Below are 72,089 nucleotides of genomic sequence, written 5' to 3'. Positions count from 1 at the left end.
TGCTTTGCCATAGCTACCTTCTATCAGCCTAAGCTGCTAGAAACACCTCTTCTACACTAATAAGGGATAACTGGACCTGGCACAAGGTGTAAGTACCTCTGGTACCCACTACAAGCCAGGCCAGCCTCCTACATTGGTTGTGCAGCGGTGGGATAAGTACTTGTAACTACTTACCACTTTGTAATTGTGTACTCTTCATAAGAGAATAATATACAAAACAAGTTCAGTGTATGTACACCTAACCAAAAAGTTTTGCTTTTCTCCTCTTAAACTTTTTACTAAGTTCTGAAAAGTACTCTAAAACTTCTAAAAGTTTCTAAAAAGTTAGAAAAAGTTTTTTTTCTCTGTTCTTTAAAAAGTTCTGAAACTTTTTCTTCCTTCTCACTGTCTCTAAACCTTTTGCTATCATGTCTGATGTAGAGTCGGCTCTTAAAATGGTCAATACTACTTATAACAGTTTGAATTACAAGAGCCTAAGGAGTCGCTGCTTAATAGAGGTTTAGTGATAGGAAAGAACCCTACAAAAGAGTTTCTATATAACATGCATATTGTGAATGATGAGTCCTTAGGAGGCACTTCAAATGAGAGGTTAATAGAAGGCTCCCATTCTGACTCAGGGGATCTCCTTGAGGGAGGTGGGGAGGGTTCTGTTCCAAATCTGCCCCCTAGCAGGCCACCTAGTAATGCTGGTAGTAATGGAGGTTCCCATCATAGTAGGGGTGTCTTTATTCCTGGAGGCCAGGTTATTAGGGTTCAGTCAGTTAGGGACAGATCTCCCTCTGTTGTTTCCAATTTATCTTCTGTGTCCAAGCATTCCCAACCCACCCACCCTGAAGACAACATGTTAGAAAGGGAACACAAAAAGTTGAGGGTTGAAGAGACCAGACTGAAGCTTAAACAGCAACAGCTGGTCTTAGATAGGGAATCCCTAGACCTGGAGAAGGAGAGACAGAGATTGGGGTTTGGACCCCATGGTGGCAGCAGCAGTATTCCTGATAGTAATCCTGTTAGAGAGCATGATTCCAGGAATCTCCACAAGATAGTCCCACCTTACAAGGAGGGGGATGACATCAACAAGTGGTTTGCTGCACTTGAGAGGGCCTGTATGGTACAGGGGGTCCCTCAAAGGCAGTGGGCTGCTATATTGTGGCTATCTTTCAATGGAAAGGGTAGGGATAGGCTCCTTACTGTTACAGAAAGTGATGCTAACAATTTTGCAGTTTTGAAGGATGCACTCTTAGATGGATTTGGCTTAACCACTGAACAATACAGGATTAAGTTCAGAGACACCAGAAAAGAGTCCTCACAAGACTGGATAGACTTTGTTGACTGTTCAGTGAAGGCCTTGGAAGGGTGGTTACATGGCAGTAAAGTTTCTGACTATGAAAGCCTGTACAATCTTATTCTGAGAGAGCATATTCTGAATAACTGTGTGTCTGACTTGTTACACCAATATCTAGTGGACTCAGATCTGACCTCTACGCAAGAATTGGGAAAGAAGGCAGACAAATGGGTCAGAACAAGAGTGAACAGAAAAATTCATACAGGGGGTGACAAGGATGGAAAGAAGAAGGATGGTAAGTCTTCTGACAAGGGTGGGGACAAAAGTAAAACTGAGTCTTCATCAGGCCCACAAAAATCCTCTGGTGGGGTGGTGGGTCCAAATCCTCTTCCAATAATCAAGTTAAAAAGCCTTGGTGTTATTTGTGTAAAGTCAAAGGCCATTGGACAACTGATGCCAGTTGTCCAAAGAAAAACACCAAACCTCCCACTACCACAACCCCTACTGCAAATTCTAGTGCCCCTAGTAATAGCAGAGGTGGTGGGAGCAAACCTACTAATAGCCAATCCAAGGGAGTAGCTGGGCTCACTTTTGGTAACTTAGTTGGGGTTGGTCTTGTTAGGGAGACCACAGAGGTAGTCTCTGAAGGTGCCATTGATTTGGCCACGTTGGTTGCTTGTCCCCTTAATATGGCTAAGTGCAAGCAACTTCCCGTAATAAATGGTGTTGAGGTTCAGGCCTACAGGGACACAGGTGCCAGTGTTAACATGGTAATAGAGAAACTTGTGCACCCTGAACAACACCTACTTGGTCAGCAGTACCAAGTGACAGACGCTCATAACAACACTCTTAGCCACCCCATGGCTGTTGTGAATCTCAACTGGGGGGGGTTACTGGTCCAAAGAAAGTTGTGGTTGCCTCAGATTTACCTGTAGACTGTCTACTAGGGAACGATTTAGAGACATCAGCTTGGGCAGAAGTGGAGTTGGAGGCTCATGCAGCAATGCTGGGCATTCCTGGGAATATTTTTGCTCTGACAAGGGCTCAGGCTAAAAAGCAAAAAGGACAGGGTAACTTGGATCCTGGAACAATGGACCAAGTGCTCCCTAAAGCTAGGGGTAGCAAGGGTAAATCCCTACCCACTATCCCTTCCTCTACAGATGATTCTCCTTCTGAGGAAGAATTTCCTCCCTGTGCATAACCTTCACCAGATGAGCTGGCAGCAGACACTGCTGAGCTTTTGGGTGGAGGGGGCCTGCCAGGGAAGAGCTGAGTGTGGCACAGCAAACCTGTCCCACATTAGAGGGTCTCAGACAGCAAGCTGTCAAACAGCAAAATCGGGATGTCAGTGACTCACACGTTAAAGTTTAAATATGGGGCAACGTTTGCGCGGATTGTGCGTCAAAATTTTTGACGCACACTCGGCGCAAACAGAGTATAAATATGCCCCTGTGTGTTTTGTGCTGCAACAGAGGAAAAACCACTGGGACGCCGTCAGCTACATCGCTGACTGCAACGTGACCTGACGATGCCACATGGAGCCGTGCTGCACGTCTCACCGCAACCCTGGTCTCACCAATTGTAGGAAAGTACCATCTTGCCTGACATGTTACCCCCATATTTCACTGTATATATGTTGTTTTAGTCTATGTGTCACTGGGACCCTGCCAGGCAGGGCCCCAGTGCTCATAAGTATGTGCCCTGTATGTGTTCCCTGTGTGATGCCTAACTGTCTCACTGAGGCTCTGCTAACCAGAACCTCAGTGGTTATGCTCTCTCTGCTTTCCAAATGTGTCACTAACAGGCTAGTGACTAAATTTACCAATTCACATTGGCATACTGGTACACCCATATAATTCCCTAGTATATGGTACTGAGGTACCCAGGGTATTGGGGTTCCAGGAGATCCCTATGGGCTGCAGCATTTCTTTTGCCACCCATAGGGAGCTCTGACAATTCTTCCACAGGCCTGCCAGTGCAGCCTGAGTGAAATAACGTCCACGTTATTTCACAGCCATTTACCACTACACTTAAGTAACTTATAAGTCACCTATATGTCTAACCTTCACCTAGTGAAGGTTGGGTGCAAAGTTACTTAGTATATGGGCACCCTGACACTAGCCAAGGTGCCCCCACATCGTTCAGGGCAAATTCCACGGGCTTTGTGAGTGCGGGGACACCTATGTACAGCGTCACAATGGTAACTCCGAACATGGCCATGTAACATGTCTAAGACAATTCCATGATCCCCCGGGTCTCTAGCACAGAACCCAGGTACTGACAAACTGCCTTTCCGGGATCTCCACTGCAGCTGCTGCTGCTGCCAACCCCTCAGACAGGTTTCTGCCCTCCTGGGGTCCAGGCAGCCCTGGCCCAGGAAGGCAGAACAAAGGACTTCCTCTGAGAGAGGGTGTAACACCCTCTCCCTTTGGAAATAGGTGTGAGGGCTGGGGAGGAGTAGCCTCTCCCAGCCTCTGGAAATGCTTTGATGGGCACAGATGGTGCCCATCTCTGCATAAGCCAGTCTACACCGGTTCAGGGATCCCCCAGCCCTGCTCTGGCGCAAAACTGGACAAAGGAAAGGGGAGTGACCACTCCCCTGACCTGCACCTCCCAGGGGAGGTGCCCAGAGCTCCTCCAGTGTGTCCCAGACCTCTGCCATCTTGGAAACAGAGGTGTCTGTGGCACACTGGACTGCTCTGAGTGGCCAGTGCCAGCAGGTGACGTCAGAGGCTCCTTCTGATAGGCTCTTACCTCTCTTGGTAGCCAGTCCTCCGTCCTAGGTAGCCAAACCTCCTTTTCTAGCTATTTAGGGTCTCTGCTTTGGGGATCTCACCAGATAACGAATGCAAGAGCTCACCAGAGTTCCTCTGCATCTCCCTTTTCACCTTCTGCCAAAGGATCGACCGCTGACTGCTCAGGACGCCTGCAAAACCGCAACAAAGTAGCAGGACGACTACTAGCAACCTTGTATCGCTTCATCCTGCAGGCTTTCTCAACTGTTTCCAGGTGGTGCATGCTCTGGGGGTAGCCTGCCTCCTCTCTGCACCAGGAGAAATCTCCTGTGGGTCGACAGAATCTTCCCCCTGCAGCTGCAGGAACCAAAAGACTGCATCACTGGTCCTCTGGGTCCCCTCTCAGCACGACGAGCGTGGTACCTGGAACTCAGCAACTCTGTCCAAGTGACTCCCACAGTCCATGACTCTTCAGTCCAAGTTTGGTGGAGGTAAGTTCTTGCCTCCCCACGCTAGACTGCATTGCTGGGTAACGCGTGATTTGCAGCTGCTCCGGCTCCTGTGCACTCTTCCAGGATTTCCTTTGTGCACAGCCAAGCCTGGGTCCCCAACACTCTAACCTGCAGTGCACAACCTTCTGAGTTGTCCTCCGGCGTCGTGGGACTCCCTTTTGTGACTTTGTGTGGACTCCGGTTCACTCTTCTTCCAAGTGCCTGTTCAGGTACTTCTGAGGATGCTGCCTGCTTCTGTGAGGGCTCCCTGAGTTGCTGGACACCCCCTCTGTCTCCTCCTCGAAGTGGCAACATCCTGGTTCCTCCTGGGCCACAGCAGCACCCAAAAACCTCTACTGTGATCCTTGCAGCTAGCAAGGATTGTTTGCAGTCTTTCTACGTGGGAACACCTCTGCAAGCTTCATCGCGACGTGGGACATCCATCCTCCAAAGGAGAAGTTCCTAGTCCTCTTCTTTCTTGCAGAACTCCAAGCTTCTTCCAACAGGTGGCAGCTTCCTTGCACCCTCAGCTGGCATTTCCTGGGCTACTGCCCACTCTCGACACTGTTGCGACTATTGGACTTGGTCCCCTTGCCTTACAGGTACTTAGGTCCGGAAATCCACTGTTGTTGCATTGCTGGTGTTTGTTCTTCCTGCAGAATCCCCTATCACGACTTATGTGCTCTCTGGGGGTAGTAGGTGCACTTTACACCTACCTTTCAGGGTCTTGGGGTGGGATATTTTTCTAACCCTCACTGTTTTCTTACAGTCCCAGCGATCCTCTACAAGCTCACATAGCTTTTGGGTCCATTCGTGGTTCGCATTCCACTTTTGGAGTATATGGTCTGTGTTGCCCCTATACCTATGTGCTCCTATTGCAATCTACTGTAACTTTACATTGCTTGCATTGCTTTTCTTGCTATTACCTGCATAATTTTGGTTTGTGTACATATATATTGTGCATATATCATATCCTCATACTGAGGGTACTCACTGAGATACTTTTGGCATATTGTCATAAAAATAAACTATTTAAATATTTTTAGTACTTCTGTGTATTGTGTTTTCTTATGATATTGTGCATATGACACCAATGGTATAGTAGATGCTTTACATGTCTCCTAGTTCAGCCTAAGCTGCTTTGCCATAGCTACCTTCTATCAGCCTAAGCTGCTAGAAACACCTCTTCTACACTAATAAGGGATAACTGGACCTGGCACAAGGTGTAAGTACCTCTGGTACCCACTACAAGCCAGGCCAGCCTCCTACATTGGTTGTGCAGCGGTGGGATAAGTACTTGTAACTACTTACCACTTTGTAATTGTGTACTCTTCATAAGAGAATAATATACAAAACAAGTTCAGTGTATGTACACCTAACCAAAAAGTTTTGCTTTTCTCCTCTTAAACTTTTTACTAAGTTCTGAAAAGTACTCTAAAACTTCTAAAAGTTTCTAAAAAGTTAGAAAAAGTTTTTTTTCTCTGTTCTTTAAAAAGTTCTGAAACTTTTTCTTCCTTCTCACTGTCTCTAAACCTTTTGCTATCATGTCTGATGTAGAGTCGGCTCTTAAAATGGTCAATACTACTTATAACAGTTTGAATTACAAGAGCCTAAGGAGTCGCTGCTTAATAGAGGTTTAGTGATAGGAAAGAACCCTACAAAAGAGTTTCTATATAACATGCATATTGTGAATGATGAGTCCTTAGGAGGCACTTCAAATGAGAGGTTAATAGAAGGCTCCCATTCTGACTCAGGGGATCTCCTTGAGGGAGGTGGGGAGGGTTCTGTTCCAAATCTGCCCCCTAGCAGGCCACCTAGTAATGCTGGTAGTAATGGAGGTTCCCATCATAGTAGGGGTGTCTTTATTCCTGGAGGCCAGGTTATTAGGGTTCAGTCAGTTAGGGACAGATCTCCCTCTGTTGTTTCCAATTTATCTTCTGTGTCCAAGCATTCCCAACCCACCCACCCTGAAGACAACATGTTAGAAAGGGAACACAAAAAGTTGAGGGTTGAAGAGACCAGACTGAAGCTTAAACAGCAACAGCTGGTCTTAGATAGGGAATCCCTAGACCTGGAGAAGGAGAGACAGAGATTGGGGTTTGGACCCCATGGTGGCAGCAGCAGTATTCCTGATAGTAATCCTGTTAGAGAGCATGATTCCAGGAATCTCCACAAGATAGTCCCACCTTACAAGGAGGGGGATGACATCAACAAGTGGTTTGCTGCACTTGAGAGGGCCTGTATGGTACAGGGGGTCCCTCAAAGGCAGTGGGCTGCTATATTGTGGCTATCTTTCAATGGAAAGGGTAGGGATAGGCTCCTTACTGTTACAGAAAGTGATGCTAACAATTTTGCAGTTTTGAAGGATGCACTCTTAGATGGATTTGGCTTAACCACTGAACAATACAGGATTAAGTTCAGAGACACCAGAAAAGAGTCCTCACAAGACTGGATAGACTTTGTTGACTGTTCAGTGAAGGCCTTGGAAGGGTGGTTACATGGCAGTAAAGTTTCTGACTATGAAAGCCTGTACAATCTTATTCTGAGAGAGCATATTCTGAATAACTGTGTGTCTGACTTGTTACACCAATATCTAGTGGACTCAGATCTGACCTCTACGCAAGAATTGGGAAAGAAGGCAGACAAATGGGTCAGAACAAGAGTGAACAGAAAAATTCATACAGGGGGTGACAAGGATGGAAAGAAGAAGGATGGTAAGTCTTCTGACAAGGGTGGGGACAAAAGTAAAACTGAGTCTTCATCAGGCCCACAAAAATCCTCTGGTGGGGTGGTGGGTCCAAATCCTCTTCCAATAATCAAGTTAAAAAGCCTTGGTGTTATTTGTGTAAAGTCAAAGGCCATTGGACAACTGATGCCAGTTGTCCAAAGAAAAACACCAAACCTCCCACTACCACAACCCCTACTGCAAATTCTAGTGCCCCTAGTAATAGCAGAGGTGGTGGGAGCAAACCTACTAATAGCCAATCCAAGGGAGTAGCTGGGCTCACTTTTGGTAACTTAGTTGGGGTTGGTCTTGTTAGGGAGACCACAGAGGTAGTCTCTGAAGGTGCCATTGATTTGGCCACGTTGGTTGCTTGTCCCCTTAATATGGCTAAGTGCAAGCAACTTCCCGTAATAAATGGTGTTGAGGTTCAGGCCTACAGGGACACAGGTGCCAGTGTTACCATGGTAATAGAGAAACTTGTGCACCCTGAACAACACCTACTTGGTCAGCAGTACCAAGTGACAGACGCTCATAACAACACTCTTAGCCACCCCATGGCTGTTGTGAATCTCAACTGGGGGGGGTTACTGGTCCAAAGAAAGTTGTGGTTGCCTCAGATTTACCTGTAGACTGTCTACTAGGGAACGATTTAGAGACATCAGCTTGGGCAGAAGTGGAGTTGGAGGCTCATGCAGCAATGCTGGGCATTCCTGGGCATATTTTTGCTCTGACAAGGGCTCAGGCTAAAAAGCAAAAAGGACAGGGTAACTTGGATCCTGGAACAATGGACCAAGTGCTCCCTAAAGCTAGGGGTAGCAAGGGTAAATCCCTACCCACTATCCCTTCCTCTACAGATGATTCTCCTTCTGAGGAAGAATTTCCTCCCTGTGCAGAACCTTCACCAGATGAGCTGGCAGCAGACACTGCTGAGCTTTTGGGTGGAGGGGGCCTGCCAGGGAAGAGCTGAGTGTGGCACAGCAAACCTGTCCCACATTAGAGGGTCTCAGACAGCAAGCTGTCAAACAGCAAAATCGGGATGTCAGTGACTCACACGTTAAAGTTTAAATATGGGGCAACGTTTGCGCGGATTGTGCGTCAAAATTTTTGACGCACACTCGGCGCAAACAGAGTATAAATATGCCCCTGTGTGTTTTGTGCTGCAACAGAGGAAAAACCACTGGGACGCCGTCAGCTACATCGCTGACTGCAACGTGACCTGACGATGCCACATGGAGCCGTGCTGCACGTCTCACCGCAACCCTGGTCTCACCAATTGTAGGAAAGTACCATCTTGCCTGACATGTTACCCCCATATTTCACTGTATATATGTTGTTTTAGTCTATGTGTCACTGGGACCCTGCCAGGCAGGGCCCCAGTGCTCATAAGTATGTGCCCTGTATGTGTTCCCTGTGTGATGCCTAACTGTCTCACTGAGGCTCTGCTAACCAGAACCTCAGTGGTTATGCTCTCTCTGCTTTCCAAATGTGTCACTAACAGGCTAGTGACTAAATTTACCAATTCACATTGGCATACTGGTACACCCATATAATTCCCTAGTATATGGTACTGAGGTACCCAGGGTATTGGGGTTCCAGGAGATCCCTATGGGCTGCAGCATTTCTTTTGCCACCCATAGGGAGCTCTGACAATTCTTCCACAGGCCTGCCAGTGCAGCCTGAGTGAAATAACGTCCACGTTATTTCACAGCCATTTACCACTACACTTAAGTAACTTATAAGTCACCTATATGTCTAACCTTCACCTAGTGAAGGTTGGGTGCAAAGTTACTTAGTATATGGGCACCCTGACACTAGCCAAGGTGCCCCCACATCGTTCAGGGCAAATTCCACGGACTTTGTGAGTGCGGGGACACCTATGTACAGCGTCACAATGGTAACTCCGAACATGGCCATGTAACATGTCTAAGACAATTCCATGATCCCCCGGGTCTCTAGCACAGAACCCAGGTACTGACAAACTGCCTTTCCGGGATCTCCACTGCAGCTGCTGCTGCTGCCAACCCCTCAGACAGGTTTCTGCCCTCCTGGGGTCCAGGCAGCCCTGGCCCAGGAAGGCAGAACAAAGGACTTCCTCTGAGAGAGGGTGTAACACCCTCTCCCTTTGGAAATAGGTGTGAGGGCTGGGGAGGAGTAGCCTCTCCCAGCCTCTGGAAATGCTTTGATGGGCACAGATGGTGCCCATCTCTGCATAAGCCAGTCTACACCGGTTCAGGGATCCCCCAGCCCTGCTCTGGCGCAAAACTGGACAAAGGAAAGGGGAGTGACCACTCCCCTGACCTGCACCTCCCAGGGGAGGTGCCCAGAGCTCCTCCAGTGTGTCCCAGACCTCTGCCATCTTGGAAACAGAGGTGTCTGTGGCACACTGGACTGCTCTGAGTGGCCAGTGCCAGCAGGTGACGTCAGAGGCTCCTTCTGATAGGCTCTTACCTCTCTTGGTAGCCAGTCCTCCGTCCTAGGTAGCCAAACCTCCTTTTCTAGCTATTTAGGGTCTCTGCTTTGGGGATCTCACCAGATAACGAATGCAAGAGCTCACCAGAGTTCCTCTGCATCTCCCTCTTCACCTTCTGCCGAAGGATCGACCGCTGACTGCTCAGGACGCCTGCAAAACCGCAACAAAGTAGCAAGACGACTACTAGCAACCTTGTATCGCTTCATCCTGCAGGCTTTCTCAACTGTTTCCAGGTGGTGCATGCTCTGGGGGTAGCCTGCCTCCTCTCTGCACCAGGAGAAATCTCCTGTGGGTCGACAGAATCTTCCCCCTGCAGCTGCAGGAACCAAAAGACTGCATCACTGGTCCTCTGGGTCCCCTCTCAGCACGACGAGCGTGGTACCTGGAACTCAGCAACTCTGTCCAAGTGACTCCCACAGTCCATGACTCTTCAGTCCAAGTTTGGTGGAGGTAAGTTCTTGCCTTCCCACGCTAGACTGCATTGCTGGGTAACACGTGATTTGCAGCTGCTCCGGCTCCTGTGCACTCTTCCAGGATTTCCTTTGTGCACAGCCAAGCCTGGGTCCCCAACACTCTAACCTGCAGTGCACAACCTTCTGAGTTGTCCTCCGGCGTCGTGGGACTCCCTTTTGTGACTTTGTGTGGACTCCGGTTCACTCTTCTTCCAAGTGCCTGTTCAGGTACTTCTGAGGGTGCTGCCTGCTTCTGTGAGGGCTCCCGGAGTTGCTGGACACCCCCTCTGTCTCCTCCTCCAAGTGGCAACATCCTGGTTCCTCCTGGGCCACAGCAGCACCCAAAAACCTCTACTGTGATCCTTGCAGCTAGTAAGGCTTGTTTGCAGTCTTTCTACGTGGGAACACCTCTGCAAGCTTCATTGCGACGTGGGACATCCATCCTCCAAAGGAGAAGTTCCTAGTCCTCTTCTTTCTTGCAGAACTCCAAGCTTCTTCCAACAGGTGGCAGCTTCCTTGCACCCTCAGCTGGCATTTCCTGGGCTACTGCCCACTCTCGACACTGTTGCGACTATTGGACTTGGTCCCCTTGCCTTACAGGTACTTAGGTCCGGAAATCCACTGTTGTTGCATTGCTGGTGTTTGTTCTTCCTGCAGAATCCCCTATCACGACTTATGTGCTCTCTGGGGGTAGTAGGTGCACTTTACACCTACCTTTCAGGGTCTTGGGGTGGGATATTTTTCTAACCCTCACTGTTTTCTTACAGTCCCAGCGATCCTCTACAAGCTCACATAGCTTTGGGGTCCATTTGTGGTTCGCATTCCACTTTTGGAGTATATGGTCTGTGTTGCCCCTATACCTATGTGCTCCTATTGCAATCTACTGTAACTTTACATTGCTTGCATTGCTTTTCTTGCTATTACCTGCATAATTTTGGTTTGTGTACATATATATTGTGTATATATCATATCCTCATATTGAGGGTACTCACTGAGATACTTTTGGCATATTGTCATAAAAATAAACTATTTAAATATTTTTAGTACTTCTGTGTATTGTGTTTTCTTATGATATTGTGCATATGACACCAATGGTATAGTAGATGCTTTACATGTCTCCTAGTTCAGCCTAAGCTGCTTTGCCATAGCTACCTTCTATCAGCCTAAGCTGCTAGAAACACCTCTTCTACACTAATAATGGATAACTGGACCTGGCACAAGGTGTAAGTACCTCTGGTACCCACTACAAGCCAGGCCAGCCTCCTACATTGGTTGTGCAGCGGTGGGATAAGTACTTGTAACTACTTACCACTTTGTAATTGTGTACTCTTCATAAGAGAATAATATACAAAACAAGTTCAGTGTATGTACACCTAACCAAAAAGTTTTGCTTTTCTCCTCTTAAACGTTTTACTAAGTTCTGAAAAGTACTCTAAAACTTCTAAAAGTTTCTAAAAAGTTAGAAAAAGTTTTTTTTCTCTGTTCTTTAAAAAGTTCTGAAACTTTTTCTTCCTTCTCACTGTCTCTAAACCTTTTGCTATCATGTCTGATGTAGAGTCTGCTCTTAAAATGGTCAATACTACTTATGACAGTTTGAATTACAAGAGCCTAAGGAGTTGCTGCTTAATAGAGGTTTAGTGATAGGAAAGAACCCTACAAAAGAGTTTCTATATAACATGCATATTGTGAATGATGAGTCCTTAGGAGGCACTTCAAATGAGAGGTTAATAGAAGGCTCCCATTCTGACTCAGGGGATCTCCTTGAGGGAGGTGGGGAGGGTTCTGTTCCAAATATGCCCCCTAGCAGGCCACCTAGTAATGCTGGTAGTAATGGAGGTTCCCATCATAGTAGGGGTGTCTTTATTCCTGGAGGCCAGGTTATTAGGGTTCAGTCAGTTAGGGACAGATCTCCCTCTGTTGTTTCCAATTTATCTTCTGTGTCCAAGCATTCCCAACCCACCCACCCTGAAGACAACATGTTAGAAAGGGAACACAAAAAGTTGAGGGTTGAAGAGACCAGACTGAAGCTTAAACAGCAACAGCTGGTCTTAGATAGGGAATCCCTAGACCTGGAGAAGGAGAGACAGAGATTGGGGTTTGGACCCCATGGTGGCAGCAGCAGTATTCCTGATAGTAATCCTGTTAGAGAGCATGATTCCAGGAATCTCCACAAGATAGTCCCACCTTACAAGGAGGGGGATGACATCAACAAGTGGTTTGCTGCACTTGAGAGGGCCTGTATGGTACAGGGGTCCCTCAAAGGCAGTGGGCTGCTATATTGTGGCTATCTTTCAATGGAAAGGGTAGGGATAGGCTCCTTACTGTTACAGAAAGTGATGCTAACAATTTTGCAGTTTTGAAGGATGCACTCTTAGATGGATTTGGCTTAACCACTGAACAATACAGAATTAAGTTCAGAGACACCAGAAAAGAGTCCTCACAAGACTGGATAGACTTTGTTGACTGTTCAGTGAAGGCCTTGGAAGGGTGGTTACATGGCAGTAAAGTTTCTGACTATGAAAGCCTGTACAATCTTATTCTGAGAGAGCATCTTCTGAATAACTGTGTGTCTGACTTGTTACACCAATATCTAGTGGACTCAGATCTGACCTCTACGCAAGAATTGGGAAAGAAGGCAGACAAATGGGTCAGAACAAGAGTGAACAGAAAAATTCATACAGGGGGTGACAAGGATGGAAAGAAGAAGGATGGTAAGTCTTCTGACAAGGGTGGGGACAAAAGTAAAACTGAGTCTTCATCAGGCCCACAAAAATCCTCTGGTGGGGTGGTGGGTCCAAATTCTCTTCCAATAATCAAGTTAAAAAGCCTTGGTGTTATTTGTGTAAAGTCAAAGGCCATTGGACAACTGATGCCAGTTGTCCAAAGAAAAACACCAAACCTCCCACTACCACAACCCCTACTGCAAATTCTAGTGCCCCTAGTAATAGCAGAGGTGGTGGGAGCAAACCTACTAATAGCCAATCCAAGGGAGTAGCTGGGCTCACTTTTGGTAACTTAGTTGGGGTTGGTCTTGTTAGGGAGACCACAGAGGTTGTGCTAGTCTCTGAAGGTGCCATTGATTTGGCCACGTTGGTTGCTTGTCCCCTTAATATGGCTAAGTGCAAGCAACTTCCCGTAATAAATGGTGTTGAGGTTCAGGCCTACAGGGACACAGGTGCCAGTGTTACCATGGTAATAGAGAAACTTGTGCACCCTGAACAACACCTACTTGGTCAGCAGTACCAAGTGACAGACGCTCATAACAACACTCTTAGCCACCCCATGGCTGTTGTGAATCTCAACTGGGGGGGGTTACTGGTCCAAAGAAAGTTGTGGTTGCCTCAGATTTACCTGTAGACTGTCTACTAGGGAACGATTTAGAGACATCAGCTTGGGCAGAAGTGGAGTTGGAGGCTCATGCAGCAATGCTGGGCATTCCTGGGCATATTTTTGCTCTGACAAGGGCTCAGGCTAAAAAGCAAAAAGGACAGGGTAACTTGGATCCTGGAACAATGGACCAAGTGCTCCCTAAAGCTAGGGGTAGCAAGGGTAAATCCCTACCCACTATCCCTTCCTCTACAGATGATTCTCCTTCTGAGGAAGAATTTCCTCCCTGTGCAGAACCTTCACCAGATGAGCTGGCAGCAGACACTGCTGAGCTTTTGGGTGGAGGGGGCCTGCCAGGGAAGAGCTGAGTGTGGCACAGCAAACCTGTCCCACATTAGAGGGTCTCAGACAGCAAGCTGTCAAACAGCAAAATCGGGATGTCAGTGACTCACACGTTAAAGTTTAAATATGGGGCAACGTTTGCGCGGATTGTGCGTCAAAATTTTTGACGCACACTCGGCGCAAACAGAGTATAAATATGCCCCTGTGTGTTTTGTGCTGCAACAGAGGAAAAACCACTGGGACGCCGTCAGCTACATCGCTGACTGCAACGTGACCTGACGATGCCACATGGAGCCGTGCTGCACGTCTCACCGCAACCCTGGTCTCACCAATTGTAGGAAAGTACCATCTTGCCTGACATGTTACCCCCATATTTCACTGTATATATGTTGTTTTAGTCTATGTGTCACTGGGACCCTGCCAGGCAGGGCCCCAGTGCTCATAAGTATGTGCCCTGTATGTGTTCCCTGTGTGATGCCTAACTGTCTCACTGAGGCTCTGCTAACCAGAACCTCAGTGGTTATGCTCTCTCTGCTTTCCAAATGTGTCACTAACAGGCTAGTGACTAAATTTACCAATTCACATTGGCATACTGGTACACCCATATAATTCCCTAGTATATGGTACTGAGGTACCCAGGGTATTGGGGTTCCAGGAGATCCCTATGGGCTGCAGCATTTCTTTTGCCACCCATAGGGAGCTCTGACAATTCTTCCACAGGCCTGCCAGTGCAGCCTGAGTGAAATAACGTCCACGTTATTTCACAGCCATTTACCACTACACTTAAGTAACTTATAAGTCACCTATATGTCTAACCTTCACCTAGTGAAGGTTGGGTGCAAAGTTACTTAGTATATGGGCACCCTGACACTAGCCAAGGTGCCCCCACATCGTTCAGGGCAAATTCCACGGACTTTGTGAGTGCGGGGACACCTATGTACAGCGTCACAATGGTAACTCCGAACATGGCCATGTAACATGTCTAAGACAATTCCATGATCCCCCGGGTCTCTAGCACAGAACCCAGGTACTGACAAACTGCCTTTCCGGGATCTCCACTGCAGCTGCTGCTGCTGCCAACCCCTCAGACAGGTTTCTGCCCTCCTGGGGTCCAGGCAGCCCTGGCCCAGGAAGGCAGAACAAAGGACTTCCTCTGAGAGAGGGTGTAACACCCTCTCCCTTTGGAAATAGGTGTGAGGGCTGGGGAGGAGTAGCCTCTCCCAGCCTCTGGAAATGCTTTGATGGGCACAGATGGTGCCCATCTCTGCATAAGCCAGTCTACACCGGTTCAGGGATCCCCCAGCCCTGCTCTGGCGCAAAACTGGACAAAGGAAAGGGGAGTGACCACTCCCCTGACCTGCACCTCCCAGGGGAGGTGCCCAGAGCTCCTCCAGTGTGTCCCAGACCTCTGCCATCTTGGAAACAGAGGTGTCTGTGGCACACTGGACTGCTCTGAGTGGCCAGTGCCAGCAGGTGACGTCAGAGGCTCCTTCTGATAGGCTCTTACCTCTCTTGGTAGCCAGTCCTCCGTCCTAGGTAGCCAAACCTCCTTTTCTAGCTATTTAGGGTCTCTGCTTTGGGGATCTCACCAGATAACGAATGCAAGAGCTCACCAGAGTTCCTCTGCATCTCCCTTTTCACCTTCTGCCAAAGGATCGACCGCTGACTGCTCAGGACGCCTGCAAAACCGCAACAAAGTAGCAAGACGACTACTAGCAACCTTGTATCGCTTCATCCTGCAGGCTTTCTCAACTGTTTCCAGGTGGTGCATGCTCTGGGGGTAGCCTGCCTCCTCTCTGCACCAGGAGAAATCTCCTGTGGGTCGACAGAATCTTCCCCCTGCAGCTGCAGGAACCAAAAGACTGCATCACTGGTCCTCTGGGTCCCCTCTCAGCACGACGAGCGTGGTACCTGGAACTCAGCAACTCTGTCCAAGTGACTCCCAAGTTTGGTGGAGGTAAGTTCTTGCCTCCCCACGCTAGACTGCATTGCTGGGTAACGCGTGATTTGCAGCTGCTCCGGCTCCTGTGCACTCTTCCAGGATTTCCTTTGTGCACAGCCAAGCCTGGGTCCCCAACACTCTAACCTGCAGTGCACAACCTTCTGAGTTGTCCTCCGGCGTCGTGGGACTCCCTTTTGTGACTTTGTGTGGACTCCGGTTCACTCTTCTTCCAAGTGCCTGTTCAGGTACTTCTGAAGGTGCTGCCTGCTTCTGTGAGGGCTCCCTGAGTTGCTGGACACCCCCTCTGTCTCCTCCTCCAAGTGGCAACATCCTGGTTCCTCCTGGGCCACAGCAGCACCCAAAAACCTCTACTGTGATCCTTGCAGCTAGCAAGGCTTGTTTGCAGTCTTTCTACGTGGGAACACCTCTGCAAGCTTCATCGCGACGTGGGACATCCATCCTCCAAAGGAGAAGTTCCTAGTCCTCTTCTTTCTTGCAGAACTCCAAGCTTCTTCCAACAGGTGGCAGCTTCCTTGCACCCTCAGCTGGCATTTCCTGGGCTACTGCCCACTCTTGACACTGTTGCGACTATTGGACTTGGTCCCCTTGCCTTACAGGTACTTAGGTCCGGAAATCCACTGTTGTTGCATTGCTGGTGTTTGTTCTTCCTGCAGAATCCCCTATCACGACTTCTGTGCTCTCTGGGGGTAGTAGGTGCACTTTACACCTACCTTTCAGGGTCTTGGGGTGGGATATTTTTCTAACCCTCACTCTTTTCTTACAGTCCCAGCGATCCTCTACAAGCTCACATAGGTTTGGGGTCCATTCGTGGTTCGCATTCCACTTTTGGAGTATATGGTCTGTGTTGCCCCTATACCTATGTGCTCCTATTGCAATCTACTGTAACTTTACATTGCTTGCATTGCTTTTCTTGCTATTAACTGCATAATTTTGGTTTGTGTACATATATATTGTGAATATATCTTATCCTCATACTGAGGGTACTCACTGAGATACTTTTGGCATATTGTCATAAAAATAAAGTACCTTTATTTTTAGTACTTCTGTGTATTGTGTTTTCTTATGATATTGTGCATATGACACCAGTGGTATAGTAGTAGCTTTACATGTCTCTTAGTTCAGCCTAAGCTGCTTTGCCATAGCTACCTTCTATCAGCCTAAGCGGCTAGAAACAAATCTTCTACACTAATAAGGGATAACTGGACCTGGCACAAGATGTAAGTCCCTCTGGTACCCACTACAAGCCAGGCCAGCCTCCTACACCAAGGCCGTCACCGAGCCGCTGCTTGCACCTTGACCTGTGGGCTCCGCACTCCGCATCGCCTTGCTCACAGCGCAGCCTTGGCATCCCCGCCGACGCCGCTTCATGCTGACACCCACGCCGCTGCCTGCACCATGGCCTGAGGACACCACCCATGAGGTACCCGACGCATAGTCCCATCCCACACCGCAGCCCTAGTCCACCGATGCCACCGCTATCAACTCCACTGTTGTCAACAGACGCCCCTGTCTGCACCACGAACCATGGGCGCCACACGGAGCCTGCCTGTGCTGCACCGCTGCTTGGGCCTACCAACAACAGCACTTCAGTAACGACGCCACCACTGGCTGCACTGAGACCTGGAGACAGCGCACGTCGCACCACCCCACTTCACACCGCAGCCCTGATCTCACCGATGCCACAGGAGGCCATCACTGAGCGGCTGTCTGCACCGTGACCTGTGTGGGCATCACACGTCGCATCGTCCTGCTTCGTATCGTAGCCCCGACGTCATCAACGCCAGTGCTCCTGACTTTGTCAGGAGTCCGGAGTTAGGTCTGCAATGCATGTGACTTCAAGGGCCCGACAACTGACGCCTGCAACGTCACAGTCGGGACCTCATTGCGAGGATCACAACGTCCTACATTTCCGAGGTACTGTTTGCGGGTCTCCCTGACAGTGTTGCTGGCCCGCAATCCAACGGATGGCTTGAACTTTTGGATTTGTTGTTCACAACGCCGTGATTGACCCAGACGGAGCTATCGACCTCAAGGAACTGTATTCTTTAGGTAATTTCTGCAAAATTCATATGTTTATTACAGTATTTGGGATTTTTCTCATTTTGGTCTTGTTTTACACAGATAGATATTGGCTTTTTTTCTAAAACTGGTGTGGTTTCCTTTTTAGAATTGTTTTCACTGGATTACTGTGTGTTATGTGCAAATGCTTTACACATTGCTTCTGAGATAAGCCTGATTGTGTGGGTCAACCAACCAAGAGGGTGAGCAGGCGTTATCTGGGCTGGGTATCTCTCTTATCCTGACTAGAGTGAGGGTCCCTACTTGGACAGGGTGTAAACCGACTGCCAACTAGAGACCCCATTTCTAACAGTGCCACCTCCAATACTACCAGCATTTAGCACTACTTACCTAGTGCAAAATGCACTCCTGTGTTTAAAATGGACACAAGGATGTATTTTTTTCACGAAATGCAGCAGAACATGAACAGCAAGCATGAGCAGCTTCTAGCACACACTAAACGCTCTCTCACGGTAGGATTTGCCCCCCCCCAAATTACTCTTAATTGTGCGAGGAGATGTTATACCATAATTATTGTTAATTCTGCGTCAAAGAGTAACGTGGATTTACCGAAATGACTCCAATTTCTCCAGCGTAACCGAAATTCTGCTGAGGCCTTGAAAGGACCCTGAGTACATACGTAGTTTGACCCTGCTCTGGTAAGAGGATAAAGTAAATCTTGATATAAACACCACATGATATGTGCTCAGCTAATCTGACACTTATGCTATTTGTATTAAACAGCGTTCTACAATTATAAAAGTCTGCACTTTCACTTTCTTTACTGCCTGGAAAAATAATTTAGATTATTTTGAGGAGTGAAAATTGCAAACAAGAACATATTGCACCTAAGTGACTGAGCATATTTTGAAATTGTTGTCTTTACTTAAATGTTAAAACACACAGGGGGTGATTCTAATTCCGCCGCCCGCCAGAATTCCGCCCCCATAATACCGCTCCGCGGTCAGAAGACCGCGGAGGGTATTATGAGTTTTTCCCTAGGCTGGCGGGCGGTCTCCAAAAGACCGCCCGCCAGCCCAGGGAAAAACTCCCTTCCCACGAGGATGCCGGCTCGTAATCGAGCCGGCGGAGTGGGAAGGTGCGACGGGTGCAGTAGCACCCGTCGCGTATTTCAGTGTCTGCAAGGCAGACACTGAAATACCTTGCGGGCCCTCTTACGGGGGCCCCTGCCGTGCCCATGCCATTGGCATGGGCACGGCAGGGGCCCCCAGGGGCCCCGCGACCCCCCCTACCGCCATCCTGTTCATGGCGGCTTTCCCGCCATGAACAGGATGGCGGTAGGGGGGGGTCAGAATCCCCCATGGCGGCGCAGCAAGCTGCGCCGCCATGGGGGATTCTGAGGGCAGCGGTAAACCGGCGGGAGACCGCCGGTTTACCCTTTCTGACCGCGGCCAAAGCGCCGCGGTCAGAATGCTCTGCGGGGCACCGCCGGCCTGTCGGCGGTGCTCCCGCCGACCCTTCGACCGCCGGGGTTAGAATCAGCCCCACAGTGTAGGAGTAATTGGAAGGGCACATCTTCCACATTGATGCAGAAATATCAATAGATATGCATATATACCTATAAAATATCAAGCCCTTCAAATAAATACATTTGCCCTTGGTTGCTTGAAACAAGCTGTCCTGGAACTGAATGTTCCTATAGAAACTGTCTAATTTTCTTTTTACCTTTGCAGAGCACATGTACATGGAAGCTCAGTATTTTCTTACAGAAACTGAATTGTGTTTCTTAGCAATACTTCAGAATGATCTGTTAATTATTCCTCTGTTTTAGTTTGCTGCCTGTCTGCATACACGTTTTAAAAATATCGTCAGTCAGTCACAAGTTAAACATTCCCTGGCTGCTTGAATTCATTAACTTCTATGAATCACTCTGGATTACGTCTGAGGTACTTATGAATCAGTTGTCAGTGCCTTCGGTTAAACTGGTAGATGTCCCTTGCAGTGTATTACAGATGCATCAAAGAATATGACAGTTGCACAGGGCCAAACTGGTCTTTTATTCCAGTAGGCATTTCCTCCTGGGCTGGAGTCCTTAGAGGCCAATTTTAAAAGCCCAGGTCTGCTCATGTTGCCTCTGTCACTTTCCCCAGCTTCCCCAGATTAACTGCAGCAGGCACAGGAAGGCTTCAGGAGATGGGAAAAAAGAGGGAGACGGGGGGAGGTAGAGAGAAGGTCATCAGAGAAGGAGGGGAGAGAGAAAGAAAAGGAGAGAGAGAATGGATGGATGGAAAGAGAGAGATTGCATGAAGAGACAAGGGAAGCAGGGCTGATTTCAGCATTTTTGCCTGGACTGCTTTTGATTCCCCAGTTCGACCCTGCATTAGGGATAAGGAGGACGGGATATCTGACACTTTCTGACAGACTACCCCATCCACAAACCTCTCAATAAGGCTCGCTTTATTAGCTTTCCCCCGTATGAGCGCATTTGCTTTTAATGGTGTTCCGCTCAGATGTCTCGTAGCTGGTTTAGGCTTCCGATTTGTTTAGAGTTCTAACCATTAATTACATCACCTGGAATGGAACAATGTAAAATTCCACAAAAAATAAGGGGCATATTTATACTCCGTTTGCGCCGAATTTGCGTCGTTTTTTTTGACGCAAATTCGACGCAAAACTAACTCCATATTTATACTTTGGCGTTAGACGCGTCTAGCGCCAAAGTTCATGGAGTTAGCGTCATTTTTTTGCCTGAACACCTTCCTTGCGTTAATGATATGCAAGGTAGGCGTTCCCGTCTAAAAAAATGACTCCCAGGCATGTGCGTGGTATTTATACTCCCGGGCAAAAATGACGCCCGGGAGTGGGCGGGGCAAATAACCCCGCATTTGCGCCTGAATTTAACGCCTGGGTCAGGACAGGCGTTAAGGGACCTGTGGGCTCAGAATGAGCCCAGAGGTGCCCTCCCCTTCCCCCAGGGACACCCCCTGCCACCCTTGCCCACCCCAGGAGGACACCCAAGGATGGAGGGACCCACCCCAGGGACATTAAGGTAAGTTCAGGTAAGTATTTTTTTTATTATTTTTTTGTGGCATAGGGGGGCCTGATTTGTGCCCCCCGACATGCCACTATGCCCAATGACCATGCCCAGGGGACATAAGTCCCCTGGGCATGGCCAATGGGCAAGGGGGCATGACTCCTGTCTTTGCTAAGACAGGAGTCATGTTAATGGGGGATGGGCGTCGTAAAAAAATGGCGCAAATCGGGTTGAGGCAATTTTTTTGACTCAACCTGACTTGCCCCATTTTGAGACGCCCATACGCCATTTTCCCCTACGCCGGCGCTGCCTGGTGTACGTGGTTTTTTTTCACGCACACCAGGCAGCGCCGGTCGGCTAACGCCGGCTAACGCCATTCTATAAATACGGCGCCCGCATGGCGCTTCAGAATGGCGTTAGACGGCGCTAATTTTTTTGACGCTAAACTGCGTTAGCGCAGTTTAGCGTCAAAAAGTATAAATACGGGCCTAAATGTTTGTGTATATCACTCCACCATGCATAGAAATGTAAATGTATGAATAAAATGCATTTGAAATGTATATAAAATTACCAAAAAGTCATGATTGCTACATATTTTCGGAGGGCATAACGTCTTTTAGTAGAATATTTTCCTGCTGAGGAGTTGCATACCTTTCCTTAATTATTCCCATAGTTCATTACATAACATTTATCCATAGAGGATGTCAGGTCACGCATTGGTGCTACCATCACTTACAGAAAACAACCACTTAACAAAAGACATAGGGGGTCATTCCTACCCTGGCGGTCCGAGACTGCCAGGGTAGGGGACGGAGGAAGCACCGCCAACAGGCTGGTGGTGCTTCTGGGGCTATTCTGACCGCGGCGGTAAAGCCGCGGTCAGAAAAGGGAAGCCGGCGGTTTCCCGCCTGCTTCCCGCTGCCCCTGTGAATCCTCCACGGCGGCGCTGCAAGCAGCGCCGCCATGGGGATTCCGACCCCCTTCCTGCCAGCCTGGTTCTGGCGGTTTTCACCGCCAGAACCTGGCTGGTGGGAACGGGTGTCGTGGGGCCCCTGGGGGCCCCTGCAGTGCCCATGCCACTGGCATGGGCACTGCAGGGGCACCCTAACAGGGCCCCACATTGATTTTCAGTGTCTGCTTGGCAGACACTGAAAATCGCGACGGGTGCAACTGCACCCGTCGCACACCAGCAACTCCGCCGGCTACATTCGGAGCCGGCTTCCTCGTTGCTGGTGCTTTCCCGCTGGGCGGGCGGGCGGCCTTTTGGCGGTCGCCCGCCAGCCCAGCGGGAAAGACAGAATGACCGCCGCGGTCTTTTGACCGCGGTACGGTCTTCTGGCAGTTCCCGCCAGGCGGGCGGCAACCGCCGCCCGCCAAGGTAGGAATGACCGCCATAGGCCCTCATTACAACCCTGGCGGTCGGTGATAAAGCAGCGGTAATACCGCCAACAGGCCGGCGGAAATAAAAATGGAATCACGACCAGGGCGGAAACCGCCAACCCAGACAGCCACTTTAACACTCCGACCGCCACGGCGGTAGAAACAAACACTGCGGCGGTAACTGCCAACAGATAGGCGGAAGTCAATGTACCGCCCACACTATTACAAGGCACCAATCCGCCAGATTTTTTGGGGCGGTACTAATGCCATCAAAAGCACGACAGAAACAGTCTTTGGAACGGAAACCCCTCACCTCACGACACCCAATGAGGAACCAGGACGCCATGGAGCCCGAGTAACAGGTACTGCCGGTGCTGGACTACCTCCTCATTTACCAGGAACATCAAAGACGCCGGCGACGACCACAGTGAGTACTGCACTTAGCACGCAGGGGAGTGGGGAGGAAAAAGAGAGTGACACACACACGCAACACCCCCCACCCACAACAACATAAACACACACACATCCAATTACATCACGATACACCCCGTCACCCCCTGGAAGAACGCAAGGACCAAATAAAATGAGTTTAACGAGTGTAATGATCGAAAATTCAGATAGGCCAAGATAACTTTAAAACATCAGTATATACAAATATTCACAGCAAGTACACAAGTCTGTATACTGTCCCATTAAATGTCCCTGGACCAGTGGTTCCAAAAAGCATGGGCGAAGCCCACACATGACACCTGCCTCAAAACAGAGAGAACACTGCAGGGGCATCAGGTCGGAAAAAAACAGCCACCTCAGGGGGAAGGGGAGGGGGGGGCACCTCAGCTGGATGATGGGACGACGTCACCGCTCCTCGAGGGGGCTCCATGCCCACTGCCTGGTCCTGGGGAGTGCAAAGCCACAGTCTCTCAAGTCACTCAAGTGGGTTCACTGCCCACTGCTTGGTCCTGGGGAGTACAAAGCCACAGTCTCTCAAGTGGGTGGTTTGCACACTGCTTGGTCCTGGGGAGTGCAAAGCCACAGTCTCTCAAGTCACTCAACTGGGTTCACTGCCCACTGCCTGGTCCTGGGGAGTACAAAGTCACAGTCTCTCAAGTGGGTGGTTTGCCCACTGCTTGGTCCTGGGGAGCGCAAAGCCACAGTCTCTCAAGTCACTCAACTGGGTTCACTGCCCACTGCTTGGTCCTGGGGAGTACAAAGCCACAGTCTCTCAAGTGGGAGGTTTGCCCACTGCTTGGTCCTGGGGAGTGCAAAGCCACAGTCTCTCAAGTGGGTGGTTTGCCTACTGCTTGGTCCTGGGGAGTGCAAGGCCACAGTCTCTCAAGTGGGTGGTTTGCCCACTGGTTGGTCCTGGGGAGTGCAAGGCCACAGTCTCTCAAGTGGGTGACATGTTCCACTGGTTCTGGAGGGGGCATGGTGTCCGGAGTGCTTCATCCTGCCAAGGACTGTGTTAGTGGATGCTTTTCTCCACTAGTTCTGGAGGGGACTTTGTGCCCAGAGTGCTTCATCCTGCCAAGGACTGTGTTAGTGGATGCTTTTCTCCACTAGTTCTGGAGGGGGCATGGTGCCCAGAGTGCTTTATCATGCCAAGGACTGTGTTAGTGGATGCTTTTCTCCACTGGTTCTGGTGGGGGCATGGTGCCCAGAGTGCTTCATCCTGCCACGGACTGTATTAGTGGATGCTTTTCTCCCCTGGTTCTGGAGGGGGCTTTGTGCCCAGTGATGCTTCACCAGCGGTGTGGCAGTTCCCATTCCCTCACATGGGAGTCTGAGCCACGAGATTTACCGGTAACAGGTAGCATGATACTCCATGGAGGCAGAGCCACACTCCTCTTTGCGACGACTAAGGCTGCAAACTGCTGATAGTGGCAGGGCTGGTGGTGGTGCCTCATGTAGTGTATGCAGGGTCCAGGACATCTCCTGTAGCCTCTGAAGCCTGCACACTGGGGATGCTGCTGATGTCTGCTGTAGTGGCACTGGCTGGGCACGTCGCGGGGCAGGTGGCGGTGGCTGCGGCGGTGTCTGCGGCGGAGATGCTGCCGGTGGTGCAGGTGTCTGCACTTGTAGAGAGAAACACCAGGCCGTCTCCTGCAGCCTCGGAAGGCTGCCCACTGGGGATGATGCTGGTGACTGTAGTAGAGGCAACAGACGTGCAGGTGGCGGTGCAGCTGACGATGCAGGTGGTGCTGCAGGTGGCGGTGCAGGTTGCGGCTGTTGCGGCAGTGCCCACCGCCATACAGGTTGCTGGTCTGTCTTGCAAAAGGGGTGACAGAAGTCCCTCACCCGGAGGCTCCGTGCCCTGAGCTGACTTCCCTTTGCCCTTGTGTCCCTTCCCCACCTTGGAAGTCTCTGCTGGGACCTTGGCACTGTCCTCTTTGGTTCTGGAAGAGGCCTTGCTGGGTGGTTGGTGCTGCTTCTCTCTTCGGCAAGCTGGCCACTTCTTTACCCTGGCAGGTGGCGGAATGGGGTGGTCCTTGGCCTCACTAGGTGGCACACTTGCAGCCCTGATGGGTGCTGCCTTCGATGTTCCCGGACTTGCAGGGACCACACTGGACGAGGATTTGGTGGCTGAGGTGCTGGGCTGGTATCTAGATATCCTGGCCCTAGGGGAAGGACAGGGGTGTAGGGAAGAGGTCAATGGCAGCTAGGAAAAGTTTTTTAGACACACTGGGACGGGAAGATGGAGGGGGTTTGGGAGTGGAGGAAGAGGTAGTAGTTGTAGGAGGTGTACGTCTACTGAGTTTGGGTGAAGGTGCATGGGCTGGAAGCTGTTGTGAGGTGGATGGCTGTTGAGTGGGTGTGTGCCGACGTTTGTGTACTTTGGGAGGAGGGCTCACAGACACACTGGGACAGGACACAGGGGATGTGTGCATGGTTGTGGGGGTGGTGATTGCACATGAGCAGTGTGTGGTGATGGGCGTGCTGGTGACGGATGTAGTGGCTGAGGATGTAGTGCATGCAGGTGTGAGTGGGGACGAGAAAGGGAGGGAGGTGAAGGACGTGGAGGAGGGAGACACAGTGGAGGCAGTGGATGTTGGTGTGTCTGCATGGGTATGGTGCTGTGTGAGTGCCTGTGGGATGTGTGGTGCGTATGTTTGCCTGAGCCACTTTTGTGTGTTGATTTGGGTGAATGCTGGTATGAAGGTGTGCTTGGGATAGGCTGGGGTTGACCGAATTGGGACTGGGTAGAGGAAGTTGGAGGGGAAGGCTAGACACAGGGACAGTGGCTGCCATCAGTGCTGAGGCCAGTGCCTGAATTGCTCTCTGTTGGGCTGCCATGCCAGAATGAATGCCCTCCAGGTATGCATTTGTTTGCTGCAAATGCCTCTCGACACCCTGGATGGCATTCAAAATGGTTGACTGCCCAACAGTGAGGGACCTGAAGGCTGAGGGCAGCAGGGCTGACTGGGGCATGGCCTGAGGTGCCTGGGGCGAAGGAGATGCCCACCCTCCTGGGTGAGCGGGCACGGGAAACACGGTGAGGGGCTGCTGGGAGGGCGGTGCTGGTAGGGGGGGTGGCGTCTGTACCTGTTGTTGCAGTGGGTACAGAGGTGCCTGCCACCGCAAGGGAGCTCCCATCAGAGGAGGAGTTGCTGTCACTGGTGTCCCCTCCTGCCCCTGTCATGGACCTCCCTTCGCCCTCCGTCCCACTGGTGCCTTCATACGCCGTACATTTACCCTCCTGGCCCATGTGGGTTGCAGCTCCCTCCTGCTCCGGTGCCACTGCTCCTCCACCAGATGATGCTAATGCACACAAGGACAGGGTGACAAAACAAAAAGGGGAGGGAAGAGACAGAGGATACACTTGGTCAATGCCAGCAACAACACCACCGTTGGCGTACACTACACACAAGGAGCAGCCCTGTGCACTAGCCCATGCAGTAGCAGTTAGTGGGGAAAACACCAGCCCATGCCTAAGCCCAGTTGCTGCACACCAGGAACCCACAGGAGCCTGACTAGTTTTAGATGGCCTCTACCACTATTGGGGTTTGAGTGGCACAGAGCCTGGCTAACAAGGGACCTACCCTACCACGTTTGCCATGGCCTAGGGGAACCCACAACCCATATCCCCCACCCAGACACCTCGTAAAGCGCGCAGAGTCAGATGAATGAGACTGTACTCACCCCCTTGTGGCTGCTGTGATGCCCTCAAGCGCCCATCCAACTGTGGATATGCCACCGCCAGGATCCGGAACATCAGGGGGGTCTTGGTGCGATGGGCACCCCTTCCACATTGGTAGGCCATCCCCAGGTGGGCCTCCGCCGTCTTCTTGCTCCAGCGGCGCAGGTCCTCCCATCTATTGCGGCAGTGGGTGTTCCGTCTATAATAGACCCCCAGGGTCCGCACTTCCTTGGCGATGGCACACCATATACCCTTCTTCTGGTGGGTGCTGACCTACAGGAAAGGTAAAGTAAGAATGGATTTTACTCCCCAGTCCAGTTCTTCTTACTCATTGGCCACAACTTTCCAAACATGCCTTGAAACACATACACTGACCATCCTCACATGCAGGCCTCAGCACCCCCATGTATCTTCCATCCAGGCTACTCCATACATTAGTGTCCCAACCACCATGCACACAGTGTACTCACCTGTTTGTCTTGAGGACCATAGAGTAGCGTGTACTGGGGGAGGACCCCATCCACCAGGTTGTCCAACTCCTCCGCGGTGAAGGCACGGGCCCTTTGCCCAGACACTGTAGCCATTGTCGCTTCCAGGCTCAGGTCACAGCAGCACTTGCAGTGTAGGTCCTCTCCTGTTGAAGGTCAGGTATCAAGTGAGTGCACAGATAGAAAATGGCGGTCACGTCCGCGGCAGTGTGTACCGTTACCGTCAGCGTAGATCGTCATTGGCTCCTGGAACCCATAGGGCCCAATGATAACTAATGGTGAATTGCGCAGCGGTCTTCGTCCACCTACCGTGACGCTGCACAACGCCAGCGCTGTTACCTCATTTCCCCTTGTCCCTCCTTACAGGTGAGGCAGCCGCCATTTCAGGGGGGCACACGGCAGGGCACCGAACTGCGTCAAAGCACTTTTGGGCAGAATACAGACAGACAGTGCAACACACCGATGAAATCACAATAGTGCAAAACAGCCTTGTGCAACCTATGTGGTATATGACCCTCTGCTCACCTTTCTCCTCCATAGGGCACATCTGCTGGGGCAGACAATGAGATGTCGTCATCCTCCAGTGTACAGACCCCTGGTGGACCTGTTGACAATGGAAGACAGACACATCATTATCACCTACAGACTTGATCGTGCCACAATCCATGAACTGTGTGCCCAGTTGGAGTCTGACCTGATGTCAGCCAACCACCAGCCCACAGGAATCCCCCCTCTAGTGCAGGTCCTGTCAGTGCTCCATTTCCTGGCCAGTGGTTCATTTCAAACAGCAGTGGCTATGGCATCAGGGATGTCTCAGCCAATGTTTTCTAACATGTTGTCCAGAGTGTTGTCTGCCCTGCTGAAACACATGTGCAGCTACATCGTTTTCCCCCAGGTGGAGGATTTGCCCACAGTGAAAGGTGACTTCTACGCCCTGGGACATATCCCTAACATCATTGGTGCTATTGATGGTACAATGTGGCATTTGTCCCCCCCACGCATGAATGAACAGGTGTACAGAAACCGCAAAAACTACCATTCCATGAATGTGCAAATGGTATGTTTGGCAGACCAGTACATCTCCCATGTGAATGCCAAGTATCCTGGCTCAGTGCATGACACTTACATTTTAAGGAATGGCAGCATCCCTTATGTGATGGGTGAACTCCAGAGGCACCAGGTGTGGCTAATAGGTGAGCTCAAGGTCCACACACAGTTTGAATAGGTGTCTGGGTATGGGAGGGTCCCTAAGGGTTAGTGTATGTCTAACAGATACCACTCGATATTTGCAGGTGACTCTGGTTACCCCAACCTCTCATGGCTACTGACCCCAGTGAGGAATCCCAGGACTAGGGCAGAGGAACACTACAATGAGGCACATGGGTAAACTAGGAGGATTATAGAGCGGACTTTCCGCCTCCTGAAGGCCAGGTTTCGGTGCCTCCATCTGACAGGTGGCTTCCTATACTACTCACCCAAGAAGGTGTGCCAGATAATCGTGGAATGCTGTATGTTGCACAACCTGGCTTTGCGACGCCAGGTGCCTTTTCTGCAGGAGGATGGGCCTGATGATGGTCTTGTGGCAGCTGTGGAGCCTGTGGACAGTGAAGAAGAGGAGGCAGAAGAAGAAGATATTGACAACCGAAACAACATCATCATGCAATACTTCCAGTGAGACACAGGTAAGAGACTGGCACTGCTCCTCTCACATCAGACTACTGTAGGACATTGCATGAGTCTGCCTTTTTACCTCTGTGTATGGACCCTGACAGTTCACTTTGGCTTTCTTTTTCGCAGATCTGGGTACCACATTCTGCCTTCTGCTGTTTACTGCTGCCCAACAACTGTCATACTTTGGTATGTGCAAATGAACATTGCCATTGATATTTGTCAGAGAGGTTGTAATAACACATTTGTGAAAGTACAGACTGACTCCAGATTGTTTTGTGATTCAAGGGTGTTTATTTAAGTGCTAATCAGTGGAGGGGGATGTGCAATGGGCTGAGGAGATGATGGAGGAAAGTCCAGGATAGAGTCCAGTCTAATTGTATCACAGGTGCATTGTCCAAGGGGGCATAGGAAGTGGAGCAATGGCAGCTCAGGGTGGTCAGGGTGACAAAGTGGGACAGAAGGGTGACAATCAGGAGAGTCTTATTTCCTGGCGGGGGTCTTGGCAATGTTCTCTGTCTTGTGCCTGGATCGCAGGGACAGTTCGCGGGGTGGTTCTCCTTCTGCAGGGGGTGGGGTGCTGGTGACCTGTTCATGTGGCGGGACCTCCTGTACACTAGCGCCGGAGGACCTGGAGGGCTGTTCATCGTTCGGGCTAGTGTCAGGGGCCCGTTGGTGTGCCACTGTCTCCCTCATGGTGTTGGCCATGTCTGCCAGCACCCCTGCAATGGTGACCAGAGTGGTGTTAATGAACTTCAAGTCCTCCCTGATCCCCAAGTACTGTTCCTCCTGCAGCCGCTGGGTCTCCTGAAACTTGGCCAGTACTGTGCCCATGGTCTCCTGGGAATGGTGGAATCCCCCCATAATGTTGGAGAGTGCCTCGTGGAGAGTGGATTCCCTGGGCCTGTCCTCCCCCTGTCGCACAGCAGTCCTCACAGCTTCCCTGTTGTCCTGTGCCTCTGTCCCCTGAACCGTGTGCCCACTGCCACTGACCCCAGGTCCCTGATCGTCCTGTGTTAGTGGGTTTGCCTGGGGTCCCGGTAGTGGTGGACACACTGCTGATTGACATGTCCTGGGGACAGTGGCATGGGCCCGCTGGGTGGGTGCTGTGCTGGTGTTTCCTGAGGGGGGAGGTTCAGTGGTGGCTTGGGACTGTGGCAGGGGAACCGACTGTCCAGAGGTCCCTGATGGGCAGGGCCGGTCATCTTGATCCAGGCGTGCAGAGCTGTTGTTGTCACTGTGGGCCTCTTCTGTGGGGGGACTGGATGTAGCTGGCACTTCCTGTCCGGTGATGTTGGGTAGGGGTCCTGTTGGGGTGTAAATGCATAGTTATTGTATCTGTGTGTGCCATCTTGTTCAATGGGTGAGTTTCCCTCTACTCCTGTGCTTGCATTATTGGCTTGGCCCTTGTGTGAGTGGTGATTTTGTGGCCTGGGTGAGTCTTTCTACTGGACATGCTTTGGTGATGGGTGTCCATGCAGGTCTGTAATGGGTGTCCATGCATGGGTGTTACATACAGGGCTTGGTATTCGGATGTGTGGGTTGTGATAGTGGGGTATATGTCAGGTGATGGAGTGATGGGAGTGAGGGTAAGGCTGAGGGTATGCAATGGCATGCAGGTAGGGAGGGGGATATAGTAGTAAAGATTTGCCTCACCAGAGTCCAGTCCTCCTGCTACTTCTGCGAGGCCCTCAGGATGCATGATCGCCAAGACTTGCTCCTCCCATGTTGTTAGTTGTGGGGGAGCATGTGGGCGTCTACCGCCAGTCCTCTGTACTGCTATGTGGTGTCTGGATACCACGGAATGTACCTTCCCCCGTAGCTCGTTCCACCTCTTCCTGATGTCATCCCATGTTCTTGGATGTTGTCCCACTGCATTGACCCTGTCGACAATTCTCCGCCATAGCTCCATCTTCCTTGCGATGGATGTCTGCTGCACCTGTAATCCGAATAGCTGTGGCTTTACCCGGATGATTTCCTCCACCATGACCCTGAGCTCCTCCTCAGAAAACCTGGGGTGTCTCTGAGGTGCCATAATGTGGTGTGGGTGATGTGTGAGGTGATGTTTGTTGTGATGTGTGATGTGTTGGGGTGTGTTCTTTGAGGTGCGTGGATGTTGTGTGAGTGATGGTGTTGTGTGCCTCTGGATGCTGGTGTTGTCTTTGCTATTCTCTCTCTGCTCCTTCCAAAACTGTCATTGTAAGGGGTTGTGGGTAGTGTGGGTGTATGTTTTATAGTGGTGTGAGTGTGTGGGTGTGGTGTGTGTATGTGTATCAGGTGTGTGTATTTTGAATTGTCCAATGTGGTTGTGTTATGTAAATGTGTGTGTATTTTGAGCGCAGCGGTGTGTACTGCCAATGGATTACCGCGGTTGAATGACCACTGCGTTGATTCTTGGGTCGTGATAGTGTGGATGTATTTCTGTTGGCATGACGGTGTAGGTTTTGCCATCGCCAGTTTATCACTGAGCTTTGGTGTGGCGAACTTGTGTGGGTGTCTATATTGTGGTGGATTACAAGATGTGGGTCATAATACCTGTAGCGGATTTCCGCTGCTGCAACGGTATGTTGATGGCCGTCAGCACGGCGGTAAGCAGGATTTACCGCCAGGGTTGTAATGAGGGCCATAGAGTTTTCAGTTGACAAGATTACTCCAGCACACAGACATTCCCATCTTTTTCTCAGAAGAAGACAGCTTTAGAGAAAACAGTGGCAGCACTGGAAGACTGGCCTGTGGAGGCTAGGCAAGCGTAGAGGGTAGGGCTTAGTACAATTGGCTGAGGATCACACTGCACTTGTGAGGATCACACTGCTGTTTTGGCACCTTTTTCAGTCTCCTTACATCTTCGGTTCCTCAGAATGCACCTATGTCTCTGCGGGGGAGGAGTGATGCTGGGGCTAATTACACACTGACACCTGGAACAAGTCGGTAAGCCTGGAGAGTTCCATTTGAATATTTTGATGCAATATATTGTATCTAACACCTTAGTACTATTGTTTATGTTTTCTGAACACAAGTAGATTCTGTCCTGTGGAGATGGTGCCAGAAACGTTAATTGCCAATTCCTCTCACATGTTGACAGGCAAGGATGACATTTAGAATGGTTCTGGAGCCTGGTCTTTCGTGAGAGCCTAGAAGACATGACAGTCCCTTACAATCTTCTCCATCAAAAAGCAAGAAACGGAAACCAGACAGTCTGCTTGTGACATTGTTCGGTGGGACCTGCACCTCAGTGAGAAGACTGGATACGGGAGACAAAATTTGACAGATTTTTGTCTTTTCCTTTTATGATGCACAAAATTATACTTGTAGTCCTGCTGGCGACGTTGAGCTTGTCATCGACAATGCTGACCAGGTTGCAGTGTTTGGTGTGAAGAAGATGAAGTCTTTTTTAAGCTTCCCATATCAGCCTAAGGTATTGGTCAGCAAATAGTGTGTCTGGGAAATCTTCCAGGGTGTTGTGTTAACATCTTTAAATATTCTTGAAGAGGATTTAGAGAGATTTGGAAGATAAATGCTCTTAAAGAGTTGAATCCGGCTTTTTTCATCTTGGTAAACATTGTGAGTGATTACAAGAGATTTTCCATTCCGTTGAGCCAAGCAGGGTGTTTCCCTATGTTTTCAGTTGGACAGAACCTGAATCGTTAGTGAGATACTGTGGAGCAGTGTTAACGAATCAGTCAATCAATCAGGTGATATTTGTATAGCACGGCTTGTCACCAGAGTGGGGATCCAGGCGCTTGCAGGAGGTGTTTATTAGAAAAGCCAGGCTTTTAATTCCTTTCTGAAGTGGGTCAGTGAGAGTGCGGTGCGGAGGTGGAGGGCATTCCAGACTTTTGCAGCAAGGTGGGAGAAGGAGCATCCTCCAGCGCAGCGTATGCATGGTATCTTTGCAAAGGCGATGTGTGCAGAGTGGAGGTTCATGGTCGGTTGGTGAAGGCAGTGAGTCTGGGAGCTGGGTACATGGTTAAGGAGAGCTTTGTAATCATGGATCAGCAGCTTGAAGTGGGATCTCTTCTAGTGGAGGTCCTTCAGGTGCTGGGTGATGTGGGTTTTCTTGGGCAGGTCGAGGATCAGTCTGTCAGCTGCGTTCTGGTCATCTAGAGTCTTTGCATGACTTTGGTGGTGGTGGCTGCGTAGAGTGAGTTGCCGTAGTCCAGTTGGCTGGTGATGAGGGCCAGCTTCACTGTCTTCCTCGTGCCAATGGGGAGACACTTCAGTATCTTCCAGAGCAGGCCGAGTGTGTGGAAGCAGGCTGAGGAAACAGCATCAACCTTTTGTTTCATGTAGAGTTCTGTATGAAGAATGATGCTGAGGTTGCAGGTTTGGGCCCATATCTATACTATTTTAGCGCCGCATTTGTGCCGCTTTTTGACGCAAAAACGGTGCAAACTTGCAAAATACAATTGGATTTAGCAAGTTTGCGCCGTTTTTGCGTCAAAAAGCAGCGCAAATGCGGCGCTAAAAAAGTATAAATATGGGCCTTGATCTTTCTGTGTGGGTGAGGGTCTGAGCTCTGCTGGCCACCAGGAGTCATTCCAGAGGGATGAGTGTCTGCAGAAGATCAGAACTTGTCCGTGTTGAGCTCCAAGCAATTGTCCTTCATACAGGTGGATGCATTCTTCATACAGTTGTGTAAGTTGATCTTCGTCTTGGTGGGGTTTGTTGAGAGCGAGAGGATGAGCTGTGTGTTGTCAGCATAGGAGATGATGTTGATGTCATATGATCTCAAAATGTCTGCAAGTGGTGTCATGTGGACGTTGAAGAGTGTTGGGCTTAGGGCAAAGCCTTGGTGTGCTTGACCTGTGAGGTGAAGAGGGGGAGGCGGACTCTCTGGGTGCGTCCCGTGAAGAAGGATGCCATCCATCTGAGCGCATCGCCTGTGATACCAATCTGGCATAGTCGGTTGATAACTGTGTGGTGGGAAACGTTGTTGAAGGCGGTGCATGGCGTGGATGTCGCCTGTTGAGGCTATGAGAGCTGTCTCGGTGCTGTGATTGGCTCCGAAGCCTGATTGGGAGGGGTTTAGCAGGTTGTTTCTTTCCATGTGCTTGGTGAGTTGGAGGTTGATGACCTTCTCCAGGACTTTGGCAGGGAATGGGAACAGAGAGAACGGACAGCAATTCTGGAGCTCGCTGTTGGCTGCAGAGGGCTTCTTGAGGAGGTGTCTGATCTCTGAGTGTCTCAAGGCGTCTGGAAAAGTGGCTGTGGTTAATGAGGTATTGAGGACGGTGGTGTGTTGGTGGCTGAATTAGTTTAGTCTGAGGTTGAAGATCCTGGGGGGACAGGGGTCAGTGGGTGCTCCAGAGTGGATGAAGCTCATGAGTGTGATCGTGTTTGGTGTGCTGAGTTGTCCCAATGTGGTGAGCAGGCGGTCGGCGAAGGTGCATGTTCTTACCAGTGCACTAGTGCACTTGTCCTCAACTTGCACTTGGTCTCAACAGTGAGAAAAGTGGTTTGAGTATTTAGGGGTTCATCAGTTATTAGAGAGTTTCAAGCATTTAGGAGTTCATCAGTTCATAGAGAGAGGAGGAGAGAGAGGGCACTAATCAAGTAGTTTGGTTTCTAAACTAAGATGTTAAGATTATTGATCCCAGGATAAATTATGTAGTTAGGTTGCTTAGCTGGGGGTTAAGAGTTCTGTGTCTGCGTGGTTACTCGCATAGCTCACCCTCTTCACTGGTTTTCACTTTACCTCTCTATTTTGAGGAATGCTGTAAACAGGAGAAATTATGTACTCTCACACTGATACAGATTTTTTCCCTCACATTTTCTGCCACCATGTTCACTGCGCCAAGGAAGAGACATCCAGTCATGCAAAAGTCAGGACTCTACATTTTCATTGTTCTAAAACCTCATTCCTATAAAGAATAGCACATGCTGGCAGAAAATGTGAGGGAAAAAAATTGTATCAGTGTGAGAGAGCATAATTTCTCGTCTTTACAGTACTCCTCAAAATAGAGAGGTAAAGTGCAGGTGTAATCGTACTTTTTCCCCTGAGATAACATCTGATTTTCCACTTTAGTGCACACATAAGTCTAGCTTCAAGAATGAATAGTTTTGGGGGTTTGCAGGGACAGCAATGTTCATATTTACTTTTAAAAGCAAAAGCTGGATTTATAATTTCTGCACTCCAGCTGGGCAATAACGTGACTAATTTTTGGTAAAATTATAGCTTTGTGCATTGGGTGTTGTGTTAAAATCTTTCATAAATAGTTACGAAGCAAATAAATAGCTGTTCACAAATAAACATGCACACCTATTTTCGAGCATGAATTTGGCTTCTGAAATAGAAATTAAAGCCAACATTTGGAGTACATTTGCACAGTTTTCAGTGCACCATCAAAAGTAAATTCTTCTGATAAGCAATAGGATGCTAGTATTTGCATGGGAGACCTGATCTTACCTGGGAAGGCACGATTTGAAGAAGCACCAACTTGGTCTCTAGGCACCCCCTGCTGGCTTTGAGGGAGCAACACCATTAAAGGTAAGGCTGCACTTTAGAAACCACACTTGTAATCATTCAAGTAAAAACTTAGAACACTTTATAATGCAACAAATGAAACTTTGGGCTGTGACCATCCTCACAACTGCTATCCATGAAGGCCAGTGGCTTAATGCACCTGCTGAAATGTGTGTGCAACCTGCAAGACAAAGGCTTGATTTCTCTTTTTTATTGTTGCAGTGGCATGAGGACCTCTAGGACCCAGGTCCTCTGTTTTAGCTCCATTTTAGTGTTCATAATATACAATTTATGCATTTTTGTAAAGCTGCTTTTTAGCAATGATTCTTACATATTTTATTAGCTGGATTTATTCGAGGAACGGGATGAACAAGCTGTTTGTTTAGTTAGCCTTTGCAAGACATATAGGCCCTCATTACAACCCTGGCGGCCGGTGTTAAAGCGGCGGTAATACCACCAACAGGCCGGCGGTAAAACAAATGGAATCACGACCACGGCGGAAACCGCCAACACAGACAGCCACTTTAACACTCCGACTGCCACAGCGGTAGCAACAAACACTGTGGCGGTCACCGCCAACAGACAGGTGGAAGACAATGTACCGCCCACGCTATTACAAGGCACCAATCCGCCAGCTTTTCCGGGGCGGCACCAATGATATCAAAAGCACGGCGGAAACAGTCTTTGAAAGGTAAACCACTAACCTTTCGACACTCAACGAAGAACCCGGACCCCCTGAAGCCCAAACTACAGGTCCTGCCGATGCTGGTGTATCTGCTAATACACAAGGAATATCAAAGAAGGCGGCGGCGACGACCACGGTGAGTACTGCACCTAGCACACAGGGGAGGGGGGGATAAAACAGAGAGTGACACACACAACACGCAACACCCCCACCCCCAACCTCACCTACAACACCATACACACAAACACATGCAGCAAATTACATGTACACCCCGTAACCTCCTGGAAGAACGCAAGGACAAAAGGAATGGAGTGAAATCAGTGATATTTAGAAAATGCAAATAAAGAAAACAATTGTAAACAACAGTATAGACAAATATTTACAATATGTACAGAGGGCCGTACACTGTCCTTTGCAACTGTCTGTGGACCAGTGGGCCAAAAAAACATGGGCGAAGCCCACACTTGACTCCTGCCTCAAAACGGAGAGAACACTGCAGGGGCATCTGGTCGGAAACACACAGGCACCTCAGGGGAACGGGGAGGGGGGGCACCTCAGCCGGAAGATGGTACTACGCCACTGCTCCTGGAGGGGGCAACATGCCCACTGCTTGGTCCTGGGGAGTAAAAAGCCACAGTCTCTCAAGTCTCTCAAGTGGGTGGTTTGCCCACTGCTTGCTCCTGGGTAGTGCAAAGCCAGTCTCTCAAGTCCCTCAAGTGGGTGGTTTGCCCACTGCTTACTCCTGGGGAGTGCACAGCCACAGACTCTCAAGTCTCTCAAGTCACTCAAGTGGGTGGTTTGCCCACTGATTGCTCCTGGGGAGTGCAAAGCCATAGTCTCTCAAGTCTCCCAAGTGGGTGGGTTGCCCACTGCTTGGTCCTGGGGAGTGCAAAGCCACAGTCTCTCTAGTGGGTTCCTCTGGATCTGGAAGTGATAGTCGATGTATATCTCCACTGGTTCTGGAGGGGGCTTTGTGCCCAGTGTGCCTCATCCTGCCAAGGAAAGTGATAGTGGATGCATATCTCCACTGGTTCTGGAGGGGGCCTTGTTCCCATTTATGCTGCACCTGGTGTGTGGCAGTTCCCATTCCCTCACCTGGTTGCCTGAGCCACGAGATGTGCAGGGAACAGGTAACATGATACTCCATGGAGGCAGAGCCACACTCCATCCTGCGGCGACTTAGGCTGCAAAATGCTGGTAGTGCCGGTGCTGGTGGTGGTGCTTCAAGTGGTGGGTGGAGGGTCCAGAGGTCAAAGTTTGCAAGGAAAAGTTTTTTTAGAAAACACTGGGACGGGAAGATGGAGAGGGTTTGGGAGTGGAGGAAGTGGGAGTGGTTGTAGGAGGTGTACGTCTGCTGAGTTTGGGTGAAGGAGCATGGGCTGGATGCTGTGGTGAGGTGGATGGCTGTTGGGTGGTTGGGTGCTTGAGTTTGTGAATTTTGGGAGGAGGGGTCACAGACACACTGGGAGAGGACACAGGGGACGTGTGCATGGTTGTGCATGGTTGTGGGGGTGGTGACTACTCATGAGCGGTGTGTTTTGATGGACGTGCTGGTGATGGAGGTAGTGGATGAGGATGTGGTGCATGTAGGTATGAGTGGAGACGAGACTGGTGGGGTGGACGAAGAGGAGGAGGGAGACACAGTGGAGGCAGTGGATGTTGCTGTGTCTGCATGGGCATGGTGCTAGTGTGAGTGCCTGTGAGATGAGGTGCCACTTTTGTGTGTTGATTTGGGTGAATGCTGGTCTGCAGGTGTGCTTGGGATAGGTTGGGGTTGAGGGGATTGGGACTTGGAGGAGGGAGGCTAGACACAGGGACAATGGGTGCCATCAGTGCTGAGGCCAGAGCCTGAAATGCTCTCTGTTGGGCTGCCACGCCAGAGTGAATGCCCTCCGGGTATGCATTTGTTTGTTGCAAATGCCTCTTGACAGCCTGGATGGCATTCAGAATGGTGGACTGCCCAACAGTGAGGGATCTCAGGTGGTCAATAGCCTCCTCAATGAGGGCAGCAGGGCTGACTGGGGCAGGGCCTGAGGTGCCTCGGGCGAAGGAGATGCCCACCCTCCTGGGTGAGCGGGCACGGGAAACACGCTGAGGGGCTGCAGGGAGGACGGTGCTGGTAGGGGGGGTGGCGGCTGTACCTGTTGTTGCGGTGGGCACAGAGGTGCCTGCCACCGCAAGGGAGCTCCCATCAGAGGAGGAGTTGCTGTCACTGATGTCCCCTCCTGTCCCCGTCATGGAGCTCCCCTGGCCCTCCGTCCCACTGGTACCTTCAGACGCCGTACATTTACCCTCCTGGCCCATGTGGGTTGCAGCTCCCTCCTGCTCCGGTGCCCCTGCTCCTCCGTCAGATGATGCTAATGCACACAAGAACAGGGTGACAAAACAAAAAGGGGGGGGGAGAGACAGATGATACACTTGATCAGTGCCAGCAACACCACTACCATTGGCGTACACAACACACAGGGATCAGCCCAATGCACTAGACCATGCCCAAACAGTTACTAAGGTAGTCACAAGCCCATGGGGTACAATGGCCAACGCCAGCACCTACACACCTGACACCCACAGGACCCTGCCCAGTAGTATATGCCCACTTACACCATTGGGTTTGGAGTGCTTCAGAGCCTGCACACAAGGGACCTACCCTGCCATGATCGTCCTGTCCTAGGGTCACCCACAGCCCACATACCCCACCCAGCTACCTCCTAAAGCACGCAAAGTCAGGAATCCGAATGTGTACTCACCCCCTTGTGGCTACTGTGATGCTCTCAAGCGCATATCCAACCCTGGATAGGCCACCGCCAGGATGCAGAACAGCGGGGGGTCACAGTGCGACGGGCACCCCTTCCACGTTGGGAGGCCAGCCCCAGCTGGGCCTCCGCTGTTTGCTTCATCCAGCAGCGCAGGTCCTCCCATCTCTTGTGGCAGTGGGTGCTCTGCCTGTGATAGACCCCCAGGGTCCGCACCTCCTTGGTGATGGCACGCCAAATACCCTTCTTCTGGTGGGCGCTGACCAAGAGGGAAAAGATAGGAGGAAAGGAAATTACTCACCCGTCCAGAATGGCATACTCATTGCCCACCAGTTCCCACTTATGCCCTGACGCACATACACTGACCACCTATCATGCAGCGCTCAGGCCAGGGCACCTCAGCACCCCTCAACATGTGGCTTACATCCACCCCACTCAAAACATGCATTGCCCACACATCATGCTCTCAGTGTACTCACCTGTTTGTCTGAGGACCGTAGAGTGACGTGTACTGAGGTAGGACCCCATCCACCAGTTTCTCCAACTCCTCCGCAGTGAAGGCAGGGGCCCTTCCCCCAGACACTGTAGACATTGTCCCTTCCAGACTCAGGTCACAGCAGTACTTGCAGTGTATGTCCTCTCCTGTTGATGGTCAGGTAGCAAGTGAGTGAGTAGTTAGAAAATAGCGGTCACGTCCATGGCGGTGCGTACCGTCACCGCCGGCGTACATCGCCATTGGCTCCTGGAACCCATAGGGCCCAATGATAACCAATGCGAAGTTGCGTGGCGGTCATCGACCACATACCACGATGGCGCACAACGCCACTGCACTTACCTCATTTCCACTTGTCCTTCCTCACAGGTCAGACAGCCACTATTTCAGGGGGGCACATGGCATGGCACCTAACTGCGTCACAGCAGACATTGGCCCATCAACTGACTCTTGACTTGACATACTGCTTCTGTGACCTAACTTCAGCAACACTTGTGCATTCTATGTGGAAATATGACCTTCTGCTCACCGTTCTCCTCCATAGGCTACAACCGCTGGGGCAGATGATGAGATGGCGGCATCCTCCGGTGTACAGACTCCTGGTGTACCTGTCGACAAAATGGAGGACAGACACATTATCATCACATACAGACTTGATCGTGCCACAATTCAAGAGCTGTGTGCCCAATTGGAGCCAGACCTGATGTCAGCTATCCACCAGCCCACAGGAATACCCCCTCTAGTGCAGGTTCTGTCAGTGCTTCATTTCCTGGCAAGTGGTTCATTTCAAACTACAGTGGCCATCGCATCAGGAATGTCTCAGCCAATGTTCTCCAATGTGTTGACCAGAGTGTTGTCTGCCCTGCTGAAACACACGTGCAGCTACATCGTATTCCCCCAGGTGGAGGATTTGGCCACAGTGAAAGCTTACTTCTATGCCCTGGGACATATCCTCAACATCATTGGTGCCACTGATTGTACACAAGTGGCATTTGTTCCCCCCCCGGAGAAATGAACAGGTTTACAGGAATAGAAAAAGCTATCACTCTCTGAATGTGCAGATGATGTGTTTGGCGGGCCAGTACATCACCTATGCGAATGCCAAATATCCTGGCTCTGTGCATGACACCTATATCTTGAGGAATAGCAGCATCCCTTATGTGATGGGCCAACTCCAGAGGCACCGGGTGTGGCTAATAGGTGAGCCCAAGGTCCCCACCCAGTATAAGTAGGTGTCTGGGTATGGGGTTGTCCCTAAGAGTTAGTGTGTGTCTAACAGTTGTCCCTTGATATTTACAGGTGACTCTGGTTACCCCAACCTCTCATGGCTACTGACCCCAGTGAGGAATCCCAGGACAAGGGCAGAGGAACGTTAAAATGAGGCACATGGGCGTACAAGGAGGATTATTGAGAGAACCTTCAGCCTCCTGAAGGCCACGTTCCGGTGCCTCCATCTGACTCGTGGATCCCTGTACTACTCACCCAAGAAGGTATGCCAGATCATCGTGGAATGCTGTATGTTGCACAACCTGGCCTTGAGACTTCATGTGCCTTTTCTGCAGGAGGATGGGCCTGGAGATGGTCTTGTGGCAGTGGTGAAGCCTGTGGACAGTGAGGAAGAGCAGGCAAATGAAGAAGTTGTGGACAACAGAACAAACATTATACAGCAGTACTTCCAGTGACACACAGGTAAGAGACTGTAACTCAAATTTACATTACAGTAAATGTTTGGACATTGTACATGGCAGCCTCTTACCCTCTGTCTATGGACACTGACTGTTCCCTTTGGAATCTCTATTTTCAGATCTGTGTACCCCATTCTGGCTACTGCTATATGTACTGCTGCCCACCAAAGGTCATCCTGTCGTATATTTCACTGAACACAAATGTTGCAATGCTTTGAAAATGTTGTAATAATACTTCTTTCTAATCATTACACTGACTCCAGTATGATTTCTGTTTCAAGGGTGTTTATTTTTTGTGCAAAATAGTATGGGGTAAGTGCAAGGGGCTGGGGTGATGGTGGAGGAATGTCCAGTTAGAGTCCAGCCTATTGGTATCACAGGTGCATTGTCCAATGGGGCATTGGAAGGAGAGAAATGGCAGTTCAAGGTGGACAGGGTGACATAGTGGGACAGAAGGGTGACTCTCAGGAGAGTCTTATTTCCTGGTGGGGGTCTTGGCAATGTTCTCTGTCTTCTGCCTGGATCGCAGGGACTGTTTGCGGGGTGGTTCTCCTTCTGCAGGGGATGGGGTGCTGGTGGCCTCTTGGTCCTGTGGCGGTGCCTCCTGTCCACTAGCGCCGGCGGAGGTGAAAGGCTGTTCCTCGGTTTGACTAGTGTCAGGGGCCTTTTGTTGTGCCACTGCGTCCCTCATGGTCTTGCCCATGTCAGCCAGCACCCCTGCAATGGTGACCAGGATGGTGTATATTTTAGTTAGGTCCTCCCTGATCCGCAGGTACTGTCCCTCCTGCAGCCGCTGGGTCTCCTGTAACTAGGCCAGTACCTGGACCATGGTCTCCTAGGAATGGTGGTATGCTCCCTTGATGTTTGAGAGTGCCTTGTGGAGTGTCGGTTCCCTGGGCCTGTCCTACCCCTGTCGCACAGCAGTCCTCCCAGCCTCCCTGTTGTCCTGTGCCTCTGTCCCCTGATCCGTGTGCCCGCTGCCACTGACCCCAGGTCCCTGATCGTCCTGTGTTTGTGGGGTTGCCTGGGGTCCCTGTAGTGGTGGACACACTACTGATTGATGTGTTCTGGGGACAGTGGCATGGGCCCGCTGGTTGGGTGCTGTGCTGGTGTTTCCTGAGGGGGAGTCTCTGTGGTGGGTTGGACTGTGGCAGGGGAAGCGACTGTCCAGAGGTCCCTGATGGGCCAGGTTGGTCATCGTGATCCAGGCGTGTAGAGCTACTGTCATCACTGTGGACCTCTTCTGGGGGGGCTGGATGTAGCTGGCACCTCCTCTCCGGTGACGTTGGGTAGGGGTCCTGTTGGGATGCAAATGCATTGTAAATGTATTTGTGTGTGCCATTTTGTGCAATGGATGTGTTTCCCTGTATGTTTGTGCTTTTCCTGTCGGCTTAACCTTGTGTGAGTGGTGATTTTTTGGGCAGGGTGAGTCTCTCTATTGGGCATGCTGGGATGATTGGTGTCCATGCAGGTCTGTGATGGGGGTCAATGCATTGTTGTTGCATGCAGGCTTGGTATTGGGATGGGTGGGTTGTGATGGTGGGGTATATGTAAGATGGTGGAGTGATGGGGGTGAGGGTAGGGGTAGGAGTTTGTGATGGCATGCAGGTAGGGTGGGGGGTATAATAGTAAAGATATGACTTAACAGAATCCAGTCCTCCTGCTACTCCTGCGAGGCCCTCAGGATGCATGATCGCCAAGACGTGCTCCTCCCATGTTGTTAGTTGTAGGGGAGGAGTTGGGGGTCCACCCCCAGTCCTCTGTACAGCAATCTGGTGTCTTGAAACCACGGAACGTACCTTCCCCGTAGGTCGTTCCACCTCTACCTGATGTCATCCCTGGTCCTTGGATGCTGTCCCACGGCGTTGACCCTGTCTACGATTCTCCGCCATAGCTCCATCTTCCTTGCAATGGATGTCTGCTGCACCTGTGATCCGAATAGCTGTGGCTCTACCCGGATGATTTCCTCCACCATGACTTCTAGCTCCTCCTCAGAAAACCTGGGGTGTCTTTGGGGTGCCATGGATGTGGTGTGAGTGATATGTGTGAGGATGTGTGAGGTGATGTGTGGGGTGATGTGTTGGGTTGTATACTGTGATGTGCATGGATGGTGTATGGGTGATGGTGTTCTGTGCCTCTGAGTGAGTGTGTGCTCTTTGCTTGTCTCTCTCAGTTGGCTATCTTTTTTTCGTTGTAAGGGGTTGTGGGTAATGTGGGTGTGTGTTTTATAGTGGTATGAGTGTGAGGGTGTGGTCTGTGTATGTCTGTCAGGTGTGTGAATTTTGATTTGTCCAATGTGGTGTGGTTTTGTAAATGTGTGTGCATTTTGAGCGCTGCGGTGTGTACTGCCAATGGATTACCACGGTTGAAAGACCGCTGCGTTGATTTGTGGGTCATGATACTGTGGGTGTATTCATGTTGGCGTAACGGTGTGGGTTTTGCTATCGCCAGTTTATCACTGATCTTTGGTGTGGCGGACTTGTGTGGGTGTCTGTATTGTGATGGATTTTTATGTGTGGGTCATAATACCCGTCGCGGTTTACCGCCACAGTCATGGTATCTTGCCGGCCGTCGGCACGGCTGTAGACCGCATTTACTGCCAGGGTTGTAATGAGGGCCATAATCAGTACTTTCTGTTCAAGGCTAAATTACTTTCTGTTCAAGGCTAAATTACTTTCTGGTCAAGGCTAAATAACTCTGCTCGGTTGTGTTGTTCATTCAGGGCCAGCTTTTAGCATCTAGACATAGCATTGCATCGGAACTGTATTTCCAACATAATATGGTTTATTGCATAAACAAGGCACAGTGGTCACACAGTTTCCACCTACCATATTGTGAAGTTGCACACCGCCAGGTCTTCCGGGGCGGTCTAACTGCCGCAAAAACCATGGCATAAATGAACAACATAAAAAGAAGCGCCCACCTTCTGGAACATAGGCACATCCGTAGGCGCCATGGCATGCAAGTTGCAAGTCTTTCCAATGCTCCTGCTGGCCATTGACATCCAGGACCAGCGACGCCAACATAGACACCAGCCGTAAGTACCCCAGCCTAGCACACATTGTAGGGAAGGACATTAGTACACACACAAACACACATTCACCACACATACATGCGCAAGGAAGCCAGGACAAGCTATGTAGCATTGACACCAATGGTGCTGTTGTAGATAAATATAATTATATATATAAGAACAGTAGAGAAAACGATTATTCACATAATGCCACAAGAGCCAGTGCATGAGTGTCCACATGTCCCGGGCACACTGGGCATTTGAGGAGTGCCCAACTTGACTCCTGACTGAAATGTGCAGACCTCCACAGGGCAGGGGCATCAATGGGGCATGCAGACACCTCAGGGATGGGGGGCGGGGGAGTGTGATCAGGGTTTGGAAGGAGGGTCCCTCCTCTTGTTTCTAGGCATCCCCTCCTTACTGTCCTGCTTTCTGGGGGGACGCCTTACCTTGCCCCTCTTTCCTGCCTTCTTTGGTGGGATGACGGTGGAGGCCATGACAGCAGGGGACCCAGTTGGAGTGGTACAAGGTCTGGAGGTGTGAGGGGCAGGGCTGCTTGTTGTAGCAGCACTGCAGACTGCTGTCTGCAGGGCATGGCTCAGCCCAGAGGAGGGCAGGGAGGTGGAAGGCAGGGGTTTGGGAAGGGCAGCAGGGCATTTGGGGGGAACAGGGACTGGACCAGGGGACGGGAACGGGGAAAACTCATATAGGAATCTTTTTTCGGGCCAGCGGATAGGTCATGGGTGAGGCGTTTGGGAGTGGAGGGAGAGGGGATGGTTGACATGTATGTACGTGGATGTGGTTTGGGTGCTGCTGCGATGGTTTATGACATGTGTGCTCTGGGTGTGTGTTGGGTGGATGTGTGCCGGCGTATAGGTGTACTGGGAGGAGGAGTGGAGGAGACACAGGGAGGTCGCAGGGGGGATGTGTGAGTGAATGTTGGGGTGGTATGTGCAGGTAGGATGGATGTGCTACATGTGGTAGTGTTGATTATTGTGGTGCGTGCGGATGTGGTGGATGGGGTGGATGTATGGGGGTCTGCTGTTGTGGTGACGGTGGCAGTGACGGCACATGTGGCTCAACCTGGGACTGATGATGTGGTGTCTGCAGGTGTGAGTAGCGATGTGACTGTGAGAGGGTAGGAAGTGGGGGAGTCAGTGTAGGGAGTGGACGTTGTGTGTGCGTCTGAATGGTGGGTGTGTGCATGGCAGTGGTGGCGTTTGTGGAGCATGTTATTGTCATTGCACTCTGGGTCTGTTGGAGTGGATGTATGAAAGTGTGCTTTGGATGGGAAATGGGAGATGGATATGGGAGTGGGAACAGGTAGTTGAAGGGGGACGGAGGATGAAGGAGCACTGGCTGCCGTCAATGAGGAGGCCAGAACCTGAAACGATCTCTGAAGGGCAGAGAGGGCACCGTGAATGTCTTCCAGGAACGCATTTGATTGTTCCATCTGGGATTCATGTCCCGGGATGGAATTCACAATGGTTGTCTGCCCAACAGAGATGGACCACAGGAGGTCAATAGCCTCCTCTTTGAGGGCAGCAGGGCTGACTGGGGTAGGGGCATAGGTGCCTGGGGTGAAGGAGATGCCCACCCTCCTGGATGAGCGGGCACGAGCAACTGGGTGGTGAGTTACAGGGAGGGAGGTGCTGGTAAAGGGGGTGGTGGACAAGGATGGTGCAGGCATAGGGCCTGAAGGTTCCGCCACCACCAGGGAATCACCATTGGAGGAAGAATCTGATGATGATGTAGTTGTTCCTGTCTCCCCCGTGGTGCTCCACTCGTCCACCATCCCACTGGTCCCCTCAGCTCTGCTGGTGTCAGCCTCCTGGGTCCCGTGGGATGCAGCTTCCCCACTCACCAGTGCCCCTTCTCCTTTGCCAGATGATGTTGATGCACACAAAGACAGAGGAGGAGAGGGAGGGGGGTGGATCAGTGAAAGACAGGGTGAGAGAGAGAGAGAGACAGGGAGCAATTGGTCAACAGCCACACTCAAGTCACTACAACATACTCTAATGCCATGTCATTACATGCCATGCCTTCACTTACACATGCCACTCCAATAACAGACCATGCGTGTCACCACAGTCATGCACATGTGTTCCACTCATGCTGACACACATTCAGGCCTGTACAGGATGACAGCCATACCCTCAACACATGGCTGAACCAGCCCTTGGGTCACAGCTCTTTATGATCTCAAGACCCAAACTAAACACTCTAATCAAATCAAATCAAATCAAATCATTAACATTTATAAAGCGCGCTACTCACCCGTGCGGGTCTCAAGGCGCTAGGGGAAAAGGGGGGGTTATCGCTGCTCGAACAGCCAGGTCTTTAGGAGTCTCCGGAAAGCGCAGTGGTCCTGGGTGGTCCTGAGGCTGGTGGGGAGGGAGTTCCAGGTCTTGGCCGCCAGGAAGGAGAAAGATCTCCCACCCGCCGTGGAGCGGCGGATGCGAGAGACAGCAGCGAGTGCGAGGCCAGAGGAGAGGAGGAGGCGGGTGGGGACGTAGAAGCTGAGGCGTCTGTTGAGGTATTCCGGTCCCTTGTCGTGGAGGGCTTTGTGTGCGTGGGTGAGAAGTCGGAAGGTGATCCTTTTGCTGACTGGGAGCCAATGCAGGTGTCTCAGGTGTGCGGAGATGTGGCTGCTGCGGGGTACGTCGAGGATGAGGCGGGCCGAGGCGTTTTGAATGCGTTGCAGGCGATTTTGGAGTTTGGCTGTGGTCCCGGCGTAGAGGGTGTTGCCGTAGTCCAGGCGGCTCGTGACAAGGGCGTGGGTCACGGTTTTTCTGGTGTCGGCGGGGATCCAGCGGAAGATCTTGCGGAGCATGCGGAGGGTGAGGAAGCAGGCGGAGGACACGGCGTTGACTTGCTTGGTCATGGTGAGAAGAGGGTCCAAGATGAAGCCGAGGTTGCGGGCGTGGTCTGTGGGGGTCGGTGCGGTGCCGAGGGCCGTGGGCCACCAGGAGTCGTCCCAGGCGGACGGGGTGTTGCCGAGGATGAGGACTTCCGTTTTTGCAGAGTTCAGCTTTAGGCGGCTGAGCCTCATCCAATCTGCGATGTCCTTCATACCCTCTTGTAGGTTGGTCTTGTCGCTGGCGGGGTCCTTGGTGAGGGAGAGTATAAGTTGGGTGTCGTCGGCGTAGGAGGTGATGATGATGTCGTGCTTGCGTACGATGTTGGCGAGGGGGCTCATGTAGACATTGAAGAGTGCTGGGTTGAGTGATGAGCCTTGAGGTACGCCGCAGATGATCTTGGTGGGTTCTGAGCGAAACGGAGGGAGGTAAACTCTTTGGGAACGGTTTGCGAGGAAGGAGGCGATCCAGTCCAGGGCCTGGCCTTGGATCCCAGTGGAGCGGAGGCGGGTGATTAGGGTGCGGTGACAGACGGTGTCAAAGGCAGCCGAGAGGTCGAGAAGAATGAGGGCGACTGTTTCACCGTTGTCCATCAGGGTTCTGATGTCGTCTGTGACTGAGATGACGGCGGTTTCAGTGCTGTGGTTGGTTCGGAATCCGGTTTGTGAGGGGTCGAGCAAGTTGTTGTCTTCCAGGAAGGTGGTCAGCTGTTTGTTAACGGTCTTCTCTATTACTTTGGCTGGGAAAGGCAGAAGAGAGATGGGGCGGAAGTTTTTCAGGTCGCTCGGGTCAGCCGTAGGTTTCTTTAGTAGGGCGTTGACTTCGGCGTGTTTCCAGCATTCGGGGAAGGTAGCAGAAGAAAAAGAAGAGTTGATGACGGTCTGGAGGTGCGGGCGATGATGTCGTCGGCTTTGTTAAAGATGAAGTGCGGGCAGGGGTCGGAAGGGGCGCCGGAGATGGATAGAGTTCATGATGGATTTGGTTTCTTCCGTGTTGATGTGGGTCCAGTTGTTGAGGGTGATGGCCGGGGATGCGGGTTCGGTGGTGTTTGGTTGGGTCTGGTGTCCGAAGCTGTCGTGGAGGTCGCTGATCTTGCGATGGAAGAAAGTGGCGAGGGATTCGCACAAATCCTGTGAGGGCGTGATGGCGTTGGAGTTGGCGCTGGGGTTGGAGAACTCCTTGACGATGCTGAAGAGTTCCCTGCTGTTGTGGCTGTTTTTGTCCAGTCTGTCGGTGAAAAAGTTCCTTTTGGCAGCGCGGATCAGGTGGTGGTGTTCGCGGGTAGCGTTCTTGAGGGCGGTCATGTTGTCAGCGGTGTGGTCCTTGCGCCAGGCTTTCTCAAGGGCGCGACAAGTTTTCTTTGATTCTTTGAGGGTGTCAGAGAACCAGAGAGGTTTTTTGGTGTTGGTCTGTCGATGCGTGCGTTTGAGGGGAGCAAGGTTGTCTGCGCAGTTGGAGATCCAGTTTGTGAGGTTGAGGGCTGCGTCGTTGGGGTCGGTGGTGAGGGTGGGTTGGTTGGCGGCGAGTGCGGAGAAGAGTTGCTCTTCAGGGATCTTGTTCCACTGTCGACGAGGGATGGGTTGAGTGCGGAGGTGGCGGGTCTCGCGTCGGAATGTGAAGTGGTCGGTCCAGTGTAGGGCGGAGGCGTGGCTGAAGAAGACGTGTTTGCTGGCGGAGAAGATAGGGTCGAGCGTGTGTCTGGCGATGTGGGTGGCGGTGTTCACCAGTTGTTTGAGGCCGAGGTTGGCGAGGTTGTCGAGCAGGGTGGTGGTGTTGGGGTTGTTGTTTTGTTCCAGATGGAAGTTGAGGTCGCCTAGGAGGATGTAGTCCGGTGAGGCGAGGGCGTGCGGGGAGATGAAGTCGGCGATGGCGTCGCTGAAAGGGGCGCGTGGTCAAGGGAGGACAGTAGACGAGGGATCCTCTGAGGGTGGTCCTCGGGTCTGTGCGGATCTGAAAATGCAGGTATTCAGCGGCGAGAGGGGTGTCTTCGGTGGAGGTGGTGACGCTGATGGAGTCTTTGAAGACGATGGCGATACCTCCTCCTGCTTGGTTGGTGCGGTCTTTCCTGGAGATCTTGTAGCCTTCGGGGATGGCGGTGGCGATGTCTGGAGCAGAGGAGGCGTTCATCCAGGTCTCCGTGATGAAGGCGACGTCCGGTGCTGTGGAGTCCAGGAGGTCCCAGAGTTCAACGGCGTGTTTGTGGACGGAGCGAGCGTTGACTAGGATGCATTTGAGGTGGTTGATGGCGCGTGGGCTTGTGGTCGTGGTAGTTGCGTGGTGGAAGATGCGTTTGCAGGAGTTGCAGGCGAAGGGTCCATGGGTGCGTTTGGGGTGAGCTTGGAAGCAGGTGTTGGAGCGTACTGGGTTGAGGGCGTGGAGGGTGGTGGGGTCGTAGCGGATCAGCGGGGCTTGGGAGAGCTGGGGACCAGGGGTCGTGGCGCTGGGCGCAGGCCAGGCGCGGCGGCCGCCACATGAGGTAGGAGGGGGGGGGAGGGGTCAGCTGGGGGCGAATGGGAGCTGGGGGGCGGGGGCGTGCAGGAGGTCGCGGCGGGAAAGCGCGAGGGAGGGGGGGACAGGTAGAGTGAGAAGAGCTGGGGGAGGGGGGTTTAAGGGTGGAGGGGGGTGAGTGTTAGGAGGTTTAGGAGATTAGGAAGAAAGATAGGAGTAGGGTTGTGAAGATAGGGGAGGGGGGGTTGTAGAGGTGGGTGAGGGTGAGAGGTAGAGTGAGAGGATAGGAAGATAGGTAATAGAGGGGGTGGCGGGAGGGGGGGAGAGATAGAGAAATAGAGAAAATAGATAGATAGAGAAATCGATAGATAGAGAAATAGATAGAGAGATAGGAAGATAGGAAGAGGTGGAGAGTGAGGGAGTTAGACAGTGGGATAGAGAGATAGAGAGATAGGTAGATAGGAGGAGTGAGGGAGGTAGATAGTGAACGGGTTAGATAGGGGAGATAGAGAGGGGGATGCGAATGAGGGAGGGGAATGAGGCAGGAGCAGGAGGGCAGGCGCGGGGAGAAGAAGACGGAGGAGGCAGAAGAGCCGAAGGCAGAAGAAAGAAGATAGAAGACCAGAAGACCGGAAGAACAGAAGAACAGAAGAACGGAAGACCGGAAGAACGGAAGACCGGAAGAACAGAAGAAAGGAAGACCGGAAGAACAGAAGAACACAGAAGAAGATACAGAAAACGAAGAACAGAGGGCAGAAGACCACAGAAGAAGATGAGGAAGAAGAGAAGAAGAGAGAAGACGGGGAAAAGAAGAGTACAGAAGAAGATTACAGACGAGGAGCGAGGAGGAAGAACAGAGAAGAAGAAAAGAAGAAAAGAAGCAGGAGCAGGAGAGAGGGTGAGTAGCGCGGGGCAGAGCGAGGGGCTGGGAGGTGGGGGGTACTTACTGTGAGGTGGGTCTCAGGAACTCAGGAACCTGGAGGAGCTGGAGGAGCTGCAGCGGCAGGGGGAGCGACCTACCCTTGGGTCAAGGGTCGCTACCACTGTCGCGCAGCGGCCGCCATATGAGGTAGGAGGGGGGGAGGGGTCAGCTGGGGGTGAATGGGAGCTGGGGGGCGGGGGCGTGCAGGAGGTCGCGGCGGGAAAGCGCGAGGGAGGGGGGGACAGGTAGAGTGAGAAGAGCTGGGGGAGGGAGGTTTAAGGGTGGAGGGGGGTGAGTGTTAGGAGGTTTAGGAGATTAGGGAGAAAGATAGGAGTAGGGTTGTGAAGATAGGGGAGGGGGGGTTGTAGAGGTGGGTGAGGTGGGTGAGGGTGAGAGGTAGAGTGAGAGGATAGGAAGATAGGTAATAGAGGGGGTGGCGGGAGGGGGGGAGAGATAGAGAAATAGATAGAGAAAATAGATAGATAGAGAAATAGATAGAGAGATAGGAAGATAGGAGGAGGTGGAGAGTGAGGGAGTTAGATAGTGGGATAGAGAGATAGAGAGATAGGTAGATAGGAGGAGTGAGGGAGGTAGATAGTGAACGGGTTAGATAGGGGAGATAGAGAGGGGCATGCGAGTGAGGGAGGGGGATGAGGCAGGAGCAGGAGGGCAGGCGCGGGGAGAAAAAGACGGAGGAGGCAGAAGAGCCGAAGGCAGAAGATAGAAGATAGAAGACCAGAAGACCAGAAGAACAGAAGAACAGAAGAACAGAAGAACAGAAGACCGGAAGAACAGAAGAAAGGAAGACCGGAAGAACAGAAGAACACAGAAGAAGATACAGAAAACGAAGAACAGAGGGCAGAAGACCACAGAAGAAGACGAGGAAGAAGAGAAGAAGAGAGAAGACGGGGAAAAGAAGAGTACAGAAGAAGATTACAGACGAGGAGCGAGGAGGAAGAACAGAGAAGAAGAAAAGAAGAAAAGAAGCAGGAGCAGGAGAGAGGGTGAGTAGCGCGGGGCAGAGCGAGGGGCTGGGAGGTGGGGGGTACTTACTGTGAGGTGGGTCTCAGGAACTCAGGAACCCGGAGGAGCTGCAGCGGCAGGGGGAGCGACCTACCCTTGGGTCAAGGGTCGCTACCACTGTCTCGTAGCGGCCGCCATATGAGGTAGGAGGGGGGGAGGGGTCAGCTGGGGGCGAATGGGAGCTGGGGGGCGGGGCGTGCAGGAGGTCGCGGCGGGAAAGCGCGAGGGGGGGGACAGGTAGAGTGAGAAGAGCTGGGGAGGGGGTTTAAGGGTGGAGGGGGGTGAGTGTTAGGAGGTTTAGGAGATTAGGGAGAAAGATAGGAGTAGAGTTGTGAAGATAGGGGAGGGGGGGTTGTAGAGGTGGGTGAGGGTGAGAGGTAGAGCGAGAGGATAGGAAGATAGGTAATAGAGGGGGTGGCGGGAGGGGGGGCGAGATAGAGAAATAGATAGAGAAAATAGATAGATAGATAGATGAATAGATAGAAAGATAGGAAGATAGGAGGAGGTGGAGAGTGAGGGAGTTAGATAGTGAGATAGAGAGATAGAGAGATAGGTAGATAGGAGGAGTGAGGGAGGTAGATAGTGAACGGGTTAGATAGGGGAGATAGAGAGGGGGATGCGAGGGAGGGAGGGGGATGAGGCAGGAGCAGGAGGGCAGGCGCGGGGAGAAGAAGACGGAGGAGGCAGAAGAGCCGAAGGCAGAAGATAGAAGATAGAAGACCAGAAGACCGGAAGAACAGAAGAACAGAAGAACAGTAGAACAGAAGACTGGAAGAACAGAAGAAAGGAAGACCGGAAGAACAGAAGAACACAGAAGAACACAGAAGAAGATACAGAAAACGAAGAACAGAGGGCAGAAGACCACAGAAGAAGATGAGGAAGAAGAGAAGAATAGAGAAGACGGGGAAAAGAAGAGTACAGAAGAAGATTACAGACGAGGAGCGAGGAGGAAGAACAGAGAAGAAGAAAAGAAGAAAAGAAGCAGGAGCAGGAGAGAGGGTGAGTAGCGCGGGGCAGAGCGAGGGGCTGGGAGGTGGGGGGTACTTACTGTGAGGTGGGTCTCAGGAACTCAGGAACCTGGAGGAGCTGGAGGAGCTGCAGCGGCAGGGGGAGCGACCTACCCTTGGGTCAAGGGTCGCTCCCCCTCTACAAGCGCTGGAGGCATACATGCACAGCCACATAACTCATGCACATATAGCTGTGTGATGTGAAACCTCAGACTTTGCAGACTACACATACACCACATGCCAGCAGACAGCAGATAGGGATATGGCCCCAGTCACACTGTTTGGATAGTTGAGACTACAAAATGTGTGAACTCCAGAAGCAGGGACCCTGTCCATATAAAATACCCTGCTCATCCACTACACAGTTGCCATGTCATTGATACTACTTAGCAGTTAAGTTAACCTCAACTCACATCCTGCACGGCATTTTGACACATGCATGTAGCACATCCGGCCTCAATCTGTCCCAAACCTAGTCCGACAGTAGCTACCTAGCACACATTCCAAAGCCTTCACACACTGCACAGGCTGCACCTATCACCCACCACATAACCTATGTACGAATGTGAAGCGCCCATCCACCTAAGGGTATGCCACAGCCAAAGTGCGGGACATAAGGGGTGTCAGGGTCCTACGGGCACCTCTCCCTCTTTGGGAGGACATCCCCAGCTGGGCCTCACCGGTCTTCCTGGCCCAGCATCTCAGGTCCTCCCGCCGCTTCTTGCAGTGGTTGCTCCGCCGGGCATGGATCCCCAGGACCTGCACTTGCTTGGTGATGGCACGCCAAATCCCCTTCTTCTGATGGGCGTTCACCTGCATGGATGACACAGAGAAAAGGAGACAGTCATGTAGCGTGGCATCTTAGGGACTGCATTGGACACATCTCATGAACATACACACATTTCAATATTCCAGTTGTCCTCACAGCCCTCAACCAGGCCCTTCCACAAGTCACTCATCCTCGTCCCAAGGCCCCCATCCTCATTTGTACCACTTACAGACAATACAATCACAGTGGACTCACCTGCTGCCCTGGTTCCCCATACAACTGGTCAGATAGGGGTAGGACACCCTCTATAAGCTTCTCTAGTTCTTCCTGTGAGAAGGCTGGGGCCCTATTCCCTGCAGCACATGGCATCTTGGCTACTAGAGTCAGCACACAGCAGCACACGCAGTGGAGATCTCCCTGCACAAGTGCCAGGTTTCAAGTGAACATGAGCACATGAAATGATGGTCACGGCCACCGCAGACATTATCGTTACCACCGGTGGTGATCACCATTGGCTCATGTCTCCCCTAGGCAACCATGTTAACCAATGAGGAGTTGGACAGCGGTTGCGACCACCTACCGCCATGACGTCTTAAGCCAGCGAGATTCACTCACTTCCATCTATCCTGTGCATGCATTTTACTTTTACAATGTGTATAGAGGGGGTTTATGAGGTACGTCATGGATGTTTTACAGTGACCTGTGCACAGCTCCACTGTGTCCACACAGTCCTTAATGCACATAATGATTACTACTCCCTCCTATTCCCAGGTATGGTGGAAGAATGATGGTGAGGAATGCTCTAGTCTACAGGCCCCCGGTAGAGCTTGCTACCCTTGAAGATCAGCACGTCATCCAGTGCTATCGGCTGAACCATAAGACCATCATGGAGCTTGTGAGGCTGTTGGACCCGGATCTGCAGCCTGGTAATTGTCATCCCAATGCCATCACACCACAGTACATGTGTTGGCAGTCCTCCACTTCCTTGCCTCAGGGTCCTTCCAAATTACAGTGGGCTGGGCTGCCAGAATGTCCCAGCCCATGTTCTGCCACGTCTTGAAGAATGTCCTGCGTGCCCTACTGAAACATATAGGCAGCTATATCAGGTTCTCTTCAACGTGACGACCTGCCCACTGTGATGGCAGCCTTCTACACTGTAGCACATGTGCCACATGTGATCGGGGCTGTTGATGGGACCCACATTGGCCTGGTGCCACCCAGGAGGAGTGAACAGGTGTTCAGGAACCATAAAAACTTTTACTCAACCAATGTGCAGGTGGTATGTCTCGCAGACCTCTACATCACACAAGTGACTGCCCGGTTCCCAGGTTCAGTGCATGATGCCTACAATCTGCGGAACAGCAGCATCCCACACCTGATGGCACCACTGCAAAGGGATTGTGCGTGGCTCATCGTATGTATTGTGTCATATGTGTGCATCTGTACACTGAACACTCTGCACCACCTGGCCGATTTACCGACATTTTTCAATATCCCTATTACCTCTGTGCACACAGGTGACTCTGGTTATCCCAACCTGCCATGGCTACTGACACCTCTCAGACATCCGACCACAGCAGCTGAAAACCATTTCAATGAGGTCCATGGTAGGACTCGACGGGTCATCAAACGCACCTTTGGAGTGCTGAAAGCCAGATTCCGGTGCCTGCACTTTACTGGACGGGCCCTACTGTACAGACCAGCGAAAGTGTGCCAGATCATTGTAGCGTGCTGCTTGTTACACAATTTGGCTCTCAGACATCACATCCAATTGCTGAATGCTGAGGAGAGTGCAGCTGTGCCAGTGGCTGATGAAGGGGACATGGGGAGTGAAGAGAAGGAGGATGACGAGGATGCAGCTGATTCCAGAGCAGAGCTGATACAACAATACTTCCACTGACATACAGGTATGTGTAAAAGCCATGCTATGCACCCAGTAGCAATGTCTGCCACGTGCACGCCTGCCACCAGGGTTGTGTGTTCAATGTGGGTTTTGGGTGGATTCATAACTTTAGATTTGGTGCTGTTATCTGTATTTCAGAACTTGAAAATGGTTGCTCCCCCTTCTGGCACTGTCACATACATTGGTAGGACAATGGTCTGCCTGTTACACATGTCACTGCTGTCTATTTTGTAATCATGGTAGAAAAAGACATAGACAGTAACTGTGCTCAAAGGTGTTTATTTTTATTAGACAAGTGCAAGGGCTGATGCGTGGGGTCATGGCGAGTGGGATCGTCAGAGTACTTGGCCCACTTGTGGGGAGCCGAAGTCCAGTATGATGGCCATGTGAAAACGGAGTTATGACAGTGGACAGTCAACAGGGTGTTGCTGTGACACACAAGGGGGTATGTCCAGAAGTGGCTCATTCCTCGCGGTGGTCTTAGTCATTGCATCAGTGGAGGCTGGATGTCTGGTTGGACGTCCTCCCTTGCGTGGGGGCTCCTCAGCTACAGGGGAAGGGGTGCTGGTGTCCTGTGGCAGGGCCTCCATTCCACTGGCTGAGGCTGTTGTGGAGGGCTCAGATGTGATCTGGCTAATGCTCGTGGCCTGCTGGTGGGAGGTAGGATAACGCAGGATGGTGGTAAGTTCCGCAACACAAAAGGATGACGGACGGAGTGCTGAACAATGCAAACATTCACCCCCAGTCACAGATCTAGGTTTAGTCCATTGTTCTTTTGCTCACCATGCCACCCCAGTTTGGACCCAGCCGTATGCAAAGCAGTCTTGACCCTGTTCCTCATAAGAACAGTCCAGCCCGAACTGCCAAGCCAGGTCCTCCCTGGGCCGGAAACAAGCATCCTGGGACCGGTTTCAGAGTATCACCCTTCATCAGCCAGGCTAGCTTGAATCCAGTGGCACAGTGAGCAAGGGACCCACCTCTGGGCATACCTTCTCACTTTTGGGCAACTTTAGCAACACAAAAGGATGATGGACGGAGTGCTGAACAATTGCAAACACTCACCCCCAGTCACAGATCTGGGTTTAATCCATTGTTCTTTTGCTCACCATGCCACCCCAGTTTGGACCCAGCCATATGCAAATCAGTCTTGACCCTTTTCCTTATGGGAACAGTCCAGCCAAAACTGCCAAGCCAGGTCATCCCTAGACCGGAAACAAGCATCCTTGGCCCGGTTTTAGAGTATCACCCTTCATCAGCTAGGCTAGCTTGAATTCAGTGGTGGTAATTTCCGTCAGCATCCCTGATCTGGCGGCCATGGTGGCATTGTGGGTCTGCCACTGCTGCATGGCCTCCTTATGGTTCTCCCTCTGAAGCCTCTGGGTCTCCTGCAGGGTAGCAAGGATCTGGGCCATGGTGTTCTGGGTTTGATGGTATGCACCCAGAACTTGGGGGAGGGGCTCCTGGCCAGCCTGATGCTGTTGCTGCCCTGTTCCTTGGCCCACAGATCCCCTCCTACTACCCCTGGCGCCCTGTGCCTGTGCCCCTGACAAAATGTGCCCACTCCTAGTAGCACCAGGGCCTTCATTGTCTGGGGCGGGTGCCCTTGACTCAGGCCCCTGTACTGTGGGGCACACCTCTAATTCAATGGTCCCTGAGACACAGGTTTTGGGGAGGAGGGGCTAGCTAAGGTGTTGTAGCCACACAGAGGGTGAGTCCGGGGTGTCCAGGTTGGGGCTGCTGGGGGTGGACTGGCCAGTCAACCTGGATGGCCCAGGCAAATTGTCGTCCTCCAGACATCCAGTTGGGCCTTCATCCTGGGAGGGCTGTCTGATCCTGCCATCCTCTGCTGGGTGACAGATCAATCTCTCCGATGATTCCAGTCAGGCCCTCAGGATGCATGATGTCCAAGATCTTCTCCTCCCAGGATGTCAAGTCAAGGGAAGGAGGTGGGGGTCCACCGCCAGTCTTCTTGATGTCAATGTTGTACCTGGACGCCATGGAATGGACTTTCTCCCTGAGGTTGTTCCACCTCTTTCTAATGTCCTCCCTTGTGCGTGGGGAGCTACAGACTGTGCTTATCCTGTCAACTATCCTCTGCCATAGCTCTGTTTTCCTGGCGATAGATGTTTGCTGGACTTGTGCTCCCATCAGTTGTGGCTCTACTCTGATGATCTCATCCACCATGACCCGCAACTCATTGTCGGTGAAGCGTGGGTGCTTGTGGCGTGACATTTTGTGTGGGTGTGTGCACCATGTAAAATAAATGCTAAATGTGCAGAGGTTCGTGAATCGTGTGTCTCTGGGTCGTGGTAGTATTCGCAAGGTTTTGAGGGGGTGTGAGTGGGTGTGTCTTATGGTGCAGTGGACAGGTGTGTGTAGTGTTTGTATGTGTTTCAGGTGTCGACCGGTCCAATCTGGTGTTGCCTTCTATTGGCTGTGATTTTCTATACCACTGCAGCATGCACCACAAGTGGTTTCCTGCCGTGCATGTTCCGCTGTACTGAAATGCGACTCATAATATGTCGGCTGGAATGGTGTCGGAGTGGCGGCCCCGAAGGGCAGACAGTCGTTCTTTCGCCTTCAGTGGCACTAGCAGTGTTGGATTTCTGGCTGTGTTTCGTCAGATGGTGATTGTGACTCATAATACAGCGGCCACTGTACCGCCAACACTGGCGTGATGTTGGCGGCATTTTCCATGGCGGTCTTTCCCGGAGACCACCAAACTAGTAATGAGGGCCCAAGTCTCCCACACTGCCATTCTGCCATCCTAAACATGCAGTCCTATTCCCAAAGTAGGAACCGCATAACATGGCGCCACCATCATATCAAGGTCAGGTACTTATTTTAAGGATCTCCTGAGAAGTTTTCTCTTGTATTCCTAAATTCTCATTATATATGGAGGCATTCACACTATTAGGGAATTATCTTCTTCAGCAGTATAGGTAGCATATTTGTCTGAAGGTTGTTCAAACTTGAATGTTTATAAGGATACCCCATTTGGTGTTTCATTCTCTGAATTATGTTTTTCAAATGGCTAAACCAGTAGTTATTTCAGTAAATTGTAGATATACTGTCACACAACATTTATTTTTAAATAGGCTATCCAATGGAAGTAGAGATCTTACGTTCGTGGTTGAGGCACATACGTACAAAACTGAAACATTTTATTCATGGATCAATTTTCCTGCAGTCAATGGCAACTCAAATACATTTCCACACACACAGTGGCTAACCCACCAGCACAATGTAGAGCATACAATTATTTAGTAATACCTCTGACATACCAGGAAGTCTCCCTACCATACGTTTTTGAAAACATTAGATTGAATCCCCTCAGTAATGACGGGGCCAAATGGCCAGTTCTAACTGCCTACGCACCAAATCCAAATCAACTAAATTTAGCAGCAGCTGATCTGCACTCATTATACGATAATGTAGTTCGATGATATAGACACTTAACACAATTCTTAATGCAAACATTGAATACTATCCCAGCGGGGGCTGCTTTGGCTGCTCAACAACAATTGGCTACATATGGGATTAACCCAGTGACTAGCCTCAGCGCCCGCCTATGACTACACCATCCACGGAGCCGTAAATCACACATCTTTATTCCGCTGTGCGTACCTATGAACTCTCCTCATTTAAGCCAAGGTTTCATTACATTCTATTCTAGTGATTACGCAGCACTGCTACGGAGTCCATTCGGGGCCAAAAGGGTTCCACCCTAACACCTACAAGACACTACAATTATGCACAAAGCATACAACCACTTTATGATTTAATATGTCCAGGTTTTTCAAACAAACATTGGACACCAGAACACACATACTCAGATCATTACAGACTGACATGCTTGAAGCAAAATATTGACACATGTGAAAACAAAACAAATTTAGTCACCCAGATAATTCCGGGTGCTATTGGCTTTACCTATGTCACATTCAATGAGGGTGACACAGTAGAGATTGCATATAAATCACATTTATACTCCAATGCTGAAATGAGTTTTGCATCTCCTCGCCATTACCTACAAAGAGCTAGTACCCCACATTAAATTTTAAATGACACCCAATGGGAACATTGTTCAACTCCACCAGTAGGGCATTCTAAAACATACTCAATAAATGTACATACTTTTCTGGGCATGATGCTACTGATCTGGCATCTTTTTATTTTAAATGACCTTCCACTAAAGCAAGGAAAAACATGCTGACCTCTGCTAAAGTAATTCATTCTGATTAATTTGTTTCCCAGCCAGCCATTAAGAGTTATGAATATTGAAAAACTACAATTGATTTGAAATCAGTTTGGGGAACGGAGGATTGGCAAGTACACAGCTTGGCTGCCTTATTTAAAACATGTCTGTTTCCATCACTGATGCGGATGTGCGATCCTCCTTGGACTCCCTTCCAACTGATGTTTTGGATGACATCATGGCTGCCTCCAATTACTTTTAACTTTGGCCTTTTTTTTCATACAAATTGACTATTGGCTCCTTTAATGGTTTGTCCTGCTTGTTGGTGTAAACATTTTATTGCTTTTAGGATTTTAGACGTTTTATTGTTTTCTAGATGGGTTCTCAGAATCTGTCTATTATAACTGGCAAGGGAGGGAGTTATGAGGACCTCTAGGACCCGAGTTGGTCACCCCTGTTTTAGCTTCATTTTAATGTTCATATTTTACTCATTTTATTCATTTCAGGAAGGTTGCTTTTTAGCTATGATTCTTATACATTTTGTATTAGCCGACTTCATTCTAGAAAAGCGAGGAACAAGCTGTTTGTTTAGTTAGCCTTTGCACAGCATATAGTCAGTACTTTCCGTTCAAGGCTAAAGAACTCTGTGCATGATATGCTGGGTTGTGCTGCACTTTCAGGGACAGATTTTACCATCTAGGCATAGCATTGCATCAGAACTGTATTTAACTGTAAATAAACAATGCACTGACCCAGAAGGGGTAGAGGGCATTCCAGCCACGACTATCCTGGGATGCATGCTGTGTGACAAGCAGTTTGGCAGGCACTAATCTAAGAATCTCCCGAGAGTATTTCCATTTACATCACGGACTAACTACAGACACTGTTCCAAGTATGAAGTTGGGGCTAATCCCTTAGATCGGGCCAGGCAGAGGGTACACCTGCTTTGCTCTCAGCTTCGACATAGGGTTAGGTAAGAACCTCTGAAACATCTAGAACCACATACATCATGGTTGGATTCTTTATCTTTCTTACCATGTTCGTAATGCTGATTACTTTGCTTTGTTTCATCTGCCTAATTATCGCAGCTCACTCTCTATATGCCGGGTTGCGATCGTTTCAGTAAATGCATTGAAAACGTATCTCACATCTTTTGTGCACAAATGAAAACAATGATTGTCAAAGCCAGTAGGTCTGGCCTTGGCAAGCAGGATCAAACTTTTATTTTTTTTTCATTGCATTCATATGTCACAAAAACAAAAAGAAACAAAAAAACACACTGTCATCTAAACATGTGTATGAGTTTGATAGAGCAGTATGGGTGCTTCCTGGCAGGCAGAACAGGTACAGAAGCTCTTGTAGTTTCAGCACAAATCACAAGCAATATCATTCTTCCTGGTGCAAAGAAAGGATACCATTGGCTTGAAATTATTGTAACCTGAAGACATGATTTAACCACAGGGTGACTGAAAAATAAAAAAGACAAAGAATGGGTAAGAATAAAATCATTGACAAAATAAAATGTTAGACCACCAGCAGTGGCATTGTAGTGCAGTCCATTCTTAGGCAGATGTGCTCATGTGATTAGTCAAACCATCATCACTAACAGTGCAAGAGAGCCCATGGCTGAAGTGGGTTGGCCCATTACCCCATGATGAATGCTGTGGTGGGTGGGACATACTAATCAAAAGGGTAGCTGACCCAAGTCTCTATGATTTTTCTTTTTACTAAATGAGTCTATTGAGGCAGCTGAAAATGCCTTTAGGCAAGCCCTAAAAAGTAACATGTTAACTATAGTGCTTATAACCTGTAAGTATATAGTTGCTAGCAGTATAAGAAAGCTACCTAAATTTCCACTACATATACTTGATATGTATTTCACACTCCTTCATTGTTGTCTTTCATTTAAAATGTTCCTGGTTTTTATATTTGGACTACACAATACCCTGAAATATCTACCAGGTGCAAAACTGCATTTTTTTTAAAGCGAGGAAAGGAGAAAAAAACAATATCTATATTTGTAACTTACAAATAGAAATAAGAGAGAAAATGATTTTCTGTTCAAGGACAAAGATTTTATAACTAAATAAAATGGGGACGTGTGACCTTCCAACTCTCATTAATGTTCACAGGCTATTATAAAGTGGTACCTTTGCATGTCTACAAAAGCACCTTAAAGTTGTATGCACTTAGACCCTGGCTCCGAGTTTGCCATAATCCAAGTACTTTTCATCACAAGAGATAAATAATGGTAATCTGGGATCTGTTGTTTATCGGGTCTGATAATAGCACCTGTTAAGCGTTTCTGAGGAATGACATGCAGACTTAGGTGCTTACTGCACCAAACTCTGCATGGTATAGTAAATGCTGTACACGTTCCCCCTGTTAAGTTCCAGCGTGTTTGACTCGCTGACATTTTACAAGTGTTGAGATATCTAACGAACCCAGTAATTACTGAGTGTGGTAGATATTGACACCTAAGCAAACAGGATTTCACACACGCATCGGATAAACACAACACTTGCGATTGGGGAATTCAAAGAGCAAAAATGCACTGCCATTGAGAACAACATAATTTCCTACATTATGTTCTACAAGTATGATCTGTTTGCCCATGAATACCCAACATGCTGCCTAGAAAGATCCATTTAGATGCACGATGGTTAAGAAATGATTCACGTTTTTAGTGGAAACCCATCAGCAATTAAACTATCCATTTCAAGATTCTCCTGAGAATCCCTCATGTTAACCCTTGTCTTTCCATGTGCTTAGGTTTTTAGCTGCCTGGAAGTCTATTTTTTCACTCATAGTAAATATGATACATTTGCTATCAAACAGTTACTTTTGGTTGTAAAGGATTGCCTAGTACAGTTTACGATGTCTAAGTGATGGAAAATAGTACTGAGCTCTGTCCTGCAACATCTACTCTCTGAACTAGATATAAATTAGGCTAGCCATTAACTCTTTCCACTCCAGGCAGACCGCTCTTTGCACATGATAACCAGAATCTGGAAGAGTTCCTCTTATTACAAATACCCATCTCAATCATAAGAAACATTTTGTCCACATAAGCTATCCACACCAAATTGCGGTCCTTTTTTTCCAACATTCTAGGGATTCTAGAGGTACCCAGAGTTTATGGGTTCCCCTCGAAGAGACCAAGAAATCAACCCAAGTACAGCAAACATTTCGTTTTTTGTAAAACAATGGGAAAAAAGTGCTGCAGAAGAAAGCTTGTGTTTTTTCCCTGAAAATGGCATCAACAAAGGGTTTGCGGTGCTAAAATCACCATGGGCCATATGTACGAACACTTTTTTCCATAGACACAGAATGGGTAAAAACCTTTGCTACATCTGGCCCCATATTCCCAGATTTCAGGAACAGGCAGACTTCAATCAAAAACACACCTTTTTCAACACAATTTTGGCATTTTACTGGGACATACCCTATTTTTATGATATTTTTGTGCTTTCAGCCTCCTATCAGTTAATGCCAGAAATGGCTGTAAAAACATTGCTGGATCCTGGATAAACATTTCTGAAAAGTAGATACAATTCTGAATTTAGCAAGGGGTCATTTGTGTAGATCCTTCAAGGTTTTTCTACAGAAAGTAACAGCTAAAATAAAAACATATTGAAATTAGGGTGAAAAAAGAGCCATTTCTGTCCACGTTTTCTTCTATAACTTTTTTCAGCTATGGCAGATTTTTTAAAGCAATATACCGTTATGTCTCCTGGACACTTATGGTTGTGGGGATATACAGGGCTTGTAGGTTCACCAAGAACCCTAGGTACCCAGAGCCAATAAAGACCTGCACCTTGCGATGGGTTTTCATTGTATACCTGGTATAGATAAATTAATTTGGTGAAATATAAAGAGTGAAAAATAGGTATCAAGGAAACCTTTGTATTTCCTAAATGGGCACAAGATAAGGTGTTGAGAAGCAGTGGTTATTTGCACATCTCTGAATAACGGTGTCCCAATATTAGCATGTGAATTACAGGGCATTTTTCACATAGACTTCTTTTTTACACACTGTCTTACATTTGGAAGAATAAAATGTAGAGAAAGACAGGGGGCAATAACACTTGTTCTTCTATTCTGTGTTCCCCCAAGCCTCCCAATAAAATTGGTACCTCACTTTTGTGGGTAGGCCTAGTGCCCGCAACCGGAAATGCAACATGGACACATCACATTTTTACATCGAAATCTGATGTGTTTTTTGGAAAGTGCCTAGCTGTGGATTTTGGCCAGCATCTAGAGAAACCTACCAAACCTGTGCATTTTTTAAATATAGACACCTAGGGAAACCCATAATGGGGTAACTTGTGGCGCTCTCATCAGGTTCTGTTACTCAGAATCCTTTGCAAACCTCAAAATTTGGCAAAAAAACACTTTATTCTTATATTTCAGTGATAGAAAGTTCTGGAAATCTGAGAGGAGCCACAAATTTCCGTCCACCCAGCATTCCCCCAAGTCTGTCGATAAAAATGGTACCTCACTGTGCGGGTAGGCCTAGTGCCCACGACAGGAAATCCCCCAAAACACAACATGGACACATCACATTTTCCCAAAGAAAACTGACCTGTTTTTTGCAAAGTGCCTAGCTGTGGATTTTGGCCTCTAGCTCATCTGGCATTTAGGAAAACCTAGCAAACCTGGCCAATTCCAAAAACTAGACAACTAGGGAAATCCAGGATGGGGTGACTTGTGGGGCTCTCACCAGGTTCTGTTACCCAGAATTCTTTGCAAACCTCAAAATTAGGCAGAAAAAACACTTTTTCCTCACATTTCGGTGCTGCAAAGTTCTGGAATCTGAGGTTAGACACAAACTTCCTTCTACCCAGCGTTCCTCCAGGTCTCCCAATTAAAATGGTACCTCACTTGTGTTGGAAGGCCTACTACCCGTGACAGGATATGCCATGTGAACACATCAAAATGATTGAATACAAAACTACCTGTTTTTGCACAGGGGGTCATCGCCTGCAGTTTTGGTCTTGGGCTGAGCAGCCATCAAGGGAAACCTACCAAACATAGACATTTCAGAAAACAAGACACCCAAGGGAGTCCAGGGAGGTGTGACTTGCGTGGATCCCCCAGTGTTTTCTTACCCAGAAGCCTCAGCAAACCTCAAATGTAGCTAAAAAGGATCACATTTTCCCCACATTTCTGCGTGGGATCACCGCACCGGCAAATTTCCTACCAACTAACGTTCCCCTCATTCTCCTGGTAAAAATCATACCTCATTTGTGTAGGTGGGCCAAGTGCCTGTGAAGAACATGTTGAAATTGAGGGGGAACCAAGGCGGGTCCAAAAGGGCAGTTTGAAAGAAAAAATGTTTTAGGCTAACAAGTGCGCAGAATTTATATTGGTATAGATGCAACAATGCTGGGTGGTAGGAATTTTGTGGATTCCTGCAGATTTCGGAAGCTTCCATCACAAAAATGTGGGAAAATGTGTGATTTCAAGCAAAGTTGGAGGTTTGCAGGGCATTGTGGGTAAGAACATGGATGTGGGGTGCATGTGAAGCACCCCACTCTGGACTCACCCCGAAGTTTAGTTTTCAGATGTGTCTAGGTCTCGTAGATTTTTCTACATGGCAGCATCCCAAAGTCCAAAAAGTGCTGCCCTCACAATTTCAAGTGGGATGATTATGAGAGTTAGACAAGCTCTCAGGGCCCAAGTGTAAAACCAAAACCCAAAACAATCAAATGTCATCTTGCATGCCATTGGGATAACACCTTTTAGTGTGTGGTGGGGGGGGATGAAAGACTGTTACCCCTTCAGTTGTGGTGGGGGCATAACCATGCCCATATTAGTTGGTAGCCACCACACCACTATTTTTTTTTTCAACCCCTGGCATCTTGTAGGCTTTCTGCCCCCCCCCCGGGAGTGGATCGGAGGTAATTGCCCCATCTGCCCACCGGTGGGTAGAACAACTTAGACCCCATTTATTTAGGGTGGGGGTATGGCCATACCCCCACCCTTTTTAAAAAAAAACAAATTCTTCCCTGGTGTCTGGTCAGCTTTCTGCCCCCCCTTGGGGGCAGATGGGCCTTTCAATAATAGGCCGTTCTGCCCCTAAGGGGGGCAGAAATGGGCAACAGTAATGTGCCCACATGGGGACTGAACCTTGCCCCAGGGGCTGCCCCCCCAAACAAGACACACCCACCAATACCTGGTGCCTAAGTGGTTTCTGCCCCCCCCCCGGGCAGATTTGCCTACAAAAAATGTGCCCCCCAGGGGAGCGACCCTTTGCATTTCTCTTCAAATCGCTCTAAATGCTGAGCTTCCAACACAATGGGGGTGGCATCTGATGAGGTCAGTGTGCGATCACATGCTGACGTCATTAGACGTCACGGAGGGGTGGGGGCAGGGGGTGAGGGTGGGTAGCAGGGGAAGCGATTCCCCTTCCATCCCTGCCCATGGGTGAGAGGCCCACGGGGAGCGTGGGCCGGGTGCAGGATGAGCTGGTCTCATCCTTGGCACATGGCAACCTTGGCCTAGGGCCAGACCAGCTTGTCCAGGGCACCCTAGGGGCTAATATTATTATTATTATTATCATCACTTATTATAGCACAATGACTCACACCCGTAGGTGTATCTCTGCACTTTGCTAACACAGGGTCCAGCAACTGACTAAAACAACCACTTTTATCAACTGGGTACCAATAAACTTCCAAACCAACCCTAGAAATGACTCCACTTATAAACAGTAAATCTGTGCATTGAGCGCCCCAAGAAAAACAGGAATATTTAAGGGCATTCTTATAGTGGGGATGATAATAATGTACATTTCATTTCCTGGGTGCCATGTGGGCCTTTTACACGCTGTCTGTACCCATGTTTTCTTAATTACTTACTTACTTACTTATACCTACTACCCCTCCTGGGGCATAGGCAATCAACCAGGGTGCTCTCAAGCCATCCCTGTCCTGGGCTTTTATTTCAATCTGACTCCACATGTAACCTACCTCTTTGCAGTTGGCATCAAAACCTTGACACCAAGTGTTTCTTGGCCATCCTCTTTTCCTTTCCTTTGAGGGTTCCAGACTAGGGCTTGTCTGGTGGTGTATGATGCAGACTTGCGTAGAGTGTGACCTATCCATCCCCAGTGTCTTTTCATGTTTTTTTCATGATTAAGGAGTTGAACAGCATGCCGTCATAGGTCGTTATTGTTGATGGTGTTAGGCCAGTGGATTTGTAGGATTTTCTACAGATAAGTATTGATGAAAGTGTGGACTTTGTTGGTGGTGGTCACTGTTGTCCTCCATGTTTCTGCTCCATACAGAAGGATCAATTTAACATTTGTCTTAAAAAGCCTGATCAGCTGGGTGTCGGCGTAGGAGACAATGTTCAGCCCGTGGTTCTGATGATGGATGCGAGTGGAGCCATGTAGATGTTGAAGAGTGTGGGGCAGAGGGAGGAGCCCCGTGGAACTCTGCAGCTGATCTCCATAAGCTCTGACAGATAATGCTGGAGTCAGACTCTCTGTGTTCTGCCATTCCGGAAGGAGCGTATCCATTGGAGTGCCTTTCTGTAATACCGGCTGCATGGAGTCTGGAGCAGAGGGTGAGGTACGAAACCGTGTAGAAGGTGGCTGATAGGTCCAGCAGTACGAGGGCTGCTCGACCTCTGCTGTATGGCTGTGGTCAAGTAGAGAGCTGGGTCAAGGAGAGAGCTGGTGTCATCTGTGGCGGTGAGGAGGGTGGTTTCCATGTTGTGGTTGCTCCTGATATCAGATTCGTTGATGTCTAGGATGTTGTTGTCCTCGTTGTGCTTACGGAACTGTGTGTTGATGGTCTTTTAGATGACCTTGGCTGGGAAAGGCAGCACAGCGATGGGGCAGTAGTTCTTGAGGCCCAGGGGGTTGGCCATGGGTTTCTTCCGGAGTGGGAGGACCTGGGCGAGCTTCCAGTCCTCGAGGAAGGTAGCTCTGAAACAGTTTTGAATGTGGAAGAGCTCGGGAGCAATGGAGGTGTTGGCTTTGTTGAAAATGTGGTGAGGACAGGGGTCCATAGGGGCTCTGGAGTGGATGCTGTTCATGATGGAGCGGGTTTCATCCTTGGTGAAGGTGGTCCAGTGGTGCAGGATCAGTGACTGTTCGGAGGGTCGGAGCTGGGGGTTTGTTGGAGGGTTCGGAGAGTCTTGGGATCTGAAGCAGTCATATATGTCTTTGGTTTTTCAGTGGAAGAAGTTGGCTAGCCTGTCGCAGAGGTCTTGAGATGGAGGGATGTTTGCCATTTCGGATTGGAGTTTGGCAAACTCTTTGACCACTGCAAAGAGCTCTTTAGTGTTGTGAGTGGTGGTGCTGATATGCTCCTGTAGGGCAGCTTTTCTGGTGGCTCTGATGAGGTGGTGGTGGGATTTGATGACAGCTTTGAAGGCCTCAAGTTCTTCCGGGGACTTGCTGTTTCTCCATCTTTTCTCTAGCCATCTGCTGGTGCACTTGGAGTCCTGGAGTGCAGGGTAAAACCAGCTGGCCTTCTTGAGGTGGTGTTTTGCTGAGGTCTTACAGAGAGGTGCTAGGGTTTTGGTGCATTCAGAGATCCATTGGTGGAAGTTCAGTGCTGAGATGTTGGCATCTGTGGTGTGGGGCAGGGAAGACTTTCTGAGGGTGTTTGTGAGCTGTTCCTCAGTGATCTGGTGACACTGTCAGGTAGGTGAAGGCTTCAGCCTCTTCCACTCTATCACCTGTAAGAATGACTGCAGTTGTGCTGGTCATGTTAACCTTCAGAAACCTGCCTTTTTCCCCTGTGTGTGTTGAGGTCATGTTGTGCTGATGTGGCTGCCACATTGTCAGTCTTCTTTTGCATCTACAAATCGGTTTGGGAGAGTAGGGACAGATCATCTACAAAGTCCAGGTCATTGAGCTGTGCCCAAGATGTTCACTGCATCCCATTTCTTCTCCTTACTATGAATATCTTCATGATCCATCATATGGCCAGCAGAAAGAAAAAAGGCATGATCAAACAACCCTGGTGGACCCTCGTCCTCACTAGGAAGGTGTCCACCATGGAGTATCTTGCAGTTCATTACCTTGTTAGAGCTCCTGATGAGTCTTATGAGTTTATCTGGCATACTGTAGTGGCAGAGGAGTTTGCAAATGGTTTCTCTGCCCACGCTGTCAAATGCCTTCTCATAGTTGATTTTGGCATAGAGGGGTGAGTTCCATTTCATTGACTGATCAGTGATGATGCACAATGTTGCAATCTAGTCTGTGCAGGATCTATTGTTATGGAAGCCAGTTCGCTGGCCGTGAAACTGAACACCGACTTGTTCCTTCATTCCGTTCATGGTGACTCTGTTGAATACTTTGCCTGGGGCTGATAAAAAACTGATCTCTCTGTAGTTTGCACATTTGCTCAGGTCACCTTTCTTGAGGATCTTCGCGTGATATTCCTCCTTCTAGGCTAATGGCACCCTTTCCTCTGTCCACATCCTTCCAAACATGGGGTAGAGCATGTATACGGATGTTTCAATGTCTGCCTCCAGTGCCTGTGAAGGAATGTTGTCAAGTCTGCTTCCTTGCCATTTCTCATATCACTCTGCTCTACTTTCTCAAATTCCTACAAAATTCCTGTATACTTTATTCTTTGAATAATTCTAAGATCAGTACTACTTGACTTAGGCCTACAGGTATACTGTGAATGTGACAGCGTAAACATGTACTGTGTCCATACATGTGTGTACGGAACAGGGTCGAGGAGTAGGCTGACCTCAATATGTGACCGCCTTAGGTTGGTCATCCTGGAACTTGCTGCCTACCTACCACTCCTTTTCTGACACTGTTTTGCTGGGTTTAGGGCTCTTCACACTTTACCACTGCAAATCAGTGCTAACGTGCATATGCTCTCTCTCTTAAACATGGTAACATTGGTTCATCCCCATTTGGCATATTTGATTTTCTTATAAGTCCCCAGTAAAGTGCACTACATGTGCCCAGGGCCTGTAAATTAAATGCTACTAGTGGGCCTGCAGCACTGATTGTGCCACCCACATAAGTAGCCCCTCAACCATCCCTCAGACTTGCTTTTGCAAGGCCTGTGTGTGCAGTGTCACTGCCACTTCGACATGACATTCAAAAGTACTTGCCAAGCCTTAAGCTCCCCTTTTCTACATATAAGTCACCCCTAAGGGTGGCCCTAGGTAACCCATAGGGCAGGGTGCTATGTAGGTAAAATGCAGGACATGTTCATATGTTTTATATGTCTGGTTAGTGGAAAAATCCTAAATTTGTTTTTCACTACTGTGAGGCCTGATTCTTTCATAGACTAGCATTAGGACTTCCCTCATATACTTTTTGAGTGACTCTGATCTGAAAGAGGTAACCAGATCATATCTAGTATGGTCAGAATGGTAATTGAAAATCATGCTTATTGGTGAGGTTGGATTTTATATTACTATTTTAGAAATGCTACTATTAGAAAGTGAGTTCTCTGCACTTAAAACCATCTGTGCCTTGGTTTAGGGACATATGTTGTACTTTCGGCACTTTGGGGGTCATTCCGACCCTGGCGGTCCATGACCGCCAGGGCCGGGGACCGCGGAAGCACCGCCAACAGGCTGGCGGTGCTTCCTGGGCCATTCTGACGGCGGCGGTAAAGCCGCGGTCAGAAAAGGGCAACCGGCGGTTTCCCGCCGGTTTACCCCTGGCCCAAGGAATCCGCCATGGCGGCGCTGCTTGCAGCACCGCCATGGGGATTCCGACCCCCTTCCCGCCATCCTGGTCCTGGCGGTACAGGATGGCGGGAACGGGTGTCGTGGGGCCCCTGGGGGCCCCTGCACTGCCCATGCCACTGGCATGGGCAGTGCAGGGGCCCCCTCACAGGGCCCCATAATGATTTTCAGTGTCTGCAAAGCAGACACTGAAAATCGCGACGGGTGCCACTGCACCCGTCGCACCCCTTCAACTCCCCCGGCTCCATTCGGAGCCGGCTTCATTGTTGAAGGGGCTTTCCCGGTGGGCCGGCGGGCGGCCTTCTGGCGGTCGCCCGCCGGCCCAGCGGGAAAGTCAGAATGACCGCCGCGGACATTTGACCGCGGTACGGTCTTTTGGCGGTTCCCGCCAGGCGGGCGGCTTCCGCCGCCCGCCGGGGTCGGAATGACCCCCTTTATGTTTGGCATGCCATCCAAATATAGCGACTATACTTAACTTTGGGGTGGCAGAATGGAATTAGAGAAACTTGCAAATGACTGAACGGGTGTCATATGTGAGCATGTGGCATGTACGCAAAGATTCCACAATCTACATAGGCAGACAGAACATCCTTTGTGTGAAATGCACTGGGTGCAGTGGGCAAGATGCAGCAATAATTTACATAATCAGGCCAGATAAAAATTAGTCCCAACCAGTCATGTCTACCACACACATTCACACAGTTGTAAAGTAGCCATGGCTAACAATGGCCTCTCTTAACCAAAGAGGTGCTAGATGAATATCAATAGTGTGAAGTTAAGTATACATTTGAAAACATCATAGTTTTTGCCCTGCAGGCATTGTGATGTGGGGTCATAAACCTACTAAACGTCACGGAAGCACACAATGTACAAATCACTAGGTCTAAAGCAAAACAGTGTTAGTCCAAGTCCCAAGAAGAGACCACAAAACATAGGAAGTAGATGTAGCCTCATATGAACTTGACTGCTTTCCTTGCAGGCTTCAAAGGAATAAGTCATTCTGATACTGGCCTATGTATGACGTGGCAGTGTGTATCTAGAGCATGTTGGGGGGTTGCTCCTCTTCCACTACGGAAATTACTCTACAGAGCCTGAATTCAGTGCTTGCCTGTGGTTTACCCTTCTCTGGCTCCTGGATGGACTCAAGATAATACCTTAATGCTAAGCCAGTAGGTTGCTTCACTGTCACTCCATACTGGATTCTTCAGATCAATTACTATGACATATTATGACTAGTGCATGCCAATGGGTGACCCCACTCTTGCTCCTGGATGCTCTCTAGATTATGCACTGTAGCTGCCCGGATCTTTTGGACATCTGAGTTTGCCCTCAATCTTTCTAGGTGGACTCTGAAGAGCATGATCATGGCTTCCAGTGTGTTACTGTGGTTTGCTCCCCTATTACTATTATGATAAAAATGCAGTTAAATTATTGACCTTGCACCAAGGTCATAGGTGTCCCATCTTTGTAGAGGTATTATCAGTTTAGAGCCTTAATTAGAGCTTGGCTGACATGATCTTCCACTACAAATGTGGCAGATGCTCTGTCCACTGTAATATCAGTGCCAAATGCTACAATGCACTTGTAATATCCCAAAGGCCAAACTCTAAATGTGATTTATCCACTTTGGTCCTAGAGCACATCCTTATGCTGAAGAAATTCAACTTTGTCCCACTGACAAAGAGACTACACTCATGGGCACTTGGTTACCATATGCCTGCAACACAGCCGTAAGAGGGATAAATGACATCAGCTCCTTTAAACTACATAGCCAGGTGGGAAGACAGGCTTCCTTTGTAGCTCAAGCAATGAAGCCAATATACCTTGACACAATGAATCTTCATTTGGCACAGTAACAATCATGAATCTCAAGTTTTTAGGCATTTTCTCTTTCTGGAGTCATTTGTTATTCTTAATTCACCATGCCACTTCGAAATTTCCTGTAATGTCTTGTATTCCTGCATTGTCACTACACTTAAACTGTGATCTCCACACTAGTTCAAAAACTTTACAATAAAGGAAGTCAGAGGCCTGGAGGTAGGGGCACTGGTAGAGCTGTTTGTAGAAGTTACCTCTGCCTATGTAGAGGTGCTACAGGACAGTACATCAACATTTTCCCATTTTTCAGGTGTGAGGGCGCAAGTTATAGTTACCTTAGGGTGCGAGTTATAGTTACTTAAAATAACTCTAACTATAACTGCAGAATTTCTATGGTTTTGTACAAGTAAATTCAGAACCTAACTATAATGTCCACGTAACCTTTGTTTTTTTTTTTCAGTAAATAGATATATATATATATTCAACGAGGAATCCAAAGGTTAACACTTAGTTGTAGGTAAGTACATTTTATTTGTGTTTTTTTCTATACGAACCAAACGTAAACTACACAAACATTGGAAATTCTAAAGTTATAGTTATACTTTAAATGTATAATTTACACACCACCTTCATATTACCAGAACTCGAGCACCTCCAAATACAGTTTTGTCAACTCGCTAGCCACACTATAGTATTGCAATACTCTACAAAACATATATAATAATACTGAATATATACACTATATATAACTTGCCACTCTACTATGCACAGTGTTCACACAAATTATTTCATATTGTTTCTATCAAAGCTATGATTCCTCACAGCATAAGTGAAGTAATACGAAAGGGCATAGGCAAGGC

This window comes from Pleurodeles waltl, chromosome 7 (assembly GCF_031143425.1).
Source record: "Pleurodeles waltl isolate 20211129_DDA chromosome 7, aPleWal1.hap1.20221129, whole genome shotgun sequence".
In the NCBI taxonomy this organism is placed as follows: Eukaryota; Metazoa; Chordata; class Amphibia; order Caudata; family Salamandridae; genus Pleurodeles; species Pleurodeles waltl.
Note: the sequence above shows the minus strand (reverse complement) of the source record.